Raw genomic sequence first — 68,041 nt, forward strand, 5'->3', positions numbered from 1 at the left:
TCGGACAGGAACCTGTGCATGTGACACATTCCCCCCATGGACGGTGCTGCAGCTTGGTGCCCTGAGGCTGAAGCCTCAGCTCTGAGCCCGTTGGCAGCATCCCCGCTGCTGCTCAAAGCCACGATGCTATCGGCAGCAGCGCAGGTGCCCCAGCAGCTGCATGAAGTGAAAGCCGCCTCCGTGTCCCTGAGAGGGGGAATCTGCCCCCTTTGTGCCCTGTGTCTCCAGCCTCTGCAGTCGCTGGAGATGTCCCTCCTGCATGTCTTGAGGCCAGCCCGGGGACCTGATTCTCCCTGGTGACCCCCGGAGTTCTTCCAGGTGTGTGAAGGGCCCCGCGACACAGGCTGAGTACTGGGGTGCTGAGGGAGGCCATGTTCTGAGGGAGGACCCCATGCTGGGGATAACCCTGTCCCCATGGGGACCTGCTCTCCTCGGGCACAGCCCCAACCCCAGCTCAGGGGGACACAGGAGCCAGGCAGGCTGGCTCCCCTCGGGGACATTTGGGTGCTGAGCCCCAGCAGGGAGGCGGGGGGGTGCGTGACGCCAGAAGCGGAGCCGAGTCTCATATTTGGGCACGGAGCAGGTTATTGGAGGCTGGGCCCCGGCAGGCAGCAGATAACCCTCCTGATAGCGGCTCACAAGGTGCCTCCGCCGCCCCCATTGGCTCCTGCCAGCGGGGGCTGCCTATATATCCCCCTCCCCGGCGCGGGGCTGCGTCTGGCACTGGGGGCAGGATGGTGCCTGCCAGGGCACTGGGGCTGCTCCTCTGCGTGCAGCTCTGCGGGGGTGAGTGGTGGGGCTGGCCGTGGTCCAGGGTCTGGCTGTGGATAAGTGGTGGGGCAGGGAGCAGCTGTGGGGCAGGCATCCCCCAGGCTCAGCAAGGTCCCTGGGGTTGCCTGCAGGCAGCGGGGAGCTGCGGCTGGTGGATGGTGGCGGGCGCTGCGCCGGCCGTGTGGAGGTGAAGCACGAGGGCGAGTGGGGCTCCGTCTGCAGCTACGACTTCGACTGGGACCACCGGGGCGCCGGTGTGGTGTGCCGGCAGCTGGGCTGTGGCGCGGTGGCCCGGGCATCCCCGTACGCCCCGTTTGGGCAGGGCAAGGGACGCATCTGGCTGCACCCAATCTTCTGCCTTGGGACAGAAGCTACCTTGGAGAACTGCCCTCACTTTGGCTGGGGCAACCACTTCTGTGGTCATGAGTGGGACGTGGGGGTAACCTGCACAGGTGAGTCGCGGTGGTGGTGCTGGGGATGCTGGGTCAGGATTACAAGTCCAGGACTGAGACCTGTACTCGGTGCAGAGGCGCTGGAGCTGCGGCTGGCGGCTGGCAGGGGACCGTGTGAGGGGAGAGTGGAGGTGAAGCTGCGGGGACGCTGGGGCACGGTGGCGGACAATGCCTGGGACATGGAGGACGCCGAGGTGGTGTGCCAGCAGATGGGCTGCGGCTCAGCTGTTGGCGCCTACCACAGCTCTCATTTTGGACTAGCAGAAGGTTCTATCAGCTTGGGCTTTGTCAACTGTAGTGGGACTGAGAAGACCCTCTGGGACTGCAAGATTCAAGGCTGGGGACCATACCACGGCCCTCACGACTACGATACTGCTGTGGTGTGCCAAGGTGAGTGCTGGGGACATGCGGTGCTGCAGGGAGCCCCCTCGTCCGCATCCCCCCAGGAGCCCTCCTCTCGCGGCAGGGTTCTCCCGTCTGGCCGGAGGGGACGGCGCCTGCTCGGGGCGGCTGGAGGTGCGGCAGGGCCGGGCCTGGGCCACCGTCTGCCACGGCCACGTGGACCTCAAGGCCGCCCAGGTGGTGTGCAGGGAGCTGGGCTGCGGCACGGCAGTGGCCGTCCCCGCTGCCGGCCATTTTGGGGCAGCAACGGGGCCGCTCTGGGACGGCGCCTTTGAGTGCAACGGCAGCGAGCCACTCCTGGCCAGCTGCGCCCGGCGGCCGACCCACGGCCAGGCCTGTGCTGGCCCCGCTGCTATCGTCTGCTCACGTAAGTGCTGGGGCCGCTGTCCGGGGGGCCGGGGCAGCCCCTTGCAGCGGGGGGTGCCCCGGGGGGTCCCTGCCCTGCCATCCCCCCAGCGCCCTCTCTGCGCCGCAGCCTACACCGGTTTCCGTTTGGCGGATGGCGGCTCGGGCTGCGCCGGGCGGGTGGAGGTGGAGGCGCAGGGGACATGGGGAGCGCTGTGTGCCAGCGCCTGGGACCTGCGCGACGCCCACGTCCTGTGCCGCCACCTGGGCTGCGGCCCCGCCGCCTCCCTGCCCCCAGGAGGCCATTTCGGGACGGGCACGGCGACGGGGCCGCTGCGGCGCGATGCCCTGAGCTGCAGCGGGAGCGAGCGGCACCCGGGCGAGTGCCCCGTGGCGCTGCTGGGGGAGCCCGCCTGCCCCCCTGGCCATGCCGCCGCCGTCAACTGCTCAGGTGGGTGCAGGGGCCGCGGGGACCCGTGGCAGGCGGGGAGCAGCGCCCGTCCCCACGGCACGGCCGGGCTCTTGCAGGCGCCGCTGAGCCCCTGCGGCTGCTGGACGGGGAGAGCCGGTGCGACGGGCGGCTGGAGGTGGCCACGAGCCCCGGGGCCTGGGCCCGCGTGGCTGCGGGGCCGGGGGACGACCGAGCTGCCTCCGTGGCGTGCCGGCAGCTGGGCTGCGGTGTGCCAGAGAAGGTCTACGCTGTGCCGGCCGCCAGCTCGGGCCCCGTGGAGCTGCAGGAGCTGCGCTGTGCTGGCACCGAGGAGCTCCTGGCGCAGTGCAACGCCTCGGGGCCTGCCGCAGCGCCCGGCCACAGCCCCCCAGAGGCGGCCGTCGCCTGCTCAGGTGAGTGCGCCGGGAAGGGCCGCGGGTGCCCAGCGGGCGCCCCCAGCCCCATCCTGGCCCTCCCGTGCAGGCAGCCGGCGGCTGAGGCTGGCGGGCGGCCCCGGGCGCTGCGCCGGCAGGGTGGAGGTGTACAGCGAGGGCACGTGGGGCACCGTCTGCCAGGACGCCTGGGACCTGCCAGATGCCGACGTCGTGTGCCGCCAGCTGGGCTGCGGGCGGGCCCTGGAGGCGCCCGGCTCGGAGCGCTTCGGGCCCGGCGTGGGGACGCTGTGGCCGGGTGCCGGGGGCTGCTCGGGGACGGAGGCGGCTCTCTGGGCCTGCCCAGCCCCGGCACGGCGCGGCTGCCGCCGGGGCGGCGGTGCCGGTGCCGTGTGCTCAGGTGAGCACTGTGATCCCTGAGCTGGGTGGGGAGCAGGCCCCGCTGCCCGTGGGGGTGCGCGCTGCCCCACCTGTCCCAACGGTGCCGCGACCCCCCCCGTCCCCTGTTGTTGCAGGGCTGCTGCGTCTGGCGGGGGGCAGCAGCAGCTGCAGCGGGCACCTGGAGGTGCTGCGCGAGGGGACGTGGGGCCGCGTGTGCGCCAACGACACCAGCCCCGCCACAGCTGCCGTTGTCTGCCGCCAGCTGGGCTGTGGCACCGGGGGGAGGCTGGCGGCCGTCCCCGCACAGGGCTCGGTCCCCGCCTGGCTGGGCTGGGTGCGATGCCAGGAGGGGGCCCCCTCGCTCTGGCGCTGCCCCTCGGCGCCCTGGCACCTGCAGTCCTGCGGCCCCGAGGGGGTCGCCCACATCGCCTGTGACGAGGACACCGAGGACACGAGCGGGGCCACCAGCACTGCAGGTAGCAGCTGCCGGCACGGGGGTGCTTGCCCAGCTGGCTCTGCCCATGCCCACTGCCCCCTGTCCCCTGCCCCCTGCCCCCTGCCCCCTGCCCCTGCTGCCGTGCGGATCCCGGCCTCACGCTGCCCCTCGCCATCCCTGCAGGTGCCAGCAGCAGCAGCGTTGCCCCACTCACAGCAGTGTCGGGGAGCGTGCCGGTGCCCACGGTCCTGTGCGTGCTCCTGGGGACGTTGCTGGGCCTGGCCCTGGCAGCCCTGGCTGTGCAGGCACACCGCGCACGGCTGCAACGCCGAGGTGGGCACTGCCTTGGGGGTTCCCCTGGTGCCCCTTTCGGAGTCTCCATGGGGCTGTGGGGAACAGTGGGGCATGCCGTTGCAGCGAGTACTTCCTTACAGACCCCGTGAAAGGCACGGATGTCGGCGCTGAGGCCGTGTACGAGGAGCTGGATTACAGCCTGATGCCCGAGTACCAGGAGGTGCCCAGCCACACAGGTAGGAGCACGGTTGTCCCCAGGGCCTGGGGCTGTCCCCATCCCTGGCCAAGCACCCAGCACCTCATTCTCCACCACAGGTTCCCTGTCCAAGGGCTCAGGCATGAAGCTGCAGGACGACAACTGGGATGGTGATGAGGAGGAGAGCAACCCCAGAGAGGCCCCAGGTAGGGCAAGGGGCAATCAGTAGGGACTGCAAGGCACAGAGGACCCAAGGAGAGGGGCTATGACCGAGCAGTGGTGCTGGGGAGGTGAGGGCAAACATCCCTTGAGGCTGCGTCCTCAGCCCCGGCCCCTCCGTGCCTGGCGCAGCCCCCCCGGCCCAGCCCGGGCACGGCCCCCCGGATGGCTACGACGATGCTGCGGCCGTGCCGGAGGAGCCCCCCGCTCCCCACGGCGGGGACACCCCAGCGCAGCCCCGCGGGGACACGGGCTATGACGACGTTGACATGGGCACCCTGGGGACAGCGCCGTGAGGAGGCCCTGGGGACACGGCTGCAGGAGGGGGCTCCGGCCCCAGGGAGGGCTGGCCCTGCCCATGGGGGGCACCCGTCCCTGCCCAGCCCTCAGCACGCTGCAGAAACGGCTCCATCGGCCCGCCCGCACCCGTGGCCCAACGTCACGCCAGGCTCCTTGTGAAGTTTTTCAGCATGGCCTTTCCCTGCGCAGCGCTCTTTCCAATTAAAGCCCCCAAGTGCTTGGAACTTCACTCTTTGCACCATTCTGTGTCTCTCTCTCTCCCGGGTCCATTGTCCATCCCTCGGGGCCATGGGGCAGAGCTGGGCCTGCAGGCACGTCCCCATGGCTCTGGGCATGCAGGAAGGATTGGGAAGAGCCCAGGGCCCAGCTCCGGGGCCTTCCTTTGGCCCCAGAGCTGCACGCTCCCCCTGCCAGGAGAACAGGATGAGGGAAGGGCACAGCGCGTCCCAGGGACTCATCCTCTGCCCCAGTACTCCCAGCACCACCTGTACTGGTGCAAGGGGATATTGTGCACCGTCAGCAAGCTGGCCGAGGACATCAAGGTGAGCAGGAGCGTTGATGTGCCTGAGGGCAGGAAGGCTCTGCAGAGGGACCTGGACAGGCTGGAGCGATGGGTCCAGCCTGGCCCTGGACAAGGTTCAAGGAGGCCAAGTGCCGCATCCTGCACATGGGGCACAACAACCCTGTGCAAGGCTGCAGGCTGGGGGCAGAGTGGCTGGAAAGCTTCCTGGAGGGAAGGGAGTGGGGGGATTGGTTGGCAGGTGGCTGAACAGGAGCCAGCGGTGTGCTCAGGTGGCCAAGAGGGCCAACAGAGTCCGGGCTAGTGTCAGAAGTGGTGTGGCCAGCAGGATGAGGGAAGTGATTGTCTCCCTGTACTTGGCCCTGGTGAGGCCACTACTTGAGTATCGTGTCCAACTCCAAGGCACCTCCTACAAGAAGGACATGGTCCTGTTAGAACAGAATGTTGTCATTAGTGCTCTGCGAGTAGCTGCTGAAAGCAAAACCTGTCCCAGCAAAAGAGGCAACAGCAATCGCCTGTCCTTGTCCTTCCTGGACCAGAGAGCAGCCTGCTAAGCCTCAAGATAGGTGGTGGTTACAAAGGCAGTAGTGAGCTGTTTCTTTCTGGGTTTTGCTTCTTCCTTTTCTCAGATGATGGTTGTGATTGGTAATTTCCAGCACAGCTGCTTGAGTTGGCACAGGTTGCTGTCGTTTAACCCAGCAGCAGCTGAGTACCACAGAGCCCTTCAGTGGCTCCCCTCCCCTGCCACAGTGGGATGGGGCCGACAACTGAGGAAAAACAAACAAACAAACAAGAGGTTAAAGTCATGGGTTACTGTCATGAGACAGTTAAATAGGACACAAAGTGATGGGAAAATAATAATGAAGATAGCAGTAAATAAATAAGTATATAGATTTGAAACAGGTGGTGCACAGTGCAATTGCTCACTGTGCTCTGACCGAAGGCCAGCCTGTCCCCAGGCAGCAGTGTCCCCCCAGCCAACCCTCTCCATTTTTATTGTGCAGCATGATGCCATGTAGCATGCAGTGTCCCTCTGGCCAGTTTGGCTCACCCGTTGTGTTTGGAAAAGAGCCAGACCCCTACTCCCTTCAACTTCCCTTAAGTTATTTCAAGAGCATGATAAGGTCACCCCTGAGCCTCCTTTTCTCCAGGCCTCTTTCAGCGGCTCTCAGCTGCTCCTCATAAGACTTGGTCTCTAGACACTACAACAGCTTTGCTGCCCTTCTCTGGACATGTTCCAGCACCTCCCTGTCCTTCTTGTAGTGAGGGGCACAAAACTGAACACAATTTTCCAGTTCCAGCCTCTCCAGGGCTGAGTAAAGAGGAACAATCACTCCGCTGGCTCTGCTGGCCGTACCAGTTCTGATACAAGCCAATTTGCTGCTGGCCCTCACACTATGGAGATGCCACAGCACTGCCCGAGGCCAAGTTGCTTCTGAGGATCTCCCGTCAGCTTGGAGGAGCACGAGTTTGTCACTGCCTGGATTTGATCCTCTACCATTTGCAATGAGTGGCCACACACCGCGGTTCTTCTTGCTACTGTGCAGCACTGAGCACATTCTTGTGAGTAGATGCAAAGCTAAGCACGGCTACAATGACACTACGCTGCGTGCTGTTGTTTCTGCTGGTCCCCACGAGCCGTGCCCTTCCCTCAGCCTGTTCATGCGGCCTAAACTGCATGAAGTTTAACAAGAGCAAGTGCCGGTTCCTGCACCTGGGAAGGGGCAACCCTGGCAGTACGTACAGACTGGGGGATGAGACGCTGGAGAGCAGCCCCGCAGAGAGGGATCTGGGGGTTGCGTCCAGCAAGCTGAATATGAGCCAGCAGTGTGCCCTGGCAGCCAGGAGGGCCAATACCCTGGGGTGCATCAAGCACGGCATCGCCAGTTGGTCAAGGGAGTTGGTGGTGCTGCTCTGCTCTGTGCTGGTGCGGCCTCACCTCGAGCACTGCGTGCAGTGCTGGGCACCACAGTACAAGAAGGACGTTAAACTGTTGGAGAGTGTCCAGATTGTTATAAGTTGCCCCCTTAATTAATTTTCAGAGAGCATTGCATTAATAATAGAAAGGAATTTATTGAGTAAGCCAACAGCAAGCAAAACAGCGCTGGGCGGCCGGGGAGTCTCAGCTCCGCCAACGGCGTGCACCTCACCCCCGCCAGGGTCCCTTTTTATATCTTGGTAATTCTGGGATTCCGCAGCACATCCTGGTATATTCTGCGGCTGCGCGCACTGTTGCTAGGGGGTCGTCTCTGTCCCTCTGGTGGTCGTGAAGATGAAGGCCGTAGTCTTCCTCGGCGTTGTGGTTCAATTTCTTTTTTCATTTGGTCATGTTGGCCCAGCGTGAGACAGGAAGGCAGGATGTTGATACACTAGTTTAGCAACTTATCAGGAGATGGTTACATGAGCTTTGCAGCAGTGTCTTTGGACAAAAGAGGCAACTGAGATGCAGAAGGAGAGAAGGGGAGGGGGTTCTCTTATTTTGTTACCTTAAGCAAAAGAATTTTCATAGTGTCTAGCCAAGTGTCTAACCTGATTTCCTTTTATGATAAGATCACCCGTATGGTGGACCAAGGGAAACCAGCTGATGTGTTTTTTTTGGACTTCAGCAAGGCTTTTGACACGGTTTCCCATATGATCCTACTGGACAAAATGTCCACCATACAGCTAAATAAAAACATCATACGATGGGTGAGCAATTGGCTAACGGGCAGGGCCCAAAGGGTTATGGTAAATGGGGCTGCGTCAGGCTGGCGGGCGGTCACCAGTGGGGTCCCTCAAGGCTCCATTTTAGGGCCGGTACTTTTCAATATTTTTATAAACGATCTGGATGTAGGAATAGAAGGTATTTTGAACAAGTTTGCTGATGACACCAAACTTGGAGGAGTTGTGGACTCAAATGACGGTGGAAAGGCCTTGCAGAGGGATCTGGATAGGTTGGAGAGCTGGGCGATCACCAACCGCATGAAGTTCAATAAGAGCAAGTGCCGGGTCCTGCACCTGGGACGGGGACACCCTGGCTGCACGTACAGACTGGGGGATGAGACGCTGGAGAGCAGCCTAGAAGAGAGGAATCTGGGGGTCGTGGTAGACAGCAAGTTGAATATGAGCCAGCAGTGTGCCCTGGCAGCCAGGAGGGCCAACCGTGTCCTGGGGTGCATCAAGCACGGCATCGCTAGTAGGTCAAGGGAGGTGATTGTCCCGCTCTACACTGCGCTGGTGCGGCCTCACCTCGAGCACTGTGTGCAGTTCTGGGCACCACAGTATAAAAAGGACATGAAACTGTTGGAGAGTGTCCAGAGGAGGGCTACGAAGATGGTGAAAGGCCTGGAGGGGAAGATGTACGAAGAACGGCTGAGGTCACTGGGCCTGTTCAGCCTGGAGAAGAGGAGGCTGAGGGGAGACCTCATCACAGTCTACAACTTCCTCGTAAGGGGGTGTCGAGAGGCAGGAGACCTTTTCTCCATTAACACCAGTGACAGGACCCGAGGGAACGGGGTTAAGCTGAGGCAGGGGAAATTTAGGCTTGACATCAGGAGGGGGTTCTTCACAGAGAGGGTGGTTGCACACTGGAACAGGCTCCCCAGGGAAGTGGTCACTGCACCAAGCCTGTCTGAATTTAAGAAGAGATTGGACTGTGCACTTAGTCACATGGTCTGAACTTTTGGGTAGACCTGTGCGGTGTCAAGAGTTGGACTTGATGATCCTTAAGGGTCCCTTCCAACTCAGAATATTCTATGATTCTATGATTCTAAGTATTATACAGCTCCTTACTTCAGCAGGGAGCTTTCGCAACTCCCGCTCCTCAAACGGAACTCCTTGTTTTTATAATACAAAAGACAATGAACAAATATTTATTGTGTATGACACAGAGGAGGGCGATGAAGATGGTGAAGGGCCTAGAGGGGAAGATGCATGAGGAGAGTCTGAGGGCACTGGGCCTCTTCAGCCTGGAGGAGAGGAGGCTGAGGGGGGACCTCATCGTGGTCTACAACTTCCTCATGAGGGGGAGTGGAGGGGCAGGCAGTGACCTATTCTCCTTAATCACCAGTGATAGGACCCGCGGGAATGGTGTCAAGCTGAGGCAGGGGAGGTTTAGGCTGGACATCAGGAAGAGGTTCTTCACCGAGAGGGGGGTCAATCACTGGAACAGGCTCCCAAGGGAAGCAGTCACGGCACCAGGCCTGTCGGAGTTTAAGAAGTGCATGGACTGTGCATTTACTCACGTGGTCTAAGATTTTGGGTAGACCTGTGTGGTGGCAGGAGTTGGACTCAATGACCCTTATGGGTCCCTTCCAACTCGGGATATTCTCTGATTCTATCATTCTACATTATCCTGCCAGGGAGAGTGTGCAGCTCTGGGGCCAAAGGAAGGCCCCGGAGCTGGGCCGTGGGCTCTTCCCCGTCCTTTCTGCGTGCCCAGAGCCATGGGGATGTGCCTGAGGGCCCAGCTCTGCCCTGCGGCCCCACGGGATGGACGATGGATGCGGGAGAGAGAGAGACACAGAATGGTGCAAAGAGTGAAGTTCCAAGCACTTGGGGGCTTTAATTGGAAAGAGCGCTGCGCAGGGAAAGGCCATGCTGAAAAACTTCACAAGGAGCCTGGCGTGACGTTGGGCCACGGGTGCGGGCGGGCCGATGGAGCCGTTTCTGCAGCGTGGTGAGGGCTGGGCAGGGACGGGTGCCCCCCATGGGCAGGGCCAGCCCTCCCTGGGGCCGGAGCCCCCTCCTGCAGCCGTGTCCCCAGGGCCTCCTCACGGCGCTGTCCCCAGGGTGCCCATGTCAACGTCGTCATAGCCCGTGTCCCCGCGGGGCTGCGCCGGGGCGTCCCCGCCGTGGGGAGCGGGGGGCTCCTCCGGCACGGCCGCAGCATCGTCGTAGCCATCCGGGGGGCCGTGCCCGGGCTGGGCCGGGGGGGCTGCGCCAAGCGAGGAGGGGCCGGGGCTGAGGACGCAGCCTCAAGGGCTGTTTGCCCTCACCTCCCCAGCACCACTGCTCGGTCATAGCCCCTCTCCTTGGGTCCTCTGTGCCTTGCAGTCCCTACTGATTGCCCCTTGCCCTACCTGGGGCCTCTCTGGGGTTGCTCTCCTCCTCATCACCATCCCAGTTGTCGTCCTGCAGCTTCATGCCCGAGCCTGTGGACAGGGAACCTGCAGTGGAGAAGGAGCTGCTGAGTGTTGGGCCAGGGATGGGGACAGCCCCAGGCCCTGGGGACAACCGTGCTCCCACCTGTGTGGCTGGGCACCTCCTGGTACTCGGGCATCAGGCTGTAATCCAGCTCCTCGTACACGGCCTCAGCGCCGACATCTGTGGCTTTCACGGGGTCTGTAAGGAAGTACTCGCTGCAACGGCATGCCCCACTGTTCCCCACAGCCCCATGGAGACTCCGAAAGGGGCACCAGGGGAACCCCCAAGGCAGTGCCCACCTCGGCGTTGCAGCCGTGCGCGGTGTGCCTGCACAGCCAGGGCTGCCAGGGCCAGGCCCAGCAACGTCCCCAGGAGCACGCACAGGACCGTGGGCACCGGCACGCTCCCCGACACTGCTGTGAGTGGGGCAACGCTGCTGCTGCTGGCACCTGCAGGGATGGCGAGGGGCAGCGTGAGGCCGGGATCCGCACGGCAGCAGGGGCAGGGGGCAGGGGGCAGGGGGCAGGGGGCAGGGGGCAGTGGGCATGGGCAGAGCCAGCTGGGCAAGCACCCCCGTGCCGGCAGCTGCTACCTGCAGTGCTGGTGGCCCCGCTCGTGTCCTCGGTGTCCTCGTCACAGGCGATGTGGGCGACCCCCTCGGGGCCGCAGGACTGCAGGTGCCAGGGCGCCGAGGGGCAGCGCCAGAGCGAGGGGGCCCCCTCCTGGCATCGCACCCAGCCCAGCCAGGCGGGGACCGAGCCCTGTGCGGGGACGGCCGCCAGCCTCCCCCCGGTGCCACAGCCCAGCTGGCGGCAGACAACGGCAGCTGTGGCGGGGCTGGTGTCGTTGGCGCACACGCGGCCCCACGTCCCCTCGCGCAGCACCTCCAGGTGCCCGCTGCAGCTGCTGCTGCCCCCCGCCAGACGCAGCAGCCCTGCAACAACAGGGGACGGGGGGGTCGCGGCACCGTTGGGACAGGTGGGGCAGCGCGCACCCCACGGGCAGCGGGGCCTGCTCCCCACCCAGCTCAGGGATCACAGTGCTCACCTGAGCACACGGCACCGGCACCGCCGCCCCGGCGGCAGCCGCGCCGTGCCGGGGCTGGGCAGGCCCAGAGAGCCGCCTCCGTCCCCGAGCAGCCCCCGGCACCCGGCCACAGCGTCCCCACGCCGGGCCCGAAGCGCTCCGAGCCGGGCGCCTCCAGGGCCCGCCCGCAGCCCAGCTGGCGGCACACGACGTCGGCATCTGGCAGGTCCCAGGCGTCCTGGCAGACGGTGCCCCACGTGCCCTCGCTGTACACCTCCACCCTGCCGGCGCAGCGCCCGGGGCCGCCCGCCAGCCTCAGCCGCCGGCTGCCTGCACGGGAGGGCCAGGATGGGGCTGGGGGCGCCCGCTGGGCACCCGCGGCCCTTCCCGGCGCACTCACCTGAGCAGGCGACGGCCGCCTCTGGGGGGCTGTGGCCGGGCGCTGCGGCAGGCCCCGAGGCGTTGCACTGCGCCAGGAGCTCCTCGGTGCCAGCACAGCGCAGCTCCTGCAGCTCCACGGGGCCCGAGCTGGCGGCCGGCACAGCGTAGACCTTCTCTGGCACACCGCAGCCCAGCTGCCGGCACGCCACGGAGGCAGCTCGGTCGTCCCCCGGCCCCGCAGCCACGCGGGCCCAGGCCCCGGGGCTCGTGGCCACCTCCAGCCGCCCGTCGCACCGGCTCTCCCCGTCCAGCAGCCGCAGGGGCTCAGCGGCGCCTGCAAGAGCCCGGCCGTGCCGTGGGGACGGGCGCTGCTCCCCGCCTGCCACGGGTCCCCGCGGCCCCTGCACCCACCTGAGCAGTTGACGGCGGCGGCATGGCCAGGGGGGCAGGCGGGCTCCCCCAGCAGCGCCACGGGGCACTCGCCCGGGTGCCGCTCGCTCCCGCTGCAGCTCAGGGCATCGCGCCGCAGCGGCCCCGTCGCCGTGCCCGTCCCGAAATGGCCTCCTGGGGGCAGGGAGGCGGCGGGGCCGCAGCCCAGGTGGCGGCACAGGACGTGGGCGTCGCGCAGGTCCCAGGCGCTGGCACACAGCGCTCCCCACGTCCCCTGCGCCTCCACCTCCACCCGCCCGGCGCAGCCCGAGCCGCCATCCGCCAAACGGAAACCGGTGTAGGCTGCGGCGCAGAGAGGGCGCTGGGGGGATGGCAGGGCAGGGTCCCCCCGGGGCACCCCGCGCTGCAAGGGGCTGCCCCGGCCCCCCGGACAGCGGCCCCAGCACTTACGTGAGCAGACGATAGCAGCGGGGCCAGCACAGGCCTGGCCGTGGGTCGGCCGCCGGGCGCAGCTGGCCAGGAGTGGCTCGCTGCCGTTGCACTCAAAGGCGCCGTCCCAGAGCGGCCCCGTTGCTGCCCCAAAATGGCCGGCAGCGGGGACGGCCACTGCCGTGCCGCAGCCCAGCTCCCTGCACACCACCTGGGCGGCCTTGAGGTCCACGTGGCCGTGGCAGACGGTGGCCCAGGCCCGGCCCTGCCGCACCTCCAGCCGCCCCGAGCAGGCGCCGTCCCCTCCGGCCAGACGGGAGAACCCTGCCGCGAGAGGAGGGCTCCTGGGGGGATGCGGACGAGGGGGCTCCCTGCAGCACCGCATGTCCCCAGCACTCACCTTGGCACACCACAGCAGTATCATAGACATGAGGGCCATGGTATGGTCCCCAGCCTTGAATCTTGCAGTCCCAGAGGGTCTTCTCAGTCCCACTACAGTTGACAAAGACCAAGCTGATAGAACCTTCTGCTAGTCCAAAGCGAGAGCTGTGGTAGGCGCCAACAGCTGAGCCGCAGCCCATCTGCTGGCACACCACCTCGGCGTCCTCCATGTCCCAGGCATTATCCGCCACCGTGCCCCAGCGTCCCCGCAGCTTCACTTCCACTCTCCCCTCACACGGTCCCCTGCCAGCCGCCAGCCGCAGCTCCAGCGCCTCTGCACCGGGTACAGGACTCAGTCCTGGACTTGTAATCCTGACCCAGCATCCCCAGCACCACCACCGCGACTCACCTGTGCAGGTTACCCCCACGTCCCACTCATGACCACAGAAGTGGTTGCCCCAGCCAAAGTGAGGGCAGTTCTCCAAGGTAGCTTCTGTCCCAAGGCAGAAGATTGGGTGCAGCCAGATGCGTCCCTTGCCCTGCCCAAACGGGGCGTACGGGGATGCCCGGGCCACCGCGCCACAGCCCAGCTGCCGGCACACCACGCTAGCACCCTGGTGGTCCCAGTCGAAGTCGTAGCTGCAGACGGAGCCCCACTCGCCCTCGTGCTTCACCTCCACGCGGCCGGCGCAGCGCCCGCCACCATCCACCAGCCGCAGCTCCCCGCTGCCTGCAGGCAACCCCAGGGACCTTGCTGAGCCTGGGGGATGCCTGCCCCACAGCTGCTCCCTGCCCCACCACTTATCCACAGCCAGACCCTGGACCACGGCCAGCCCCACCACTCACCCCCGCAGAGCTGCACGCAGAGGAGCAGCCCCAGTGCCCTGGCAGGCACCATCCTGCCCCCAGTGCCAGACGCAGCCCCGCGCCGGGGAGGGGGATATATAGGCAGCCCCCGCTGGCAGGAGCCAATGGGGGCAGCCGAGGCACCTTGTGAGCCGCTATCAGGAGGGTTATCTGCTGCCTGCCGGGGCCCAGCCTCCAATAACCTGCTCCGTGCCCAAATATGAGACTCGGCTCCGCTTCTGGCGTCACGCACCCCCCCGCCTCCCTGCTGGGGCTCAGCACCCAAATGTCCCCGAGGGGAACCAGCCTGCCTGGCTCCTGTGTCCCCCTGAGCTGGGGTTGGGGCTGTGCCCGAGGAGAGCAGGTCCCCATGGGGACAGGGTTATCCCCAGCATGGGGTCCTCCCTCAGAACATGGCCTCCCTCAGCACCCCAGTACTCAGTCTGTGTCGGGGGTCCTTGACCCACCTGGAAGAAGCCCAGGGGTCACTGCGCAGAATCAGATTCCCGTGTTGGCCTCAATACGTGCAGGAGGGACATCTCCGGCTCCTGCAGTGGCTGGTGGCACAGGGCACAAAGGGGGCAGATTCCCCTTCTCAGGAACCTGCTTGCAGCTCTCACTGCACGCAGCTGCTGGGGCACCTGTGCTGCTGCCGATAGCATCGTGGCTTTGAGCAGCAGCGGGGATGCTGCCAACGGGCTCAGAGCTGAGGTTTCAGCCTCAGGGCACCAAGCTGCAGCACCGTCCATGGGGGGAATGTGTCACATGCACAGGTTCCTGTCCGACACCAGGGACAGCTTGTGGCCTGGGCATCACCCAGAAAGACCCCAAAGAGACCACATGTGCCTCTGGACCCGGGGACAGAAAGAAGGAGCCCTAAAGTGGGAGGAGGAGGAGGAGGCAGCCTGACCCTAGCAGCAGGCACAGGGGTACCCACAGAACGTAGCTTGGTGCTGGGGGGTCTCGCTGCTGTGGGGCCAGCACAGAAGCCCCCAGCTGTAGAAGGGGCCAGCAGCAGGGGCCCAGCCCTCCCTGCCCGTGTCCCTGTGTGCAGCCCGGTGCTGGGGCAGGAGGAAGTGTGTGCCGGGTGTGCAGGCGCCTCACAGTAGCGCAGCCCTGATCGCAGCCCTGTCCGTCCGCAGGGCCGGGACACAGGGCATTCCTCTTCTGGCACAGCGTGCCAGAGCAGCGCTTCTCTCCACCCCAGCTCCTCCAGCTTCTCGCATTCTGCCCCGGGCAGCTCCAGCACCAGGCAGCCGTGAGCAGGCACAGGGCTGGGCCCAAGCAGCAGTGCCAGGCCCCGCTCCACACAACACCGGCCCTTTCATATCATCTGGGTTTTTGTTTTGTTTTATGTCTGTTTATTTTCTCAGTTCTCTGCCCCATCCCACTTGGGCAGGGCAGGGGAGCCACTGAAGGGCTCTGTGGTACTCAGCTGCTGCTGGGTTAAACGACAGCAACCTGTGCCAACTCAAGCAGCTGTGCTGGAAATTACCAATCACAACCATCATCTGAGAAAAGGAAGAAACAAAACCCATAAGAAACAGCTCACTACTGGCTTTGTAACCACTACCTATCTTGAGGCCTAGCAGGCTCCTGTCCAGTTCTGGAAGGACAAGGACGGGCGACTGCTGTTGCCTCTTTTGCTGGGACAGGTTTTGCTTTCAGAAGCTACTCGCAGTGCACTAATGAGAAAGGCAGAGCTGTGAGGAGCATTTTCGAAGGCTGCTTTCTGTATTAGGGCGTATGATCTGATAGGCAGGGTGCTTCCCCAGAGCGAAGTCAGTGCTTAAACAGATTAACTGCAGCTATTTGATGTTGCTTGTACCTGCTGTCGCTGGGGCAGGGACTCCTGTTTTCTCTTACTGACTCCTATGCAGAAGCCTGCAATGCTCCAGCAGCAGCAAAGCGACCATCCTAAAGGCAGCAGCTCATGAATGTTACAAGCTGCCAGCCTTTGCCTCCAGGCCCTGGTTGCGTGTGCGCCCTGCTCTGGGTGCTGGGGAGAATGAAAGAGTGGCTTGGGTTGGAGGGGATGTTAAAGATCATCTAACTCCAACCCCCTGCCATAGGCAGGGATGCCACCCACTATGTCAGGTTGGCCAAGGCCCCCTGCAGCGTTACATTGAACACCTCCAGGAATGGGGTATCCTCAGCTTCTCCTGGCAACCTGTTCCAGTGCCTCACTACCCTTACAGGGAAGAAGTTCCTCCTGATGGCTAACCTAAATCTATCCGCTTTTAGTTTAAAACCATTCCCACTTGTTCCAGACATTTCCTACCTGAGTAAAGAGTTCTTTTCCATCTGTTTTATAAGACCCCTTTAAAAATACCAAAAGGCCACAAGAAGGTCTGCCCGGAGCCTTCTCTTCTCCAGGCTGAACAGCCCCAGCTCTCTCAGCCTTTCTTCATGGGAGAGCTGCTCCAGCCCTCTGATCACCTTTGCAGCCCTCCCCTGGACTCGCGACAACAGGTCTGCATCTTTCTTGTGCTGGGGGCCGTGATCCAGGACGCAGGACTCCCGGTGGGTCCTCACAAGGGCAGAGCAGAGGGGGACAATCACCTCCCTTGCCCTGCTGGTCACTCCGCTGCTGATGCAGCCCAGGATGCAGGTGGCCTTCTGGCCTTCAAGTGCGCACTGCTGGCTCGTGTCGAGCCTTTCTTCCACCAGAACCCCCAATCCTTCTCTGCAGGGCTGCTCTCAATGAGTCCTGCTCCCAGTGTGTACCCCAGACTGGGATTGCCCCGACCCAGGTGCAGCACCTTGGACTTGTTGACCCTGATGGGGTTCATGCAGGCTGACACCGAGCTGTGTGGTGCAGTCAAAACGCTGCAAGGGCAACCCCAAGTCCCTCGGCTTGTCTGCAGAGGAGAGTGTGAGAATTAAAATTGTGTTCTTGCAGTTCAACATTTCACCAACCCTGCATATTTCAAAGTGATTGTGCAAGCATAAAGGGTGAGGGGGGAGAGAGGAGGAGGTAAGTTGATCATATAACAGGACAGTTGGAGGTCTCAGAAGAACAAGGGTTAGCAAAAACAAAAAAGAAAAAATCATGCCCCCCCCCTAGACACAAGAGTAAAAGAATAAAATGGGGAAAATGAGAAACTAAAGGTTGGTCAAATAAAGATTGTACACATATTGTATAGTAATAAGCGCCGAGTAGCTTGTTAACCTGTAGTACTCAACCAGTGAGGAAAAGGGAGGAACGAAGTGTTGGGTAGTGGGGGATACAAGTTTACGATACACTTCTGCTGCGTGCTCCCACTTGCAGGATGCCCACCACTGCAACTGTGAATAAATATGCTTCTTCCCTGAGATCCTTGCCTGAGCCTGTGTGATTGGCTGCAGATTGCTGCTCTCAAGAGGTTCTCCAGCCCTCTCATCATCCTCGTGGCCATGCCCTGGACTTGTTCTAACAGGTCCATGTCCTTCTTGTACTGGGGGCCCAAGAGCTGAATGCAGTACTCAAGGTGTGGCCTCACTAGGGCCAAGTACAGGGCGACAATCACTTCCCTCGCCCTGCTGGCCACACCACTTCTGACACTAGCCCGGACTCTGTTGGCCCTCTTGGCCACCTGAGCACACCGCTGGCTCCTGTTCAGCCGCCTGCCGACCAATCCCCCCAGCTCCCTTCCCTCCAGGCAGCTTTCCAGCCACTCTGCCCCCAGCCTGCAGCCTTGCATGGGGTTGTTGTGCCCCACGTGCAGGACGCGGCACTTGGCCTTGTTGAACCTCGTCCAGTTGGCCTCGGCCCATCGCTCCAGGTCCCTCTGCAGAGCCTTCCTGCCCTCAGGCACATCAACACTCCTGCCCACCTTGGTGTCCTCAGCCAGCTTGCTGAGGGTGTACATAGAATCACAGAATCACAGAATTTCTAGGTTGGAAGAGACCTCACGATCATCGAGTCCAACCTCTACCTAATGCTAACAATCCCCACTAAACCATATCCCTAAGCTCTACGTCTAAACGTCTTTTAAAGACTTCCAGGGATGGTGACTCCACCACTTCCCTGAGCAGCCTGTTCCAATGTCTAACAACCCTTTCAGTAAAGAAGTTCTTCCTAACATCTAACCTAAAACTCCCCTGGCGCAACTTAAGCCCATTCCCCCTCGTCCTGTCACCAGGCACATGGGAGAACAGGCCAACCCCCACCTCGCTACAGCTTCCTTTAAGGTATCTGTAGAGAGCAATAAGGTCGCCCCTGAGCCTCCTCTTCTCCAGGCTGAACAAGCCCAGCTCCCTCAGCCGCTCCTCGTAGGACTTGTTCTCCAGGCCCCTCACCAGCTTCGTCGCCCTTCTCTGGACCCGCTCAAGCACCTCGATGTCCTTCTTGTAGCGAGGGGCCCAAAACTGAACACAGTACTCGAGGTGCGGCCTCACCAGAGCTGAGTACAGGGGGACGATGACCTCCCTAGACCTGCTGATCACACTGTTTCCGATACAAGCCAGGATGCCGTTGGCCTTCTTGGCCACCTGAGCACACTGCTGGCTCATATTCAGCCGACTATCCACCATCACTCCCAGGTCCTTCTCTGCCTGGCAGCTCTCCAACCACTCCTCTCCCAGCCTGTAGCTCTGCTTGGGGTTATTGCACCCCAGGTGCAGGACCCGGCACTTGGCCTTGTTGAACTTCATGCAGTTGACCTCAGCCCATCGGTGCAGCCTATCCAGATCCTCCTGCAGAGCCTTCCTACCCTCGAGCAGATTGACACATGCACCTAACTTGGTGTCATCTGTGAACTTACTGAGGGTGCACTCGATGCCCTCGTCCAGATTATTGATGAAGATATTAAAGAGGACTGGCCCCAGCACCAAGCCCTGGGGGACGCCACTAGTGACTGGCCTCCAACTGGACTTGGCTCCATTCACCACTACTCTTTGGGCCCGGCTATCCAGCCATTTTCTAACCCAACGAAGCATGCACCAATCCAAGCCAAGAGCAGACAGTTTCTTGAGGAGAATGCTGTGGGAAACGGTATCAAAAGCCTTGCTGAAGTCGAGGTAGACCACATCCACAGCCTTTCCCTCGTCCACCAAGCGCGTCACTTTGTCATAGAAGGAGATCAGGTTCGTCAAGCAGGAAACATGATCCCCTTGCCCCAGGGTGGGTGGCACTGGGGGTGCTGGGGCAGAGGAAGCATTCCTGGGATGCACCATGCCCTTCCCTGAACCTGTTCACTTGGCAGGGAAAGCGTGCAGCTCTGGGGCCAATGGAAGGCCCCAGGGCTGGGCCCTGTGCTCTTCCCCATCCTTTCCATGTGACCAGAGCCATGGGGACATGCCTGCAGGCCCAGCTCTGCCCCATGGCTCCACGGGATGGACAATGGACCTGGGAGACAGAGAGACGGACCGGGGCCGGGGACCAGACAAAGCCTCAACTGCATTCAGGAGACATACCGAGAAGGACGAGCTTGTCAGAACATCTGAAGTATAGTCAAAGCTTTGGAAAGCTACCAGAACAAACCTGGAGAAGAAAGGGAGACTGAACAAGGGGGAAAACACATCTTCCTCTTAAAGGCTTTTGATTTGCGTATTGTGAAAACAGCATTTCTTCTGTGTACAGCACATTCCCACACTTGACACTTCGCCGAAGTAACAAGAACGCCACCAGCATCTACCCAAAACTGTTTCTTCTTCCCACACAGCAAGACTTGAATTCACAGTAAGGCACCTTTTTCATACTGCCTGTTGTTCAATCTTAACAAATACTTGAAAACATTCTTCAAAGTCAGCCTTACCTGCAGGCACTTGAGCTTCTGAGGTTGTTTTTATTTATTATTTTTTGTTATTATTTTATTTTATTTTTTTAGGGCTGGGAAGGAAGCTTAGAATCCATGTAAGTAACTTCACTGAAAACAGACCAGGTGAAGGAAGTCCTCAAAATCTCCAACACTAAGCAACTGTAGGACCCAGGAACACTTATCTGCCAGCTTCTGAACTTGAGTCACTGCCACACTACTTCATGGGGAAGTAGCACCACCAGGGTTTTCCTGTCCTGAGAAGGCACCACCACTGTAACTAGCTCATAGAGTCTCCAAAACTACTTCACAGAGATGGTAGAAAACATGAAGAAAAAGCAGCCTACTGGGGAACACTGAGAACATTTCACCAGGACAGTAGAAAAGCACCCTAGGTAACCTGAACCTCAAACTCCCCTGGAGAGGCAATTCCACCCATAACTCCTCATGCTTCCTATAGAGCAAAGGTCAAATGATCCCTACCTGGCAGATTTCACTTCACATGTGTGGAGCCAAGAGACCTTGTGGAATAGGCTCATCTACCTGGCTTCAATGTTTTAGGGTCAATTGCTCCTTATGGCTAATAGAAATAACCTGACAAGGGGCTTAGTGGTTAGAGTTGACCTAATGAATTAACTACAAAAGGCGCGTAAGGGTCATATTTCTGCTAGTCATTCTGTGAGGAAAATTAGTACAGAGCCTGTTAAAATAAGATAAATAAACGTAAATAAAAGAAAAAAAGAAAATGACCTAAAAGGCAAAATTGCCGTCATAGATTTTCATCTGTCTAGTCAAGACAGGTAAAGAATATAGCAATCAGGAAGACTTTGCTTGACATTAATGTTATTTAAATTTGCTTTCCTGAGATCTCTTCTTTATGCAGGACTTTTCAAAATCTAGCACCATGACCTCTGACTGCAGTATTTACTTTGGCTGCACATAAACTATCACGTATAAATGCCTGGATGCGGATTCTCACTCCCTATTCAGGTCAAGGACCGGGCTGAAAGTTTTGGCTTTAATTTGGTTACATGACTACATTGCTGTTGTCGTGGTTTCTCCCAGCCGGCAGCTAAGCACCACACAGCTGTTCGCTCGCCCTCCCTCTTCCTTCTCTGGGATGGGGGAGAGAAATAGGAAAACGAAGCCTGTGGGTCGAGACAGAGACAGTTTATTAAGACAGGAATTATAATAATAATAATAACAATAATAATAACAGCAACAATAATAGTACTGCTACTACTAATTTGTACAGAATAAGTGATGCACAATGCAACTGCTTACCACCCGCTGACCGATGCCCAGCCTATCCCCGAGCAGACGGACCCCCATCCCAGCTAGCCACCCCTATCTATTGTTTAGCATGATGTCGGAGGGTATGGAATACCCCTTTGGCCAGTTTGGGTCAGCTGTCCTGGGTCTGTCCCCTCCCAGCTCCTGCTGCACCCCCAGCCTGTCCGCTGGCAGGACAGAGTGAGAAGCTGAAACATCCTTGGCTTAGTGTAAGCACTGCTTGGCAACAATTAAAACATCAGCGTGTTCATCCTAATCCACAACATAGCACCCTGCCAGCTCCTAGGAGGAAAATTAACTCTATCGTAGCTGAAACCAGGACAGCTGTTTTCTGGTGGTCGCGGATCGAAGATGGGCTGGATCGGGGGAGCTTCTGTACACATGGCTTTTAGGCTGCAGCCAAAGTGTTCCTCTAGATCTGGAAGTTTGAAGATAGTTGAGTGGTTGGAAAGCTGCCTGGCAGAGAAGGACCTGGGAGTATTGGTGGATAGTCGGCTGAATATGAGCCAGCAGTGTGCTCAGGAGGTCAAGAAGGCCAACAGCATCCTGGCTTGCATAAGAAGCAGTGTGGGCAGCGGGGCTAGGGAAGTGATCATCCCCCTGTACTCAGCTCTGGTGAGGCCGCACCTCGAGTACTGTGTTCAGTTTTGGGCCCCTCGCTACAAGAAGGACATCGAGGTGCTCGAGTGAGTCCAGAGAAGAGCGACGAAGCTGGTGAGGGGCCTGGAGAACAAGTCCTACGAGGAGCGGCTGAGGGAGCTGGGCTTGTTCAGCCTGGAGAAAAGGAGGCTCAGGGGCGACCTTACTGCTCTCTACCTTAAAGGAGGCTGTAGCGAGGTGGGGGTTGGCCTGTTCTCCCATGTGCCTGGTGACAGGACGAGGGGAAATGGGCTAAAGTTGTGCCAGGGGAGGGTTAGGTTGGATATTAGGAAGAACTTCTTTACTGAAAGGGCTGTTAGGCGTTGGAATGGGCTGCCCAGGGAAGTGGTTGAGTCTCCATCCCTGGGTGTCTTCAAAAGACGTTTAGATGTAAAGCTCAGTGATATGGTTTAGTGGAGGACTGGTTAGTGTTAGGTCAGAGGTTGGACTCGGTGATCTTGGAGGTCTCTTCCAACCTAGATAATTCTGTGTTTCTGTTGCAGTCTCCCAGCTCAGAGCCAACCACCTATTAGTCTGGCGCAATGGATTTGTGTGTTCCTTGCACTAGCTGTTCCTTCACCTCCTCTTCACATACAAGGACACGCGTCTCTTTCACGCTCCTTCAGGAGTAAACAAGCCCAGATAGGTTTAAGCCTCTTTCTTCAGGTCAGTAAGATCCCTGCCTTTGGTTTCAGTGAGAATGCAGGCCCTAACAACTCAAGTGTCTTCTGGACGGTGTTTCTTCTGGGTAGGATAATTTCATTTCCTTTTTGAAGACTTACAGGGATGTAGTAACAAAAGCAAAGGCATAAAAGGTTACCTGAGGCACAGGCTACTTTTCAGCCTGCAGCAGACCTATAGGTATGATATCATTCTTTGATATCATTCCTAAATCATATACCCCGGTATCATAGCAGGAAACGTAGCAAACTGCCTGTTGCTTCTCAGGTTTAAAGTTTTCCCTTAAAAGGTGTACGCAAAGGTGTAGTCAGCTGTTTGAGTACAATTCTCAACATTTTCCTCTCCCCTTCCCAACTTGGAGTGCAACACTTCTCATCATACTGTTACAAATTCCGAGTCAACTTAGCTTTATGAGATTTATTTATGGGGTTAATAAAAGGCAAGTAAAGAGCACTGGGTGCGCGGGGAGTCTGGACTCCTCCAACACGCACACACGTTACATCAGGCGCCTGCTTTTTCTGCTCCTAGGCTAATACATGTTCATTACTACTTCTAGAAAAGGCAGGGTTATTATAATTAGTTCCCGGATTCCCAACCCTCCCACTGGCACATGCGCATCAGTCCCCGGCAGTCCCTCTGGGGGTCTCTCGTGATGAAGGCTCATAGTCTTCCTCCCAGGCTTTGTCCTTGTCCTTCTCCTTTGTCCATCTTGGCCAGATATCAGAGACTTGCCTGGTGGCCCACGCAATAGTCACAATAGTTAGCAGTTATTCTGAGACCCCTTTGTTCTCTTATCCCAGGTATCAGAGACTCAAGGTCTACCCTTCAAGCCCTCTGTTGACACAAATTGCTGGAACATTCCTTGCCATACTCTTAGATCAGGATTCTGATTCTAACAATGGTTCCTAGTGCAGAGAACTTTTCCAGAGAACAGAGAAGCAAACCAGTCCTGACTGCTTGGAATGAGACGGAGATAGCAGACAAATGTAAAGGGAGAAAATAAACCAGTGGGAATGCTTTCAAAGAATTGTCATAGTCCAAAAGCTTTAAGTTGATTCAATCCCTGAAGGTTAATTAGCATAAACTCAGGTTGCATCACTGATTTTGAAGTAGTAGGATAGACTTGCACCATTGCAGAGCCTCAGTCGTGGATTAAATTGGCATTGCCTCTAACTCTATACAAGACAGAGAGAGAAGCACACCTTTCTACTTTGTCAGCTACTGGCAGACCTAGAGAGAGAGAGAAAAAAAAAAAAGTTGTTAATTAAAAGTAATGTTGTTTTAAGGCATTTCACCAAATATGTAATATTTGGTAGAAACAAGACAACAAATGAAAGAGAAGAAGCAACAGTAGAAGGTACTTGCATGGCCTTAATTTACATGGCAATGGACAACAATGACAATCTGCAATGATTTACAAGTGCCTTACACAATTCACCATTGAGACAGAAAAACGGGATTCCCATAAGATGTAAGGGGAGTGCAATCCCTGTCAAAATGCGAGAGTCTGGGGTACACTACTGAGCATTGAAGATGTTAAGGCTAGGCAGCACCAAACTCAACGGAGAAGGGAGGCCGAGTCTCCCTGGCTGTTCACGTAACAGAAAAGAAACTCAGATGTTAGCCCGAAGCAACGATTCTTAGTGCCAGGCAGGGAACAAGTTCTTTTTCAGCCAGGGACCATTTCAGCATCTTGAAAGCTAAAGAAAGGGTTGAAGGCTCTGTGGAATCATGGCCCAAAAATCTGGGGACCAGGACTGGGGACCAGGACTGCGCGGGCAGTGTAACGTCACCGCGGGCAGTGTGACTGCACAGTCCTCCCCGGTTATGTCCAGGTGCCGACAGGGCCCGGCCCAGCCTGGCTTGTGCCTGCACTCTTGCCCAGCGTGTCCGTGAGGCTTGAACGGCTGAGCAAGGATTCGGTCGGGTTGTGCTGTGGAGCCTCCAGCTGAGCTGTGTGGGGACGCGTCCCCCTGGGGATCGTGGGGCTCGGGGAGCTGCCAGGGCCACAGCCCGGCTCCGTGGCAGTGGGGAGCACAGGACGGCACAGCCACGGGGCCCGCGGGTTTCCTGCTGGGATACTGGGGCATCTCTGCCGCCCACCCTGGGAGCACCAGCAACCGTGGCCTTGCTGTCTCTTGCAGTTGGTGGCATCTCTGCAGTGCCCTGCGGCCGTGGACGGGTCGTCAGGCTGGGCCTGCATGCTCTATCGTCACAGCCGGGATGACATGGCCTACCTACTGCCCTGCCTCCAACAGCTTTGCTTGGGCTGTGCGCTGCGGGGGGCCAAGAAGAAGCCGCGTTGCCCCCTGTGCGGGGGCAGGCTCCAGTGCATCAAGTACTTGGTGATGTTGGCTGACAACCACCTTCAGTGTCCTGTCACAGAGCCCAGAGAGCAGCTGGGGGACGGCCAGCAGGACGACAGGGGGCTGCAGGGCTGGTGCTCAGGGCTCATGAGTGCAGCTTCCCACCCCAGCTCTGGGCAGCCTTCCTCTAAGAGCAGCTGGCTGACGCCAGGGCCCTGCCTTCAGGATGGTCGCTTTGCTGCTGCTGGAGCATTGCAGGCTTCTGCATAGGAGTCAGTAAGAGAAAACAGGAGTCCCTGCCCCAGCGACAGCAGGTACAAGCAACATCAAATAGCTGCAGTTAATCTGTTTAAGCACTGACTTCACTCTGGGGAAGCACCCTGCCTATCAGATCATACGCCCTAATGCGGAAAGAAGCCTTCGAAAATGCTCCTCACAGCTCTGCCTTTCTCATTAGTGCACTGCGAGTTGTTTCTGAAAGCAAAACCTGTCCCAGCAAAAGAGGCAACAGCAGTCGCCCGTCCTTGTCCTTCCAGAACTGGACAGGAGCCTGCTAGGCCTCAAGATAGGTAGTGGTTACAAAGCCAGTAGTTAGCTGTTTCTTTATGGGTTTTGCTATGGGTTTTGTAGTGTCCTGGCCCTGCGGACGGGCAGGGTAGCACTTCTGAGAGGCGCCTGCGCACCCGGCACACACTTCCTCCTGCCCCAGCACCGGGCTGCACACAGGGACACGGGCAGGGAGGGCTGGGCCCCTGCTGCTGGCCCCTTCTACAGCTGGGGGCTTCTGTGCTGGCCCCACAGCAGCGAGACCCCCCAGCACCAAGCTACGTTCTGTGGGTACCCCTGTGCCTGCTGCTAGGGTCAGGCTGCCTCCTCCTCCTCCTCCCACTTTAGGGCTCCTTCTTTCTGCCCCCGGGTCCAGAGGCACATGTGGCCTCTTTGGGGTCTATCTGGGTGATACCCAGGCCACAAGAGGTCCCTGGTGTCGGACAGGAACCTGTGTATGTGACACATTCCCCCCATGGACGGTGCTGCAGCTTGGTGCCCTGAGGCTGAAACCTCAGCTCTGAGCCCGTTGGCAGCATCCCCGCTGCTGCTCAAAGCCACGATGCTATCGGCAGCAGCACAGGTGCCCCAGCAGCTGCGTGCAGTGAGAGCTGCAAGCAGGTTCCTGAGAAGGGGAATCTGCCCCCTTTGTGCCCTGTGCCACCAGCCACTGCAGGAGCTGGAGATGTCCCTCCTGCACGTATTGAGGCCAACACGGGAATCTGATTCTGCTCAGTGACCCCCGGGGTTCTTCCAGGTGGGTCAAGGACCCCCGACACAGGCTGAGTACTGGGGTGCTGAGGGAGGCCATGATATGAGGGAGGACCCCATGCTGGGGATAACCCTGTCCCCATGGGGACCTGCTCTCCTCGGGCACAGCCCCAACCCCAGCTCAGGGGGACACAGGAGCCAGGAAGGCTGGTTCCCCTCGGGGACATTTGGGTGCTGAGCCCCAGCAGGGAGGCGGGGGGGTGCGTGACGCCAGAAGCGGAGCCGAGTCTCATATTTGGGCATGGAGCAGGTTATTGGAGGCTGGGCCCCGGCAGGCAGCAGATAACCCTCCTGATAGCGGCTCACAAGGTGCCTCCGCCGCCCCCATTGGCTCCTGCCAGCGGGGGCTGCCTATATATCCCCCTCCCCGGCGCGGGGCTGCGTCTGGCACTGGGGGCAGGATGGTGCCTGCCAGGGCACTGGGGCTGCTCCTCTGCGTGCAGCTCTGCGGGGGTGAGTGGTGGGGCTGGCCGTGGTCCAGGGTCTGGCTGTGGATAAGTGGTGGGGCAGGGAGCAGCTGTGGGGCAGGCATCCCCCAGGCTCAGCAAGGTCCCTGGGGTTGCCTGCAGGCAGCGGGGAGCTGCGGCTGGTGGATGGTGGCGGGCGCTGCGCCGGCCGCGTGGAGGTGAAGCACGAGGGCGAGTGGGGCTCCGTCTGCAGCTACGACTTCGACTGGGACCACCGGGGCGCCGGTGTGGTGTGCCGGCAGCTGGGCTGTGGCGCGGTGGCCCGGGCATCCCCGTATGCCCCGTTTGGGCAGGGCAAGGGACGCATCTGGCTGCACCCAATCTTCTGCCTTGGGACAGAAGCTACCTTGGAGAACTGCCGTCACTTTGGCTGGGGCAACCACTTCTGTGGTCATGAGTGGGACGTGGGGGTAACCTGCACAGGTGAGTCGCGGTGGTGGTGCTGGGGATGCTGGGTCAGGATTACAAGTCCAGGACTGAGTCCTGTACCCGGTGCAGAGGCGCTGGAGCTGCGGCTGGCGGCTGGCAGGGGACCGTGTGAGGGGAGAGTGGAGGTGAAGCTGCGGGGACGCTGGGGCACGGTGGCAGATGATGCCTGGGACATGGAGGACGCCGAGGTGGTGTGCCAGCAGATGGGCTGCGGCTCAGCTGTTGGCGCCTACCACAGCTCTCGCTTTGGACTAGCAGAAGGTTCTATCAGCTTGGGCTTTGTCAACTGTAGTGGGACTGAGAAGACCCTCTGGGACTGCAAGATTCAAGGCTGGGGACCATACCACGGCCCTCATATCTATGATACTGCTGTGGTGTGCCAAGGTGAGTGCTGGGGACATGCGGTGCTGCAGGGAGCCCCCTCGTCCCCATCCCCCCAGGAGCCCTCCTCTCGCGGCAGGGTTCTCCCGTCTGGCCGGAGGGGACGGCGCCTGCTCGGGGCGGCTGGAGGTGCGGCAGGGCCGGGCCTGGGCCACCGTCTGCCACGGCCACGTGGACCTCAAGGCCGCCCAGGTGGTGTGCAGGGAGCTGGGCTGCGGCACGGCAGTGGCCGTCCCCGCTGCCGGCCATTTTGGGGCAGCAACGGGGCCGCTCTGGGACGGCGCCTTTGAGTGCAACGGCAGCGAGCCACTCCTGGCCAGCTGCGCCCGGCGGCCGACCCACGGCCAGGCCTGTGCTGGCCCCGCTGCTATCGTCTGCTCACGTAAGTGCTGGGGCCGCTGTCCGGGGGGCCGGGGCAGCCCCTTGCAGCGCGGGGTGCCCCGGGGGGTCCCTGCCCTGCCATCCCCCCAGCGCCCTCTCTGCGCCGCAGCCTACACCGGTTTCCGTTTGGCGGATGGTGGCTTGGGCTGCGCCGGGCGGGTGGAGGTGGAGGCGCAGGGGACGTGGGGAGCGCTGTGTGCCAGCGCCTGGGACCTGCGCGACGCCCACGTCCTGTGCCGCCACCTGGGCTGCGGCCCCGCCGCCTCCCTGCCCCCAGGAGGCCATTTCGGGACGGGCACGGCGACGGGGCCGCTGCGGCGCGATGCCCTGAGCTGCAGCGGGAGCGAGCGGCACCCGGGCGAGTGCCCCGTGGCGCTGCTGGGGGAGCCCGCCTGCCCCCCTGGCCATGCCGCCGCCGTCAACTGCTCAGGTGGGTGCAGGGGCCGCGGGGACCCGTGGCAGGCGGGGAGCAGCGCCCGTCCCCACGGCACGGCCGGGCTCTTGCAGGCGCCGCTGAGCCCCTGCGGCTGCTGGACGGGGAGAGCCGGTGCGACGGGCGGCTGGAGGTGGCCACGAGCCCCGGGGCCTGGGCCCGCGTGGCTGCGGGGCCGGGGGACGACCGAGCTGCCTCCGTGGCGTGCCGGCAGCTGGGCTGCGGTGTGCCAGAGAAGGTCTACGCTGTGCCGGCCGCCAGCTCGGGCCCCGTGGAGCTGCAGGAGCTGCGCTGTGCTGGCACCGAGGAGCTCCTGGCGCAGTGCAACGCCTCGGGGCCTGCCGCAGCGCCCGGCCACAGCCCCCCAGAGGCGGCCGTTGCCTGCTCAGGTGAGTGCGCCGGGAAGGGCCGCGGGTGCCCAGCGGGCGCCCCCAGCCCCATCCTGGCCCTCCCGTGCAGGCAGCCGGCGGCTGAGGCTGGCGGGCGGCCCCGGGCGCTGCGCCGGCAGGGTGGAGGTGTACAGCGAGGGCACGTGGGGCACCGTCTGCCAGGACGCCTGGGACCTGCCAGATGCCGACGTCGTGTGCCGCCAGCTGGGCTGCGGGCGGGCCCTGGAGGCGCCCGGCTCGGAGCGCTTCGGGCCCGGCGTGGGGACGCTGTGGCCGGGTGCCGGGGGCTGCTCGGGGACGGAGGCGGCTCTCTGGGCCTGCCCAGCCCCGGCACGGCGCGGCTGCCGCCGGGGCGGCGGTGCCGGTGCCGTGTGCTCAGGTGAGCACTGTGATCCCTGAGCTGGGTGGGGAGCAGGCCCCGCTGCCCGTGGGGTGCGCGCTGCCCCACCTGTCCCAACGGTGCCGCGACCCCCCCGTCCCCTGTTGTTGCAGGGCTGCTGCGTCTGGCGGGGGGCAGCAGCAGCTGCAGCGGGCACCTGGAGGTGCTGCGCGAGGGGACGTGGGGCCGCGTGTGCGCCAACGACACCAGCCCCGCCACAGCTGCCGTTGTCTGCCGCCAGCTGGGCTGTGGCACCGGGGGGAGGCTGGCGGCCGTCCCCGCACAGGGCTCGGTCCCCGCCTGGCTGGGCTGGGTGCGATGCCAGGAGGGGGCCCCCTCGCTCTGGCGCTGCCCCTCGGCGCCCTGGCACCTGCAGTCCTGCGGCCCCGAGGGGGTCGCCCACATCGCCTGTGACGAGGACACCGAGGACACGAGCGGGGCCACCAGCACTGCAGGTAGCAGCTGCCGGCACGGGGGTGCTTGCCCAGCTGGCTCTGCCCATGCCCACTGCCCCCTGTCCCCTGCCCCCTGCCCCCTGCCCCCTGCCCCTGCTGCCGTGCGGATCCCGGCCTCACGCTGCCCCTCGCCATCCCTGCAGGTGCCAGCAGCAGCAGCGTTGCCCCACTCACAGCAGTGTCGGGGAGCGTGCCGGTGCCCACGGTCCTGTGCGTGCTCCTGGGGACGTTGCTGGGCCTGGCCCTGGCAGCCCTGGCTGTGCAGGCACACCGCGCACGGCTGCAACGCCGAGGTGGGCACTGCCTTGGGAGTCCTTGTGGGTCTAAGGGGAACTGTGAGACGTGCGAGTGCAACACGTGCTTCCTTGCAGGCCGCAATAGAACCACAGATGTCGGCGCTGAGGCCGTGTACGAGGAGCTGGATTACAGCCTGATGCCCGAGTACCAGGAGGTGCCCAGCCACACAGGTGGGAGCACGGTTGTCCCCAGGGCCTGGGGCTGTCCCCATCCCTGGCCAAGCACCCAGCACCTCATTCTCCACCACAGGTTCCCTGTCCAAGGGCTCAGGCATGAAGCTGCAGGACGACAATTGGGATGGTGATGAGGAGGAGAGCAACCCCAGAGAGGCCCCAGGTAGGGCAAGGGGCAATCAGTAGGGGCTGCAAGGCACAGGGGACCCAAGGAGAGGGGCTATGACAGAGCAGTGGTGCTGGGGAGGTGAGGGCAAACAGCCCTTGAGGCTGCGTCCTCAGCCCCGGCCCCTCCTCGCCTGGCGCAGCCCCCCCGGCCCAGCCCGGGCACGGCCCCCCGGATGGCTACGACGATGCTGCGGCCGTGCCGGAGGAGCCCCCCGCTCCCCACGGCGGGGACGCCCTGGTGCAGCCCCGCGGGGACACGGGCTATGACGACGTTGACATGGGCACCCTGGGGACAGCGCCGTGAGGAGGCCCTGGGGACACGGCTGCAGGAGAGGGCTCCGGCCCCAGGGAGGGCTGGCCCTGCCCATGGGGGGCACCCGTCCCTGCCCAGCCCTCAGCACGCTGCAGAAACGGCTCCATCGGCCCGCCCGCACCCGTGGCCCAACGTCACGCCAGGCTCCTTGTGAAGTTTTTCAGCATGGCCTTTCCCTGCGCAGCGCTCTTTCCAATTAAAGCCCCCAAGTGCTTGGAACTTCACTCTTTGCACCATTCTGTGTCTCTCTCTCTCCCGGGTCCATCGTCCATCCCGTGGGGCCATGGGGCAGAGCTGGGTCTGCAGGCACGTCCCCATGGCTCTGGGCACGCAGAAAGGACGGGGAAGAGCCCAGGGCCCAGCTCCGGGGCCTTCCTTTGGCCCCAGAGCTGCACGCTCCCCCTGCCAGGAGAACAGGATGAGGGAAGGGCACAGCGCGTCCCAGGGACTCATCCTCTGCCCCAGTACTCCCAGCACCACCTGTCCTGGTGCGAGGGGATATTGTGCACCGTCAGCAAGCTGGCCGAGGACACCAAGGTGAGCAGGAGTGTTGATGTGCCTTATGGAAGGAAGGCTCTGCAGAGGGACCTGGACAGGCTGGAGCGATGGGCCAAGGCCAACTGGACGAGGTTCAACAAGGCCAAGTGCCGCGTCCTGCACGTGGGGCACAACAACCCTGTGCAAGGCTGCAGGCTGGGGGCAGAGTGGCTGGAAAGCTGCCTGGAGGGAAGGGAGCTGGGGGGATTGGTCGGCAGGTGGCTGAACAGGAGCCAGCGGTGTGCTCAGGTGGCCAAGAGGGCCAACAGCATCCAGGCTATGATCAGAAGTGGTGTGGCCAGCAGGGCGAGGGAATTGATTTTCCCTCTGTACTCAGCCCTGGTGAGGCCACACCTTGAGTACCGTGTTCAATTCCAAGGCACCTCCTACAAGAAGGACATGGACCTGTTAGAACAGAATGTTGTCATTAGTGCTCTGCGAGTAGCTGCTGAAAGCAAAACCTGTCCCAGAGGCAACAGCAGTCGCCTGTCCTTGTCCTTCCTGGACCAGACAGGAGCCTGCTAAACCTCAAGATAGGTGGTGGTTACAAAGGCAGTAGTGAGCTGTTTCTTTCTGGGTTTTGCTTCTTCCTTTTCTCAGATGATGGTTGTGATTGGTAATTTCCAGCACAGCTGCTTGAGTTGGCACAGGTTGCTGTCGTTTAACCCAGCAGCAGCTGAGTACCACAGAGCCCTTCAGTGGCTCCCCTCCCCTGCCACAGTGGGATGGGGCAGACAACTGAGGAAAAACAAACAAACAAACAATAGGTTAAAGGCATGGGTTACTGTCATGAGACAGTTAAATAGGATACAAAGTGATGGGAAAATAATAATGAAGATAGCAGTAAATAAATAAGTATATAGATTTGAAACAGGTGGTGCACAGTGCAATTGCTCACTGTGCTCTGACCGAAGGCCAGCCTGTCCCCAGGCAGCAGTGTCCCCCCAGCCAACCCTCTCCATTTTTATTGTGCAGCATGATGCCATGTAGCATGCAGTGTCCCTCTGGCCAGTTTGGCTCACCCGTTGTGTTTGGAAAAGAGCCAGACCCCTACTCCCTTCAACTTCCCTTAAGTTATTTCAAGAGCATGATAAGGTCACCCCTGAGCCTCCTTTTCTCCAGGCCTCTTTCAGCGGCTCTCAGCTGCTCCTCATAAGACTTGGTCTCTAGACACTACAACAGCTTTGCTGCCCTTCTCTGGACATGTTCCAGCACCTCCCTGTCCTTCTTGTAGTGAGGGGCACAAAACTGAACACAATTTTCCAGTTCCAGCCTCTCCAGGGCTGAGTAGAGAGGAACAATCACTCCGTTGGCTCTGCTGGCCGTACCAGTTCTGATACAAGCCAATTTGCTGCTGGCCCTCACACTATGGAGATGCCACAGCACTGCCCGAGGCCGAGTTGCTTCTGAGGATCTCCCGTCAGCTTGGAGGAGCACGAGTTTGTCACTGCCTGGATTTGATCCTCTACCATTTGCAATGAGTGGCCACACACCGCGGTTCTTCTTGCTACTGTGCAGCACTGAGCACATTCTTGCGAGTAGATGCAAAGCTAAGCATGCCTACGATGACACTACGCTGCGCGCTGTTGTTTCTGCTGGTCCCCACGAGCTGTGCCCTTCCCTCAGCCTGTTCATGCGGCCTAAACTGCATGAAGTTTAACAAGAGCAAGTGCCGGTTCCTGCACCTGGGACAGGGCAACCCTGGCAGTACGTACAGACTGGGGGATGAGACGCTGGAGAGCAGCCCGGCAGAGAGGGATCTGGGGGTCGTGGTAGAGAGCAAGCTGAATATGAGCCAGCAGTGTGCCCTGGCAGCCAGGAGGGCCAATACCCTGGGGTGCATCAAGCACGGCATCGCCAGTCGGTCGAGGGAGGTGATTGTCCTGCTCTGCTGTGCGCTGGTACGGCCTCACCTCGAGCACTACGAGCAGTGCTGGGCACCACAGTACAAGAAGGACATTAAACTGTTGGAGAGTGTCCAGAGGAGGGCGATGAATATGGTGAAGGGCCGAGAGGGGAAGGTGTATGAGGAGAGTCTGAGGGCACTGGGCCTGTTCAGCCTGGAGAAGAGGAGGCTGAGGGGAGACCTCATCACAGTCTACAACTTCCTCGTAAGGGGGTGTCGAGAGGCAGGAGACCTTTTCTCCATTAACACCAGTGACAGGACCCGCGGGAACGGGGTTAAGCTGAGGCAGGGGAAATTTAGGCTTGACGTCAGGAGGGGGTTCTTCACAGAGAGGGTGGTTGCACACTGGAACAGGCTCCCCAGGGAAGTGGTCACTGCACCGAGCCTGTCTGAATTTAAGAAGAGATTGGACTGTGCACTTAGTCGCATGGTCTGAACTTTTGGGTAGACCTGTGCGGTGTCAAGAGTTGGACTTGATGATCCTTAAGGGTCCCTTCCAACTCAGGATATTCTATGATTCTATGATTCTAAGTATTATACAGCTCCTTACTTCAGCAGGGAGCTTTCGCAACTCCCGCTCCTCAAACGGAACTCCTTGTTTTTATAATACAAAAGACAATGAACAAATATTTATTGTGTATGACACAGAGGAGGGCGATGAAGATGGTGAAGGGCCTAGAGGGGAAGATGCATGAGGAGAGTCTGAGGGCACTGGGCCTCTTCAGCCTGGAGGAGAGGAGGCTGAGGGGGGACCTCATCGTGGTCTACAACTTCCTCATGAGGGGGAGTGGAGGGGCAGGCAGTGACCTATTCTCCTTAATCACCAGTGATAGGACCCGCGGGAATGGTGTCAAGCTGAGGCAGGGGAGGTTTAGGCTGGACATCAGGAAGAGGTTCTTCACCGAGAGGGGGGTCAATCACTGGAACAGGCTCCCAAGGGAAGCAGTCACGGCACCAGGCCTGTCGGAGTTTAAGAAGTGCATGGACTGTGCGTTTACTCACATGGTCTAAGATTTTGGGTAGACCTGTGTGGTGGCAGGAGTTGGACTCAATGACCCTTATGGGTCCCTTCCAACTCGGGATATTCTCTGATTCTATCATTCTACATTATCCTGGCAGGGGGAGCGTGCAGCTCTGGGGCCAAAGGAAGGCCCCGGAGCTGGGCCCTGGGCTCTTCCCCGTCCTTCCTGCGTGCCCAGAGCCATGGGGATGTGCCTGCAGACCCAGCTCTGCCCTATGGCCCCACGGGATGGACGATGGACGCGGGAGAGAGAGAGAGACACAGAATGGTGCAAAGAGTGAAGTTCCAAGCACTTGGGGGCTTTAATTGGAAAGAGCGCTGCGCAGGGAAAGGCCATGCTGAAAAACTTCACAAGGAGCCTGGCGTGACGTTGGGCCACGGGTGCGGGCGGGCCGATGGAGCCGTTTCTGCAGCGTGCTGAGGGCTGGGCAGGGACGGGTGCCCCCCATGGGCAGGGCCAGCCCTCCCTGTGGCCGGAGCCCCCTCCTGCAGCCGTGTCCCCAGGGCCTCCTCACGGCGCTGTCCCCAGGGTGCCCATGTCAACGTCGTCATAGCCCGTGTCCCCGCGGGGCTGCGCCGCGGCGTCCCCGCCGTGGGGAGCGGGGGGCTCCTCCGGCACGGCCGCAGCATCGTCGTAGCCATCCGGGGGGCCGTGCCCGGGCTGGGCCGGGGGGGCTGCGCCAGGCGAGGAGGGGCCGGGGCTGAGGACGCAGCCTCAAGGGCCGTGTGCCCTCACCTCCCCAGCACCACTGCTCTGTCATAGCCCCTCTCCTCTGACCCTTGTGCCTTTGTGTCCCTGCTCAGTGCCCTTTCCCCTACCTGGGGCCTCTCCGGGGCTGAGCTCCTCGTCATTGCCATCCCAGCTGTCATCCTGTGGCTTCATGCCTGAGCCCTTGGACAGGGAACCTGCAGTGGAGACTGTGGTGTTGGGTGCTCGGCCTGGGATGGGGACAGCCCCAGGCCCTGGGGACAACCGTGCTCCCACCTGTGTGGCTGGGCACCTCCTGGTACTCGGGCATCAGGCTGTAATCCAGCTCCTCGTACACGGCCTCAGTGCCGACACCCGTGGCTTTCACGGGGTCTGTAAGGAAGTACACGCTGCAACGGCATGCCCCACTGTTCCCCACAGCCCCATGGAGACTCCGAAAGGGGCACCAGGGGAACCCCCAAGGCAGTGCCCACCTCGGCGTTGCAGCCGTGCGCGGTGTGCCTGCACAGCCAGGGCTGCCAGGGCCAGGCCCAGCAACGTCCCCAGGAGCACGCACAGGACCGTGGGCACCGGCACGCTCCCCGACACTGCTGTGAGTGGGGCAACGCTGCTGCTGCTGGCACCTGCAGGGATGGCGAGGGGCAGCGTGAGGCCGGGATCCGCACGGCAGCAGGGGCAGGGGGCAGGGGGCAGGGGGCAGGGGGCAGTGGGCACGGGCAGAGCCAGCTGGGCAAGCACCCCCGTGCCGGCAGCTGCTACCTGCAGTGCTGGTGGCCCCGCTCGTGTCCTCGGTGTCCTCGTCACAGGCGATGTGGGCGACCCCCTCGGGGCCGCAGGACTGCAGGTGCCAGGGCGCCGAGGGGCAGCGCCAGAGCGAGGGGGCCCCCTCCTGGCATCGCACCCAGCCCAGCCAGGCGGGGACCGAGCCCTGTGCGCGGACGGCCGCCAGCCTCCCCCCGGTGCCACAGCCCAGCTGGCGACAGACAACGGCAGCTGTGGCGGGGCTGGTGTCGTTGGCGCACACGCGGCCCCACGTCCCCTCGCGCAGCACCTCCAGGTGCCCGCTGCAGCTGCTGCTGCCCCCCGCCAGACGCAGCAGCCCTGCAACAACAGGGGACGGGGGGGTCGCGGCACCGTTGGGACAGGTGGGGCAGCGCGCACCCCACGGGCAGCGGGGCCTGCTCCCCACCCAGCTCAGGGATCACAGTGCTCACCTGAGCACACGGCACCGGCACCGCCGCCCCGGCGGCAGCCGCGCCGTGCCGGGGCTGGGCAGGCCCAGAGAGCCGCCTCCGTCCCCGAGCAGCCCCCGGCACCCGGCCACAGCGTCCCCACGCCGGGCCCGAAGCGCTCCGAGCCGGGCGCCTCCAGGGCCCGCCCGCAGCCCAGCTGGCGGCACACGACGTCGGCATCTGGCAGGTCCCAGGCGTCCTGGCAGACGGTGCCCCACGTGCCCTCGCTGTACACCTCCACCCTGCTGGCGCAGCGCCCGGGGCCGCCCGCCAGCCTCAGCCGCCGGCTGCCTGCACGGGAGGGCCAGGATGGGGCTGGGGGCGCCCGCTGGGCACCCGCGGCCCTTCCCGGCGCACTCACCTGAGCAGGCGACGGCCGCCTCTGGGGGGCTGTGGCCGGGCGCTGCGGCAGGCCCCGAGGCGTTGCACTGCGCCAGGAGCTCCTCGGTGCCAGCACAGCGCAGCTCCTGCAGCTCCACGGGGCCCGAGCTGGCGGCCGGCACAGCGTAGACCTTCTCTGGCACACCGCAGCCCAGCTGCCGGCACGCCACGGAGGCAGCTCGGTCATCCCCCGGCCCCGCAGCCACGCGGGCCCAGGCCCCGGGGCTCGTGGCCACCTCCAGCCGCCCGTCGCACCGGCTCTCCCCGTCCAGCAGCCGCAGGGGCTCAGCGGCGCCTGCAAGAGCCCGGCCGTGCCGTGGGGACGGGCGCTGCTCCCCGCCTGCCACGGGTCCCCGCGGCCCCTGCACCCACCTGAGCAGTTGACGGCGGCGGCATGGCCAGGGGGGCAGGCGGGCTCCCCCAGCAGCGCCACGGGGCACTCGCCCGGGTGCCGCTCGCTCCCGCTGCAGCTCAGGGCATCGCGCCGCAGCGGCCCCGTCGCCGTGCCCGTCCCGAAATGGCCTCCTGGGGGCAGGGAGGCGGCGGGGCCGCAGCCCAGGTGGCGGCACAGGACGTGGGCGTCGCGCAGGTCCCAGGCGCTGGCACACAGCGCTCCCCATGTCCCCTGCGCCTCCACCTCCACCCGCCCGGCGCAGCCCGAGCCGCCATCCGCCAAACGGAAACCGGTGTAGGCTGCGGCGCAGAGAGGGCGCTGGGGGGATGGCAGGGCAGGGACCCCCCGGGGCACCCCGCGCTGCAAGGGGCTGCCCCGGCCCCCCGGACAGCGGCCCCAGCACTTACGTGAGCAGACGATAGCAGCGGGGCCAGCACAGGCCTGGCCGTGGGTCGGCCGCCGGGCGCAGCTGGCCAGGAGTGGCTCGCTGCCGTTGCACTCAAAGGCGCCGTCCCAGAGCGGCCCCGTTGCTGCCCCAAAATGGCCGGCAGCGGGGACGGCCACTGCCGTGCCGCAGCCCAGCTCCCTGCACACCACCTGGGCGGCCTTGAGGTCCACGTGGCCGTGGCAGACGGTGGCCCAGGCCCGGCCCTGCCGCACCTCCAGCCGCCCCGAGCAGGCGCCGTCCCCTCCGGCCAGACGGGAGAACCCTGCCGCGAGAGGAGGGCTCCTGGGGGGATGCGGACGAGGGGGCTCCCTGCAGCACCGCATGTCCCCAGCACTCACCTTGGCACACCACAGCAGTATCGTAGTTATGTGGGCTCTCATAGGGTCCCCAGCCCAAAATGTTACAGTTCCATAAGGCTTTCTCATGTCCGTTACAGTCGACAAGAGCAAAGCTCAGAGGACCGTCAGCTCGGCCAAAGTGAGAGCTGTGGTAGGCGCCAGCAGCTGAGCCGCAGCCCATCTGCTGGCACACTACCTCAGCGTCCTCCATGTCCCAGGCATCGTCTGCCACCGTGCCCCAGCGTCCCCGCAGCTTCACCTCCACTCTCCCCTCACACGGTCCCCTGCCAGCCACCAGCCGCAGCTCCAGCGCCTCTGTACAGGGCCGCAAGCCTCAGATTTTTCCAGGGGGGTCCCAGCACAGCATCCCCAGCACCACCACCGCGACTCACCTGTGCAGGTCACCCCCACGTCCCGATCATGGTCACAGAAGTGTTTGCCCCAGCCATAATGGGGGCAGTCCTGCAAGGTGGCCTCAGAGCCACGGCAGAAGAAGGGGTGCAGCCAGATGCGTCCCTTGCCCTGCCCAAATGGGGCGTACGGGGACGCCCGGGCCACTGCTCCACAGCCCAGCTGCCGGCACACCACGCCGGCGCCCCGGTGGTCCCAGTCGAAGTCGTAGCTGCAGACGGAGCCCCACTCGCCCTCGTGCTTCACCTCCACGCGGCCGGCGCAGCGCCCGCCACCATCCACCAGCCGCAGCTCCCCGCTGCCTGCAGGCAACCCCAGGGACCTTGCTGAGCCCGGGGGATGCCTGCCCCACGGCTGCTCCCTGCCCCACGGCTTGCCCACGGCCAGCCCCTGCCCCACGGCCAGCCCCACCACTCACCCCCGCAGAGCTGCACGCAGAGGAGCAGCCCCAGTGCCCTGGCAGGCACCATCCTGCCCCCAGTGCCAGACGCAGCCCCGCGCCGGGGAGGGGGATATATAGGCAGCCCCCGCTGGCAGGAGCCAATGGGGGCGGCGGAGGCACCTTGTGAGCCGCTATCAGGAGGGTTATCTGCTGCCTGCCGGGGCCCAGCCTCCAATAACCTGCTCCGTGCCCAAATATGAGACTCGGCTCCGCTTCTGGCGTCACGCACCCCCCCGCCTCCCTGCTGGGGCTCAGCACCCAAATGTCCCCGAGGGGAACCAGCCTGCCTGGCTCCTGTGTCCCCCTGAGCTGGGGTTGGGGCTGTGCCCGAGGAGAGCAGGTCCCCATGGGGACAGGGTTATCCCCAGCATGGGGTCCTCCCTCATATCATGGCCTCCCTCAGCACCCCAGTACTCAGCCTTTGTCAGGGGGGTCCTTGACCCACCTGGAAGAACCCCGAGGGTCACCAGGGAGAATCAGGTCCCTGTGCTGGCCTCCAGACGTACAGGAGGGACATCTCCAGCCCCTGCAGAGGCTCGTGGCACAGGCACAGGGGTGGCAGATTCCCCCTCCCAGAGACCCAGCACCGGCATCGACTGCACACAGCTGCTGGGGAGCTGCGCTAATGGCACAGGGGCTCAGAGCTGAGAACAAGCCCATGGTATCCGCATGGCATCTGCCAAGGGGCTGCGGCTCCTGGGTTCCTCTGAAAGCCCCGGGCCGGGCTTCAGCCCGCAGGACCTTGCCGTGCCGGCAAGCTGGGCGCCCAACCCCAAAAGCCCCGATGGGAAGGTCAGCCCCACAAGCAGAGTGGGAAGCAGACACCCCAGCCTGGGGACCAGGCCCAAAGGATGTCCTCGGGGTGCCAGAGCAGAGCTGCTCTCCCCCCCAGCTCCTCCAGCTTCTCGCTTTCTGCCCTAGGCAGCTCCAGCCCCAGGCAGCCAGGGCAGGCCGATAGGACAGGCTGTGGCGTGCAGGTGCAGGGGTGGGCCCAAGTAGAACTGCCTGACCCCACTCCACACAACACCAGCCCTTTCATATCATCTGGGTTTTTGTTTTGTTTTATGTCTGTTTATTTTCTCAGTTCTCTGCACCATCCCACTTGGGCAGGGCAGGGGAGCCACTGAAGGGCTCTGTGGTACTCAGCTGCTGCTGGGTTAAACGACAGCAACCTGTGCCAACTCAAGCAGCTGTGCTGGAAATTACCAATCACAACCATCATCTGAGAAAAGGAAGAAGCAAAACCCAGAAAGAAACAGCTCACTACTGCCTTTGTAACCACTACCTATCTTGAGGCCTAGCAGGCTCCTGTCCAGTTCTGGAAGGACAAGGACGGGCGACTGCTGTTGCCTCTTTTGCTGGGACAGGTTTTGCTTTCAGAAGCTACTCGCAGTGCACTAATGAGAAAGGCAGAGCTGTGAGGAGCATTTTTGAAGGCTGCTTTCCGCATTAGGGCATATGATCTGATAGGCAGGGTGCTTCCCCAGAGTGAAGTCAGTGCTTCAACTGATTAACTGCAGCTATTTGATGTTGCTTGTACCTGCTGTCGCTGGGGCAGGGACTCCTGTTTTCTCTTACTGACTCCTATGCAGAAGCCTGCAATGCTCCAGCAGCAGCAAAGCGACCATCCTAAAGGCAGCAGCTCATGAATGTTACAAGCTGCCAGCCTTTGCCTCCAGGCCCTGGTTGCGTGTGCGCCCTGCTCTGGGTGCTGGGGAGAATGAAAGAGTGGCTTGGGTTGGAGGGGATGTTAAAGATCATCTAACTCCAACCCCCTGCCATAGGCAGGGATGCCACCCACTATGTCAGGTTGGCCAAGGCCCCCTGCAGCGTTACATTGAACACCTCCAGGAATGGGGTATCCTCAGCTTCTCCTGGCAACCTGTTCCAGTGCCTCACTACCCTTACAGGGAAGAAGTTCCTCCTGATGGCTAACCTAAATCTATCCGCTTTTAGTTTAAAACCATTCCCACTTGTTCCAGACATTTCCTATCTGAGTAAAGAGTCCTTTTCCATCCATTTTATAAGACCCCTTTAAAAATACCAAAAGGCCACAAGAAGGTCTGCCCGGAGCCTTCTCTTCTCCAGGCTGAACAGCCCCAGCTCTCTCAGCCTTTCTTAATGGGAGAGCTGCTCCAGCCCTCTGATCACCTTTGCAGCCCTCCCCTGGACTCGCGACAACAGGTCTGCATCTTTCTTGTGCTGGGGGCCGTGATCCAGGACGCAGGACTCCCGGTGGGTCCTCACAAGGGCAGAACAGAGGGGGACAATCACCTCCCTTGCCCTGCTGGTCACTCTGCTGTTGATGCAGCCCCGTATGCAGGCGGCCTTCTGGCCTTCAAGTGTGCACTGCTGGCTCATGTCGAGCCTTTCTTCCACCAGAACCCCCAATCCTTCTCTGCAGGGCTGCTCTCAATGAGTCCTGCTCCCAGTGTGTACCCCTGTTTGGGATTGCCCCAACCCAGGTGCAGCACCTTGGACTTGTTGGACCCTGATGTGGTTCATGCGGGCTCACTTCTTCACCCTGTCCATGTCCTTTTGGATGGCATCTCTTCCTTCTTCGGTATCAACTGCACCACTGAGCTCAGTGTCATCTGCAAACTTGGTGAGGGTGCACTCAGACCCATCCTCGAAGTCACTAGTGAAGGTATTGAAAAGCACCAGTCCCAAGACAGACCCTTGTGGAACACCACTCACTCCAGCACCACTCAGGCCAGCACCAGCACTCACGCCTCTGCACACACACCTGGGTCTGCAACCACCATCAACCATCCAGTCAGCGGCTGGATGTCCTGGTGGAGACCAGTGACGGGTGGCGTTCCTTAGGGGTCACTGCTGGCACTGACGCTGTTTAATACATTGTTGGTGACACGGGCAGTGCAATTGAGTGCAACCTCAGCGACTTTGCAGCTGACACCAAGCTGTGTGGTGCGGTCAAAACGCTGGAAATGCAACCCCAAGTCCCTCGGCTTGTCTGCAGAGGAGAGTGTGAGAATTAAAATTGTGTTCTTGCAGTTCAACATTTCACTAACCCTGCATATTCCAAAGTGATTGTGCAAGCATAAGGGGTGGGGGGGGGAGAGAGGAGGAGGTAAGTTGATCATATAACGGGACAGTGGGAGGTCTCAGAAGAACAAGGGTTAGCAAAATTAAAAAAAAAAAAAAAAAATTAAAAAAAAAAGGCCCCTCTATACACAAGAGTAAAAGAATAAAATGGGGAAAATGAGAAACTAAAGGTTGGTCAAATAAAGATTGTACACATATTGTATAGTAATAAGCGCCGAGTAGCTTGTTAACCTTTTCCTCACTCAACCAGTGAGGAAAAGGGAGGAATGAAGTGTTGGGTAGTGGGGGATACAAGTTTACGATACACTTCTGCTGCGTGTTCCCACATGCAGGATGCCCACCACTGCAACTGTGAATAAATATGCTTCTTCCCTGAGATCCTTGCCTGAGCCTGTGTGATTGGCTGTAGATTGCTGTTCTCAAGAGGTTCTCCAGCCCTTTCATCATCCTCGTGGCCATGCCCTGCACTTGTTCTAACAGGTCCACGTCCTTCTTGTAGTAGAATCATAGAATCATAGAATATCCTGAGTTGGAAGGGACCCTTAAGGATCATCAAGTCCAACTCTTGACACCGCACAGGTCTACCCAAAAGTTCAGACCATGTGACTAAGTGCACAGTCCAATCTCAAATTCAGACAGGCTCGGTGCAGTGACCACTTCCCTGGGGAGCCTGTTCCAGTGTGCAACCACCCTCTCTGTGAAGAACCCCCTCCTGACGTCAAGCCTAAATTTCCCCTGCCTCAGCTTAACCTCGTTCCCACGGGTCCTGTCACTGGTGTTAATGGAGAAAAGGTCTCCTGCCTCTCGACACCCCCTTACGAGGAAGTTGTAGACTGTGATGAGGTCTTTCCTCAGCCTCCTCTTCTCCAGGCTGAACAGGCCCAGTGACCTCAGCCGTTCTTCGTACATCTTCCCCTCCAGGCCTTTCACCATCTTCGTAGCCCTCCTCTGGACACTCTCCAACAGTTTCATGTCCTTTTTATACTGTGGTGCCCAGAACTGCACACAGTGCTCGAGGTGAGGCCGCACCAGCGCAGAGTAGAGCGGGACAATCACCTCCCTTGACCTACTAGCGATGCCGTGCTTGATGCACCCCAGGACACGATTGGCCCTCCTGGCTGCCAGGGCACACTGCTGGCTCATATTCAACTTGCGGTCTACCACGACCCCCAGATCCCTCTCTTCTAGGCTGCTCTCCAGCGTCTCATCGCTCAGTCTGTACGTGCAGCCAGGGTTTCCCCGTCCCAGGTGCAGGACCCGGCACTTGCTCTTATTGAACTTCATGCGGTTGGTGATCGCCCAGCTCTCCAACCTATCCAGATCCCTCTGCAAGGCCTTTCCACCGTCATTTGAGTCCACAACTCCTCCAAGTTTGGTGTCATCAGCAAACTTGTTCAAAATACCTTCTATTCCTACATCCAGATCGTTTATAAAAATATTGAAAAGTACCGGCCCTAAAATGGAGCCTTGAGGGACCCCACTGGTGACCGCCTGCCAGCCTGATGCAGCCCCATTTACCATAACCCTTTGGGCCCTGCCCGTTAGCCAATTGCTCACCCATCATATGATGTTTTTATTTAACTGTATGGTGGACATTTTGTCCAGTAGGATCGTATGGGAAACTGTGTCAAAAGCCTTGCTGAAGTCCAAAAAAATCACATCAGCTGGTTTCCCTTGGTCCACCATACGGGTGATCTTATCATAAAAGGAAATCAGGTTAGTTAGGCAGGACCTACCCTTCACAAACCCATGCTGGCTGGGACCAAGGACTGCTTTGTCCCCCAGGTGCGCCTCAATAAGTTCGAGAACCAACTTCTCCATGATTTTACCAGGCACTGACGTGAGACTGACAGGCCTGTAATTGCTAGGGTCTTCTTTCTGACCCTTCTTGAAAATCGGCACAACATTTGCCAGCTTCCAGTCTACTGGGAAGCTGGCAAAGTAGGGGCCTGAGAGCTGAACGCAGTACTCAAGGTGTGGCCTCACCACGGCCGAGTACAGGGGGACAATCACTTCCCTCGCCCTGCTGGCCACACCACTTCTGATCATAGCCTGGATGCTGTTGGCCCTCTTGGCCACCTGAGCATACCGCTGGCTCCTGTTCAGCTGCCTGCCGACCAATCCCCCCAGCTCCCTTCCCTCCAGGCAGCTTTCCAGCCACTCTGCCCCCAGCCTGCAGCCTTGCACGGGGTTGTTGTGCCCCACATGCAGGACGCGGCACTTGGCCTTGTTGAACCTCGTCCAGTTGGCCTCGGCCCATCGCTCCAGCCTGTCCAGGTCCCTCTGCAGAGCCTTCCTGCCCTCAGGCACATCAACACTCCTGCCCACCTTGGTGTCCTCTGCCAGCTTGTTGAGGGTGAATGAGATCCCCTCGTCTGATCATTGGGGATTACAGAGAACTGGACCCAGCACTGAGCCCTGGGGACACACCACTTGTGACCAACTGGATGTAGCTCGATTCACCATGACTCTCTGGGCCTGGACTCCAGACAGTTTTAAACCCAACGAAGCATACTCCCATCCAAGCCTTGAGCAGCCATGTTCTTCAGGTGAATGCTTCAGAAACGGTGTAAAAAGCCTAAATGAAGTCTAGGTGGACAACATCTACAGCGTTTCCCTCATCCACTGAGCGTGTCACCTTGTCATAGAAAGAGACCAGGTTGGTGAAGCAGGAGCTGCCTTTGCTAAACCAATGCTGACTGGGCCTGATCACCTGGGTCTCCTGTAAGTGTTATGTGATTGTACTCAAGGTAAGTTGCTCCATGAGCTTACCTGGCACCAGGGTCAGACTGACGGGCCTGTAGTTGCCCGGATCCTCCTTCCAGCCCCTCTTGAAGATGGGCGTCACATTTGCAAGTTGCCAGTCAACTGGGATTCTATGATTCTTGTTGAGCGTTTCCACCAGCTCCCTCAGTACCCTTGGGTGGATCCCATCTGGCACCATAGACTTGCATATAGGTAAGTATACCTGAGCCTTTTCCTCATCTCTTGTCAGTTTGTTTTTCCCCCACATCCAGTCAGGGCCGGAGATTCTTTCTCATCCTCCTTTTGTTGCTAGAGTATTTGGAGAAGCATTTTCTACTGTTCTTGGGAGCACAAGCCTGACTAGGTTTCAGCTGGCCTTTGGCCCTTCTTTTCTCCCTGCATAGGCTCACGACATCTTTGGATGTTGTACCTGAGTGGCCTGCCCCTTCTTCCAAAGGTCATAAATTTTTAAACTTTTTTTTTAACTTTTTTTTTTTTTTCTTTTTTTCTCCCCTGAGCTCAAGACACAACTCTCTGTTCAGTTGGGCAGATCCTCTTCCCCGCTGTCTTGTCTTTCGGCAGACGGGGACAGCCTGCTCCTGCACCTTTAGGATTCCCTTCCTTTCCATCCTTCCTTTCCCTTCAGCACTGCCTCCCAAGGGACTCTGCCAACCAGTCACCAGAACAGGCCAAAGTCTGCCCTCCAGAAGTCCAAGGTGGCAGTTCTGCTAACCCCCCTCCTTACTTGTCCCAGAAACAAAAATTCTGAATTCCTAGGGCCAAGATATGATCTCCAGGTGGGGGAGCACTCCCCACTCTGCTCCTGGGGCTGACCTCCCCACCACAGCTTTTGGGGCTGGGCGCCCAGCTTGCCGGCACAGCAAGGTCCTGCAGGCTGAAGCCCGGCCTGGGGCTTTCAGAGCAGCCCAGGAGCCGCAGCCCCTTGGCAGAGCCCGGCGCTGCAGCCGTAGCCCCAGCAGTCACCAGTTCCCAGCGAGACCTGCTGCCACGCGCTCCTCCTGCAGCGGGGCTGTGCCAGAAGGGCAATGCCAGGCGCCTGCGCACCTGGCACACACTTCCTCCTGCCCCAGCATCGGGCTGCACACAGGGACACGGGCAGGAAGGGCTGGGCCCCTGCTGCTGGCCCCTTCTACAGCTGGGGGCTTCTGCGCTGGCCCCACAGCAGCGAGACCCCCCAGCACCAAGCTACGTTCTGTGGGTAGCCCTGTGCCTGCTGCTAGGGTCAGGCTGCCTCCTCCTCCTCCTCCCACTTTAGGGCTCCTTCTTTCTGTCCCCGGGTCCAGAGGCACATGTGGCCTCTTTGGGGTCTTTCTGGGTGATGCCCAGGCCACAAGCTGTCCCTGGTGTCGGACAGGAACCTGTGTATGTGACACATTTCCTTCATGGACAGTGCTGCAGCTTGGTGCCCTGAGGCTGAAGCCTCAGCTCTGAGCCCGTTGGCAGCATCCCCGCTGCTGCTCAAAGCCACGATGCTATCGGCAGCAGCGCAGGTGCCCCAGCAGCTGCGTGCAGTTAAAGCCGCCGCCGGGTCTCTGGGAGGGGGAATCTGCCCCCTTTGTGCCCTGTGCCACCAGCCTCTGCAGGGGCTGGAGATGTCCCTTCTGCACATCTTGAGGCCAGCACAGGGACCTGATTCTGCTCAGTGACCCCCGGGGTTCTTCCAGGTGGGTCAAGGACCCCCGACACAGGCTGAGTACTGGGGTGCTGAGGGAGGCCATGATATGAGGGAGGACCCCATGCTGGGGATAACCCTGTCCCCATGGGGACCTGCTCTCAGGCACAGTCCCAACCGCAGCTCAGGGGGATACAGGAGACAGGCAGGCTGGCTCCCTTCGGGGACATTTGGGTGCTGAGCCCCAGCAGGGAGGCGGGGGGGTGCGTGACGCCAGAAGCGGAGCCGAGTCTCATATTTGGGCACGGAGCAGGTTATTGGAGGCTGGGCCCCGGCAGGCAGCAGATAACCCTCCTGATAGCGGCTCACAAGGTGCCTCCGCCGCCCCCATTGGCTCCTGCCAGCGGGGGCTGCCTATATATCCCCCTCCCCGGCGCGGGGCTGCGTCTGGCACTGGGGGCAGGATGGTGCCTGCCAGGGCACTGGGGCTGCTCCTCTGCGTGCAGCTCTGCGGGGGTGAGTGGTGGGGCTGGCCGTGGGGCAGGGGCTGGCCGTGGGCAAGCCGTGGGGCAGGGAGCAGCCGTGGGGCAGGCATCCCCCGGGCTCAGCAAGGTCCCTGGGGTTGCCTGCAGGCAGCGGGGAGCTGCGGCTGGTGGATGGTGGCGGGCGCTGCGCCGGCCGCGTGGAGGTGAAGCACGAGGGCGAGTGGGGCTCCGTCTGCAGCTACGACTTCGACTGGGACCACCGGGGCGCCGGCGTGGTGTGCCGGCAGCTGGGCTGTGGCGCGGTGGCCCGGGCATCCCCGTACGCCCCGTTTGGGCAGGGCAAGGGACGCATCTGGCTGCACCCCTTCTTCTGCCGTGGCTCTGAGGCCACCTTGCAGGACTGCCCCCATTATGGCTGGGGCAAACACTTCTGTGACCATGATCGGGACGTGGGGGTGACCTGCACAGGTGAGTCGCGGTGGTGGTGCTGGGGATGCTGTGCTGGGACCCCCCTGGAAAAATCTGAGGCTTGCGGCCCTGTACAGAGGCGCTGGAGCTGCGGCTGGTGGCTGGCAGGGGACCGTGTGAGGGGAGAGTGGAGGTGAAGCTGCGGGGACGCTGGGGCACGGTGGCAGATGATGCCTGGGACATGGAGGACGCTGAGGTAGTGTGCCAGCAGATGGGCTGCGGCTCGGCTGCTGACATCTACAAAGGGTCTAATTTTGGCCAAGCTGATGGCCCCCTCAGTTTGGCGCTTGTTGACTGTGATGGGACTGAGAAGGCCCTCTGGGACTGCAAGATTCAAGGCTGGGGACCCTATGATGGCCCTCATGAATACGACAGCGCTGTGGTGTGCCAAGGTGAGTGCTGGGGACATGCGGTGCTGCAGGGAGCCCCCTCGTCCGCATCCCCCCAGGAGCCCTCCTCTCGTGGCAGGGTTCTCCCGTCTGGCCGGAGGGGACGGCGCCTGCTCGGGGCGGCTGGAGGTGCGGCAGGGCCGGGCCTGGGCCACCGTCTGCCACGGCCACGTGGACCTCAAGGCCGCCCAGGTGGTGTGCAGGGAGCTGGGCTGCGGCACGGCAGTGGCCGTCCCCGCTGCCGGCCATTTTGGGGCAGCAACGGGGCCGCTCTGGGACGGCGCCTTTGAGTGCAACGGCAGCGAGCCACTCCTGGCCAGCTGCGCCCGGCGGCCGACCCACGGCCAGGCCTGTGCTGGCCCCGCTGCTATCGTCTGCTCACGTAAGTGCTGGGGCCGCTGTCCGGGGGGCCGGGGCAGCCCCTTGCAGCGCGGGGTGCCCCGGGGGGTCCCTGCCCTGCCATCCCCCCAGCGCCCTCTCTGCGCCGCAGCCTACACCGGTTTCCGTTTGGCGGATGGCGGCTCGGGCTGCGCCGGGCGGGTGGAGGTGGAGGCGCAGGGGACATGGGGAGCGCTGTGTGCCAGCGCCTGGGACCTGCGCGACGCCCACGTCCTGTGCCGCCACCTGGGCTGCGGCCCCGCCGCCTCCCTGCCCCCAGGAGGCCATTTCGGGACGGGCACGGCGACGGGGCCGCTGCGGCGCGATGCCCTGAGCTGCAGCGGGAGCGAGCGGCACCCGGGCGAGTGCCCCGTGGCGCTGCTGGGGGAGCCCGCCTGCCCCCCTGGCCATGCCGCCGCCGTCAACTGCTCAGGTGGGTGCAGGGGCCGCGGGGACCCGTGGCAGGCGGGGAGCAGCGCCCGTCCCCACGGCACGGCCGGGCTCTTGCAGGCGCCGCTGAGCCCCTGCGGCTGCTGGACGGGGAGAGCCGGTGCGACGGGCGGCTGGAGGTGGCCACGAGCCCCGGGGCCTGGGCCCGCGTGGCTGCGGGGCCGGGGGACGACCGAGCTGCCTCCGTGGCGTGCCGGCAGCTGGGCTGCGGTGTGCCAGAGAAGGTCTACGCTGTGCCGGCCGCCAGCTCGGGCCCCGTGGAGCTGGAGGAGCTGCGCTGTGCTGGCACTGAGGAGCTCCTGGCGCAGTGCAACGCCTCGGGGCCTGCCGCAGCGCCCGGCCACAGCCCCCCAGAGGCGGCCGTCGCCTGCTCAGGTGAGTGCGCCGGGAAGGGCCGCGGGTGCCCAGCGGGCGCCCCCAGCCCCATCCTGGCCCTCCCGTGCAGGCAGCCGGCGGCTGAGGCTGGCGGGCGGCCCCGGGCGCTGCGCCGGCAGGGTGGAGGTGTACAGCGAGGGCACGTGGGGCACCGTCTGCCAGGACGCCTGGGACCTGCCAGATGCCGACGTCGTGTGCCGCCAGCTGGGCTGCGGGCGGGCCCTGGAGGCGCCCGGCTCGGAGCGCTTCGGGCCCGGCGTGGGGACGCTGTGGCCGGGTGCCGGGGGCTGCTCGGGGACGGAGGCGGCTCTCTGGGCCTGCCCAGCCCCGGCACGGCGCGGCTGCCGCCGGGGCGGCGGTGCCGGTGCCGTGTGCTCAGGTGAGCACTGTGATCCCTGAGCTGGGTGGGGAGCAGGCCCCGCTGCCCGTGGGGTGCGCGCTGCCCCACCTGTCCCAACGGTGCCGCGACCCCCCCCGTCCCCTGTTGTTGCAGGGCTGCTGCGTCTGGCGGGGGGCAGCAGCAGCTGCAGCGGGCACCTGGAGGTGCTGCGCGAGGGGACGTGGGGCCGCGTGTGCGCCAACGACACCAGCCCCGCCACAGCTGCCGTTGTCTGCCGCCAGCTGGGCTGTGGCACCGGGGGGAGGCTGGCGGCCGTCCCCGCACAGGGCTCGGTCCCCGCCTGGCTGGGCTGGGTGCGATGCCAGGAGGGGGCCCCCTCGCTCTGGCGCTGCCCCTCGGCGCCCTGGCACCTGCAGTCCTGCGGCCCCGAGGGGGTCGCCCACATCGCCTGTGACGAGGACACCGAGGACACGAGCGGGGCCACCAGCACTGCAGGTAGCAGCTGCCGGCACGGGGGTGCTTGCCCAGCTGGCTCTGCCCGTGCCCACTGCCCCCTGCCCCCTGCCCCCTGCCCCCTGCCCCCTGCCCCTGCTGCCGTGCGGATCCCGGCCTCACGCTGCAGGTGCCATCCCTGCAGGTGCCAGCAGCAGCAGCGTTGCCCCACTCACAGCAGTGTCGGGGAGCGTGCCGGTGCCCACGGTCCTGTGCGTGCTCCTGGGGACGTTGCTGGGCCTGGCCCTGGCAGCCCTGGCTGTGCAGGCACACTGCGCACGGCTGCAACGCCGAGGTGGGCACTGCCTTGGGGGTTCCCCTGGTGCCCCTTTCGAAGTCTCCATGGGGCTGTGGGGAACAGTGGGGCATGCCGTTGCAGCGTGTACTTCCTTACAGACCCCGTGAAAGCCACGGGTGTCGGCACTGAGGCCGTGTACGAGGAGCTGGATTACAGCCTGATGCCCGAGTACCAGGAGGTGCCCAGCCACACAGGTGGGAGCACGGTTGTCCCCAGGGCCTGGGGCTGTCCCCATCCCAGGCCGAGCACCCAACACCACAGTCTCCACTGCAGGTTCCCTGTCCAAGGGCTCAGGCATGAAGCCACAGGATGACAGCTGGGATGGCAATGACGAGGAGCTCAGCCCCGGAGAGGCCCCAGGTAGGGGAAAGGGCACTGAGCAGGGACACAAAGGCACAAGGGTCAGAGGAGAGGGGCTATGACGGAGCAGTGGTGCTGGGGAGGTGAGGGCACACGGCCCTTGAGGCTGCGTCCTCAGCCCCGGCCCCTCCTCGCCTGGCGCAGCCTCCCCGGCCCAGCCCGGGCACGGCCCCCCGGATGGCTACGACGATGCTGCGGCCGTGCCGGAGGAGCCCCCCGCTCCCCACGGCGGGGACGCCCCAGCGCAGCCCCGCGGGGACACGGGCTATGACGACGTTGACATGGGCACCCTGGGGACAGCGCCGTGAGGAGGCCCTGGGGACACGGCTGCAGGAGGGGGCTCCGGCCACAGGGAGGGCTGGCCCTGCCCATGGGGGGCACCCGTCCCTGCCCAGCCCTCACCACGCTGCAGAAACGGCTCCATCGGCCCGCCCGCACCCGTGGCCCAACGTCACGCCAGGCTCCTTGTGAAGTTTTTCAGCATGGCCTTTCCCTGCGCAGCGCTCTTTCCAATTAAAGCCCCCAAATGCTTGGAACCTCGCTCCCAGCACCGTTCTGTCTTTCCCTCTCCTGGGTCCATCTTCCATCCCTCAGGGCCATGGGGCAGAGCTGGGCCTGCAGGCACATCCCCATGGCTCTGGGCACGCAGGAAGGATTGGGAAGAGCCCAGGGCCCAGTTCTGGGGCCTTCCTTTGGCCCCAGAGCTGCACGCTCTCCCTGCCAGGAGAACAGGATGAGGGAAGGGCACAGCACGTCCCAGGGACGCCTCCTCTGCCCCAGTACTCCCAGCACCACCTGTCCTGGTGCGAGGGGATATTGTGCACCGTCAGCAAGCTGGCAGAGGACATCAAGGTGGGCAGGAGCATTGATGTGCCTTATGGAAGGAAGGCTCTGCAGAGGGACCTGGACAGGCTGGAGCGATGGGCCGAGGCCAACTGGACGAGGTTCAACAAGGCCAAGTGCCGCATCCTGCACGTGGGGCACAACAACCCTGTGCAAGGCTGCAGGCTGGGGGCAGAGTGGCTGGAAAGCTGCCTGGAGGGAAGGGAGCTGGGGGGATTGGTCGGCAGGCGGCTGAACAGGAGCCAGCGGTGTGCTCAGGTGGCCAAGAGGGCCAACAGAGTCCGGGCTAGTGTCAGAAGTGGTGTGGCCAGCAGGGCGAGGGAAGTGATTGTCCCCCTGTACTCGGCCCTGGTGAGGCCACTACTTGAGTACCGTGTTCAACTCCAAGGCACCTCCTACAAGAACAACATGGACCTGTTAGAACAGAATGTTGTCATTAGTGCTCTGCGAGTAGTTTCTGAAAGCAAAACCTGTCCCAGAGGCAACAGCAGTCGCCTGTCCTTGTCCTTCCTGGACCAGACAGGAGCCTGCTAAACCTCAAGATAGGTGGTGGTTACAAAGGCAGTAGTGAGCTGTTTCTTTCTGGGTTTTGCTTCTTCCTTTTCTCAGATGATGGTTGTGATTGGTAATTTCCAGCACAGCTGCTTGAGTTGGCACAGGTTGCTGTCGTTTAACCCAGCAGCAGCTGAGTACCACAGAGCCCTTCAGTGGCTCCCCTCCCCTGCCACAGTGGGATGGGGCAGACAACTGAGGAAGAACAAACAAACAAACAATAGGTTAAAGGCATGGGTTACTGTCATGAGACAGTTAAATAGGACACAAAGTGATGGGAAAATAATAATGAAGATAGCAGTAAATAAATAAGTATATAGATTTGAAACAGGTGGTGCACAGTGCAAAGAGCCCTGCGCAGGGCTCTTTCCAATTAAAGCCCCCGAGTGTTTGGGACCTCGCTCCCAGCACCATTCTGTGTCTCTCTCTCTCACGTTTCCATCTTCTGTCCCTCAAGTCCATGGGGCAGAGCCGGGCCCACAGTCACATCCCCATGGCTCTGGGCATGCAGTAAGGATGTGGAAGAGCCCAGGGCCCAGCCCCAGGGCCTTCCTTTGGCCCCAGGGCTGCACGTTCTCCCCACCAGGAGAACAGGCTGAGCGAAGGGCACAGAACATCCCAGGGATTTCTTCTCCCCCTGTATCCATAATTGAGTTAGCAGTGGTTCCTGTTGCTGGGAGGAGCCACCCTAGAGGAGAGGAGTGTCTTCCTCACCCCCAGCCACCCCTTGCCTTCCCGGACCCCCCGCTGGAAGGGTAGTCGGGACATAGCTCCCTCCTGTGGGGTGTCGTGCTCCAGGAGGTCTCCGATCTTCAGGCTGGGCTTCAGCGCTCGCAGTGCAACCAGCTCCTGCAGTACGTCCTCGTTCAGCTCTGACACACTCAGCCTGGCATTGGAAGGAAAGAAGAAGCCTCAGTACCGGAGGTGAGGGGGGCACCTGAGAGTCTCCCTGGGGTACGCGTGGCAGGTCTCACCCCAGTGCCTGCAGCGGGCAGGCAGGATGCCTGAGCTGCCGCAGCAGCAGCACTGCCCCGGCTCCCAGCTCAGTGTCACTCAGGTCCAGGCATCTCAGGCTGCAGCTCTCCCCAAGGTGCGTGGCCAGGTCCCGGCAGCAGCTGCCCGTCAGGTGGCAGCTCCCCAGCCTGCAGGTCCAAGGAGAGACAGCAGCGGTGGGGATGTACTGGCAGTGCTGGAGCTGCTCGGGCTGCGCAGGAGCACAACCAGAGCTGCATGCCCTTACCGCAGCACCCGCAGCTGGCAGGCGCGATGCCGGAGCCCCTCGCACAGCAGCTGCACTCCATCATCCCGCAGCCCTGTGTTGAAGGACAAGTCCAGCTCCTCCAGGTGTGGACTGGTGCCCAGCACTGCAGCGAGGTCCTGGCAGCAGGCACTGGTCAGGCGGGTGTACCGCAACCTGCGGGAGAGAGCCTCATCGGTGCCAGTCCTCCCATGCCACACCCCACTGCAGTGTCCATCCCCAGCCCTCTGTCAGTGGGACAGAGGGACAAGGCCAGCCTGCAGGACGTTGTTGGGCACATCCCCAGCCCTCTGCTCCCCCAGCCTGGGATGTGTCTACAGGGACCTGCCGGGGACACAGCGTTCCCAGTGCCGCTCACCGTAGGATGTGCAGGTGGCAGCCAGGCTGCCGCAGCCCGGTGCAGAGCAGCCGCACACCGCTGTCGCCCAATGCTCTATCGCCCAGCTCCAGGCAGGCCAGGCTGGGGTGAGTGGCCAGTAGCGTCCCCAGGGCCTCACAGCCACCCTCTGTCAATCCACACCACTGCAGCCTGCAGGGAGAGCAGCAGAGAAGCCAGCCAGCCAGCAAGGAGGGACCGCCGCCACCCACCCCATGGTTGGACACAAGCATGGAGATGCTGCCCCCACCCTCCCACATGGGGTCCAGCCCTTCCGCATCAGCACCCCCTGAGAAGGGCAGACGGAGGTGGCTACCCAGCACCCAGGGGCAGGCTCCATACCTGAGGTTCCGCAGCGAGCTGCCTGCGTGCCCCAGTGCCTGGCAGAGTGGGTGCAGAGGAGAGCGCAGCTCCTCCTGCCATGGGTGCTGCCTGGGAATGAGGGGACAGGTATGTCCATAATCTCGCATGATTCTCCCCAAGAATAAGTAAAACCCTCCACCAAGGGACTAAACCACTAGGGAAGAGACATGGTGGTGTTTGGATGGAAAGGCATTCACAGTTTCAGCTTCCAAAACCCTCCTTTGAGATGGAGAAAGGGAAATCTCTGTCATTTTGGCCACTGGAGCGGAGTAGTGGTACTCACCCAGGCAAGACTGTGGCTGGCTCCTCCCTGCACTGCTGCTGGTGAAAGGAGCAGCTCCGGAGGGTCACGCTGTCCAGTCCATCCCACTGTTTGATGCAGAAGCAAAGAGCCATCTGGTCGTATAGCGTCAGCTTGATGTCATGCAAATCTATTCCCGTGAAGCATCCCAACACATTCTGCGCAAAGCTTTTTTCATTCATCTCGAACAAAAAATGGAAAGTGTCCAACTCCTTAATCATCATCACTTCACTGGGATGGGAAAGGCCTCTGTGTCTTGTCTGAAGCCACCTCAGAAGATCTTCCTGAGCTCGTGGTGAAATTCTGCACCCAATTCTTTCACCTGCGTACTCTATTGATTTGGGATTTACCAGACCAAACAGGAACCGAATTGTTAAGTTCAAATCCTTCCTAGATTTGCTGTAGCTTTCTAACAATGTATTTACGTTCTTTGCAAGGGCCTCTGGGTCACTGACAGTTTCCTCATCATCATCCAGGACATAAAACATAGCCGCAAAAAACTCCTGGAGGTGCAGGTGTGTGAAGCTGTAGACATTGTCTTGGTCTACGCCTTTTTTCAGGCTTTTCTCATTGAGGAAGAGGGAGAGAAGGTCTGGCCAGTCCAAGCCACAGTCCTTGATTTCCTTTTCCTCAAAGAGGACCTTGTGTTTCCAGACGCCATCAGCGGCCAAGGAGCAAAGCTTGCGCAGGAACTGCTGCAGGTCCTGCTGGGCATCGCTGCCTCTGCACTTCATTAACCAGGAGAGGTAGAACATGCCCATCCACGTGGTGGCCTTGGAGCACTCAAGAATGTTGTTCTTCTTGTAAAGCTCTTGCTCAAGGATGGTGCAGATGGTCCAGCTCATGATGGGGATGACACACAAGCTATAGAGGGCCTCATTTCCCCTGGCGAACCTGAAGGCCACATCTGCTTTATTGTCATTCTTGAAATACCTGTGGAAATACTCCTCCCTTGCAGCTGCCGAGAAGCCCAAGATTTCCACGTAACACTCACCCTCCAGGCACTGCCCCAGGTTTTGAAGAGCCATTGGCCTTGTGGTGATGAGCAAAGAGGATGCAGGGAGAACAGTCCTCTTGAGCAAGCTCATCAGCGTGGTTTCCAGTGGCTTTGCTTCCCTGGGGTCAGAGCTCAGCTCGTCTTTGGGCTGAGCCAAAGGGAACCCCAGGGCCTCGAAGCCATCGAAGATGAACAAGACCTTCTCCTGGTTGTCCAGGATACTTCCAGCTGGCATTCGCTGGTGAGGGCAGCATTTTGAAACCAGGTCCAACACACTCACTTGCTTGGAAAGGGAAAGCTCCCTGCAGTCTATACAGAAGACATAGTCGAACTGCATGTAGAGAGCCCCTTCCACCCACTCCACCATCATCTTCCTGACCATCATCGTCTTCCCCATGCCTGGGGCACCCACCAGCACCACAGTCTGTGGTGTTTGCCCATCGTCATCAGGTTTAAACAGTGTCTGTGCAGTGACAGCGCTGGTGGTGTCGGCACATCCCCAGCTGACATCTGCACCTTCAGGCTTGCCTCCACGCTGGCTCCAAGGCTTCTTGGCGATGGTCAGGGCAGTGTAGCGGCTGCTCACAGACAGGTTCTCCCCCAGGCAGGAGTTCACCTCTTTGTACCAGAGGAACTCTCTGGCCACATGCTCTCTGTACTTCTGCTTGTACTCTACACCAGAGAGAAGCAGAGTCAGTGCCAAAGTGAGCCAAACTTCCTGACCAGCATGACTGTGCTCCTGACACACCAACAGCATGGGACATTTGTTTCAATGCTCTTCTGAATGCAAAATTCAGTTACTCATTTCCTACGTGCCACCCATCAAACTGCCTTTATTTTCTGGGTTCTAATGGGAATGTCCCCAAAGTGTCCCCCCGTGTCCCCAGCTAGGAGCCCGGCTGGCAACCTGGGTCTTCTTGGCTGCAAGAACTGCTTGAAGAAGCACCACTTGCCCCTTCCAGGCTCCCCTGTCCTTATCACCTTGGTCCTCTCTCTGCTGCTAGTCCCACTGCTCCCTTAAGGGGAAGGGAGCAGTGGGAACCTGTCAGGATCAGTGGGACACCTTCACCTCTCCAGTCTCATCACAGAGCTGAAACCTGCTCTTTTACACACTTTTATCTGTCTCCAGCACTCAAAAGACAAAGAAAATCAAAGTTTACTCCAGTTCCTTACCCTTCACCTTCTCATCCAGGATTTTTTCAGCAAGGTCTCTCTGGTTCATCTCCTCAAACAACCCAATGGCGATGTCCATGGCGGCATCTTCCCCATAGCTCTTGCCCATGCAGTTAACAAGCATGGAAGGGTGCGTGGCCTCCACCAGAGCATCCTCAGGGATGTTCCAGCCTCCGTTGGTATGAACATGGGACAGCTTTGCCTTGAACTCTTGGAAGCCTTCAAGTGTGAGACCTTCCAGTGCACCTAAGAGGACAGTGAATGCACTCCCTTCCCCCGCCATCACAGGATGTGGAAAATCACCTGCAAAAAAAACAGGGCTTGGAAGTCAGCGTTCTACTCCAATCGTTCCGGGACGTGCCTGAGAACATGTAAGCACTAAAAGCAGCTGGGCTGGTACTGAAGACTCAGTCTCACAGCTATTCAGAAAGTGCCAGGGTAGGGGTAGTGGTGTGAACTTCACCCACAGCTGGATATGCAGGGGAGGGGAAAGGTTGCTGAGACGGGGATAGATGCTGGCTCAGAGATTCCAAAGGAGAAACACCTATGGAGAAAGGCAGCAAACCCTAGGGGACAATCACCCAGGAAGTCACCCAGTGGTGTGGCACAGCACTGGAGGTACAAGCCATGGAGACCAACCTGTGCTTTCCCCGGGGCTGTGCCCACCTGGCTGGCCAGGACACTGCGGGCACTGTAGAGCTGAGAGCAGAGCAGCGCTCAGCCTGGCAGCACGTGGGGCTGGTGCTGGGGGGCGACAGGCAAACCCCTGGTCCCCAGCGAGCCGTGCCACCACGCGCTCCTCCTGCAGCGGGGACGTGCCGGAAGGGCCCAGGCAATGCCCAATGATGCATATAAGCAGGGTGTCGGTTTTGAAAGGCGCCTGCGCACCCGGCACACACTTCCTCCTGCCCCAGCACTGGGCTGCACACAGGGACATGGGCAGGGAGGGCTGGGCCCCTGCTGCTGGCCCCTTCTACAGCTGGGGGCTTCTGTGCTGGCCCCGCAGCAGCTGGAAGCAGAAGGAAGCTGCAGGGGGTTGCTGCTGCATACTGTGGTTTCAACCTCGGAGCAAGGGGGACCTCACAAGGTGGATCCGATCACAGGAAGTGTAAAACTGAGTTTAGATGATTGCCAAAAGAGATTAGGATAGAGAAAGTAAAAATAGCTGTGCAAAATGGAGAAATAGACTAGGAGCTGCTGGGGAAGATGGTTATTGGGGTGATATGTATGGACAGAAAGGAAAAAGAATCTGGGAACAACAGCGGCTGTTGACCTCACCTAACAGCTCTCCTGGGCAGGGAGGTACAGCAGAGGAAACCTTTCAGTAACAAGGGGGGCAAACAACAAAGCAGAGGAGTAGGGGGTGGCTGGAAATGGCAATGGTAGTGGTAGCACATCAGAAGAGATGGATTTTTATATAAGTAATGCAGAAAACAGGAAAAGGCCATCATAAAGGGTCAAATGACAGAAACAAGCTGTAACAAAGACAGATACAGAGTACTGGAAACAGCCATCCTAGGAGGATCAATCCCAGGTGGAAAATCTGGTACCAAAGCTGAAGTAATGGCACCTGCCAGTCCTCTGGACAAATATGTGTGGTCCTAAAGAAGATGAGACTGCTCTGAGTGAAATTTTCAAGAAATTTTGAAAACAATGTTGTTGTTTTTTATAGAAATTATAAACCTAATTTTTCACTGTGATCCATTAGCAAGGCTGACAGAAAATCCTAGCAAACAGCGGTGGAGTACTGCCAAATAAACACGTTCACCATGAGAACAGCTCCTATTTTAGCAAGTGTGCCAGTGGTTATTGCTAAGTTACCAGAAGACAACAGGTGGTTTTCAATTATAAATCCAACCATTTTGCCACCATCCCACTTATCGAAGAATCATTTTTTCAGTGTTGTTCTTGCATTTGGACAGAAAGGATTAAAACCCTGCACTGGCACCTCAGGGGCTTACCAACATACTTGCAGGACCCAAGCTTACTTCAGAAATCTGTTCAAGCTATTGTCTCCAAAGAATAAAGAAAAATCACCATCTTATGTGGATTCTACTCCAGCAACCAGAGCTGTAGAAGAAGCAAGAGTTATCCAGCTTTTAAAATTAAAAGATGAAACAGGATTTGAAGTCCATTTGGAAGAGGCACAATTAGCACAAGCCCTGGCTACCTGCTTTGGTGAGACAGGAAGAGAGAGGTGCAAGAATGGTTAAGGTTTGCATGAAATCAAAGCTTTTTCTGATAAAACCCGACTCAGAGCACCGTTAGGGGGATTTAATTTATAACGGCAATGTGCCCATAACTCTGCTGGTATCAGCAGGCTGTTGTGGTTTAACCCAGCAGGCAGCTGAGCACTACACAGCTGTTCACTCATGTCCCCCCACCCCCACAGTGGGAAGGGGGAGAGAATCAGAAAGAAAAGGTGAAAACCTGTGGGTTGAGATAAAGGCAGCTTAATAGGACAGAAAAGGAAGGGAAAATAATGATAATAATAATGATAAAAGAGTACACAAAGCAAGTGATGCACAGTGCAATTGCTCACCACCCACTGACCGATGCCCAGCCCAGCCCCGAGCAGTGTCGCCACCCATCCCGGCCAACCCCACCAGTTTTATTGTTCAGCGTGATGCCGTATGGCGTGGAATGTCCCTCTGGCCAGTGTGGGTCAGCTGTCCTGGATCTGCCCCCTGCCTGCTCCTGGTGCACCCCCAGCCTCCTCACTGGCAGAGCAACCCCAGAAGCTGGAAAGTCCTTGGTTCTGTATGAGCACTGCTCAGAAAGAACTAAAACATCAGTGTGTTATAGCATTATTCTCAATCTTAATTTGAAACACATAACCGTACCAGCTGTGAGGAAGAAAATTAACTCTATTCCAGCTGAAACCAGGACACGGACCATCATGGAAGTTACTGGTTAAGCCTCTGGAGTGGAGGTGGAGCAAGGGACATGATGATGCACCAAAGTAGTGGGAAAATGCTACTCTAAAAGCCCCTGCACCAAAACAGCCAGTACCAGAAATTTCAATAGGAACTTCCCCATCAGTTGGTTCTAGAGAGGTGAAAAATTAGTTATAGAATCACTTGGGCTGGAAAAGACCCCTAAGATCAAGCCTAACTATCACGTAACGCTACCAAGTCCACCACTAAACCATGTGTTGAATACCTCCAGGGGCAGGCCACCACCTCCTTTGGCAGTATGTTTCAATGCCTACCAACCCCTTCTGTGAAGAAATTCATCCTGGCATCCAATCTAAATCACCCCTGGCATAACTTGAGGCTGCTTCCTCATGTCCAATAATTTGTCACCTGAGAACAAAGACCTACATGCGCCTCACTACAATGTCCTTTCAGGTAGTTGTCCTTTCAGTTGTCCAGGCAGTGGGCATTAATATTATTTGGTATTAATTAATTAATATTAATTGGTAGAAGAGTTACCATACAGACCTTACAATGACCAGATCTCACTCCTGCCCTGTCTGAACAAGCTGCAGATCACACTGCTGAGAAAAAAAGCCAGCTGCAGTCATTGGCTGTGGGTACAGGTGTACTAGTAATAAACCAAAGGTACACTTCATCTATGAAAACACTAGATATGAGCAGAGAAAAATAATCCTCTGTGCTACTGTTAATAGAATAGGAGACCAAGTAGCATGGAAACTATTAAAAACTCACGCCCACTAAGAGTACAGACATTATTAAGAGAAGAAACATCTAAGCAGAACCCTTTGCATCTCTTCTTGGACTGTGATTTTTTTTTTTAATTTATATTTTAATAATGGAATAAAATAGGGAGGTGTGGCTGGAGAAAGGGAGATAGAAAGCATGTGGCAGGAAATGAAAATGAGATTTCTGATAAACTCAGAAAGATAATGGAAAGAAGATATATGTAATGCATGGTAAAGCACATGGAAAGACTAAAAACAATACTAAAATATTTTAAAAAGCCAGATCAGCTGGCTCAGTTTAACTGCTGCAGTCTTGAGACACAGGAGTGTTTGCAGCATCCTTGCTGGACTCAAGAAGATAACTTGCCTTTGGTAGGTGATGAGAGATGGAGAAAGGTGAACATAGCACTGACTCACAAACCAGGCCACTAGCTGTGTGTTGAGGTAGCTAAACATGCCCTAGCTGCCAGATTTTACCTGTCTGGAGCTTTGTTTTATTTCATTTTAACTAGGGTAGTCAGTAATTCCTGCAATAGGATTTTTCATGATTAGATATCTAACCTGTGCCCTGACGTGGTCTTGCTTAGCTTGGTCTAACTCCTTAATGCAATAATAATAATTTAGGATCCGAGAATAAGAACTGTTACAGCTCTCAAGGGAACCCAGAGAGTCATGGCATGGATGGATCCACCCAGGCTGGAGAGTCTGCTACAGCATCAGAAAAATGCTCTAAAATTATAATAACATGATGATGTTGGTGGGTTTATTCATTTACAGTATCAGCCTCAAGGGACAAGAAGTTGCAGTGAAGCAGCTAGAATAGTGACAGAGATGTGAAATCCTATAATGGTCCCTTAAACAAGGCAGATGCAGGAAGAATTTGGGAATGGGGTAGGGGAAGGAATCAAACAAGAAAAAGAGTTTGAAATAGAGAGAAAGCTAAGTGCTAGAAGTATTTAATTGAAGACAGAATTGTGGATTAAGCATATACATACATGCAATTACAATGATTATAATCTTGCTCCTGGTAACAGCAAACACATGGCTAACTGGGTATGGAGGGGGAACCATCCATCATTTTCAAAAGTTTAGGGGGAGGCATCCAGAAAAGCTTTTTAAAGAACAGAGACTGAGAGAAATGCTGCTTTGTACCCTTTAATACATCCTGCTAACCAGTTAATTGAATTTTTGAAAGATTTTGTCAATTACTGTAATCATAATACACACTAGAGGTAAAATGCTTATCCATATGGTTATTGCAGAGCTAGCCAGTTATGCCATGAAGTACTACAGTTACTATATGAAACCTACAGCACAGGCCTAAGGTCCAAGCAGGAAGTAGGATTAGGTAGAGGATTAAAAGCGAGGTTACAAGATAGGGCTAAGGCCTTTCCTGGAGTTCAGACGAGAAAAAATTCCTGTAGCATAGATACAACTCCCCTCCCAGAAACAGACTAAAAATAAGATTAAATATACACCTGAGAGGTTCAAGGAAAAGATGTAGACTTGGCAATGTTACGATGATTGAATTTGATGATCTCAAGGCTGTTTTCTAACCTAAAATAATTTTATAAGCTACCTATAATACAGAATTAAAATCCATACAGCAGACAGCACTAAAAACAAGGGTACATACAAGCTCCTTTTTGCTGTAGCCACCCAGCCTGGCTGTCCTGCTCAGAGCTTCCTATTGTGCCATCCTCCAGCTCACTGGGCATCAAATAGGTCTGGGAACAACTGCATCCTTCAGGAAGCCCAGGGCTCATCCTGCTTCTTCCTGAGGATGCTGCTGCTGCTGCTGAGCCCCTGTGCTCCCAGGCACAGCAGTGGAGCTTGCAGCAGGGGCTCCCCAGAGCCAGGGATGTTCTTGTCCCTGCATGCTGTGAGCCCAGGGGAGGAGGAAAAATCATCAGCATGGTTTTTACGGTTCCAGTTTCCACCTGACCTTGAAGGAGCTGCTTTCACCTTGCTGCATCTTGAGCTGAAGCACTGCTTGCTGTGCTGGCACTCTGCTTTCTCTTACACTCACCTGCTATTTGTTTTATGTTTGCTTCAAACGTGGGCAGATGTTTTTTTCTTTAAAGTGGCATTTAAGCAGTCTGGGTATTTTGTTAGGCATACTGATATAGCTGAGATGCACACCAGCATAGCCATCCTGTGCATATTGGCCCCTCTTGCAGCAGTACAGTCTCTTAAGATGCCCAGGCTCCCTGCAAAATCACATTTAGCTGGTCAGTGGGTCCTCCATAATTGTATGGAGAAAGATGGACAAATAATGCAGCTCTTATTTCCCAAGCAAATCAAGCCAAAAGAGCTGTAGATAGTCCCAGGACCTGGCCATGAGTAAAAGCAAGGTTTGAACCCAGAGATGTGAATGTGAGGAGTGTGGCTGGAGGAGGTGGGGGCTGGGGCAGCAGAGTGGGGGGGGAAACAACGATGATGACGACTTGCTTTTAACCTGGGAGGATTCAGGGAGAACGGAAGAAGAGCTGGCACAAACCCACCCTGTTATGCAGTGTTTTAGCTTCCTCCCCTGCCCTGTGCACGGCATCTCTAGCAATATAGCTTGCCACCCCTTGTGGGATCATCATTCTCAGAAATCCATTATCCTGGCGCTGTAAGCCCCCAGATCCTCCCCCCCTCCTTCTCCATGCACAGAAACATCCCAGATTACCAGGCTGCCCCCCTCCCGTTCTGCCCAGTACATTTCCCCCTGTTTGTGGCTACAACTTGCTGCAAACCCAGGCAGGGTTTGGAGGAGCAGGCAGGGTGCTCATTGCTGCAGGGACAGCCCCAAATTGCTCAGCCCTGAGAAATGTGGGTGTGGGACAGAGCTGGCATGCCTCATTCCCCCCACCCTCCCTGTCATCCTGTCCCCCTCCACAGTCCCAGCCCTTCCTGCCCTATTGGAGCATCCTCCCCCCTCCCCTGCTCTCCATCTTCCTGCGGTCTGCAGAGCTGCATTGTGGGAAACTCCCAAGTTTTTTCCAACCCCCCCTTTCCTCTGCCTCCCTCCCTCTTCTCTGCGCAAGAGCCAGCTGCGAGGTGCGACTCGTAGGGCCGGAGGACAGGAGGTAAGGGCTGCTGCTGCTGCTGCTGCTGCTTTTTCCCCTATGCCCACCAGCACTGGGGAGGGGGCAGAGCTGCCGGGGTCCCTCGCTATCAGCCGAGAGCTGTGCGGTGTGTGTGCTGCGGGGTGGCTGAGTGAGACAGCCACGCAGATCTACCTGCTCAAGGTGAGTGTCCGCCTCTCTGCAGCTGCGTGCGACGGAGGCCAGGGGCTGCCACGCCGGGAGCGAGAGCGCCTGCCCGCCTGTTTTTTCTCCCTGTTAACAAATAACGATGTTTTTAACCCAAAGCAGCGAGGGGCTGTGAGCAGCCCCCTTCCTCGCACCATCCTCCTGCTCCCTGAAGGTCAGGCAGCCAGAGGAGGAGGCATTTCCGCAAAGGCAGAGCCCGCCGGCCTCCGCGTACCTGCCGCAGCCTCCAAGCGATGCGCCAGGCTGGCCTCGCCGGGACCAGGCTCCTTGCTTCCAGCCTCCGGGGAGGCTGCAGCCCCGGGATGGAGGCTGGGGACCTGGTGCTGTTCCGGAGGCAGAGCTGGCTCCAGGCATGGAAAACCAGAGCCGGCCGTGTCCCGGAAATGGTACGGGTGGGAGGAGGTCGCTGCGGCGCTTCGGTCTCGGCAGGAAAACTGCAAACCTCCCTGGAAGGCTCTCAGCAGGCTTCCAGATGGGTTTCCTCTCCTGTCAGCCCGCACGGTGTCATTCGTTCGCCCTTCACTCTGTGTCGATGCGTTAAAAGTGTGTTTAATCTCTTGCAGTCCTGAGGCAGGAGGCTATGCAAAGCGAGCGCTGCTGCTGCCTCCTTTTCTGTGCTGTGGGTTTTTTTTTTTTTTGGGGGGGGGGGGACACAACAGGGGGGACAAACATCTCTGGTTACAAATGGATAGCCTTTGATATATTCCCCTGCTTTGTGCTGGAAAGCCTTTTACAAAGGAAAACCTGCCCAAAATAAATAAAATAAGCACAAAATGGAGAGCGGAGTGGCAAGGCTGCCTATTTCAGGCTCTGGGGAGAAGAGCGCACCAAATGAGCAGGGGGAGGAGGACACCTGGGCTTCACAGTGTGTACAGCAGGCATGAAATGCAAGGGGGATGTCTTGGAAATGTTGGTCTGTCCTTGCCCCTGTGTGCATTTGTGCCCCATACGTTTGCACTGACCTGTTGATTTGTTCCCTGCTCCTATGTGGGGTCTCAGTGACCATCAAGTGGGGGAAGGAACCTGATTTTTATTTGGGAATCAAGGTCAGCCTGGGAAAACTTCAGTGGTGGGGTGATAGGAAGAAGCCTGGTGGCAGCCCAGTTTTCTTGGGTGGGGCTTGGGCAGGATGCTGTTGGGAGAGGGAGGATGGACGGGGCTGGATGGAGCTCCCTGCTCCATCTCAGGACTGACCTCCAAAGTCTGACCTTCACAGCTGTGACCTTCAGCAGCTTCCATCTTTCCTTAGCCACAGCACCTAAAACTAGCCCCTCACCCACGGTATTGCTGCAGAACAGTGGGAGAAAAATCCAGAATTCCTCTGAATGCATGTATTCATCCCTTGGCTGGCAGACAGCCACGACCGTGGGCTTGCCTGGGTGTGCTGGCCCCATCCGTGGGGGGGGGGGATAGGGGTAGGACAGCTCTGAGCAGGCCTTTCAATGCAGGATGTACTTGGGGTGTCCTTCCCCTGATCCTATCCGGCTTCTGCAGGTGGCAGGGAGGGAGAGGAGAGTGCTCGGGTTTTGGTGGGGGGCATTTCCCTGCAGGGTGCCAGGAGCCTCCCCAGAAGGTCTCTGCTGAATTATCCCCCATCCGCCTGCAGTGGCTTCTTACGTTTCAGCTGCAAAGCAACAGCTTTTAGGCTGATGCCTGCAGATCTGCAGGCCGTGAGATTCGGACCTGGCTCTGCTCATGCAGGTCTGCATTCGCACGTCTGTGATCTCTTTACTGGCCACAGCTGAGATGCAAAGGGTGTGATGGCAGAAGAACCTGGTGCAGTCCTGCATCCATCAGAAGGATTTGTCAGGGTGCCCATAAGATTAAGAGAGCTGTCAAATCTGCTGCTGCTTACTGCAGTGCCTGGGGATATTTTACTATGCCAGAGGCAGCCCCCTCCCCCCCCCCCTTTTTTTTCTTTTTTTTTTTTTCTTTTCTGCTTCTCTGTTGCATTTGAGTAAGAAATGGTACTTGCTGACTGTCAGGATGGGGCCTTAACAGCAGCACTGGGAAGGTAACATGCACCATTGGCACATTGCACACTACACACACAACCAACCAAATAAAATCCAGAAAGACAGAACTGCAAAGCTTGGAGGATTTGAATGCGCTTGGGTGATTTGTTAGGAAATCAGACTTTTTGCATTCGGGTGCTAACTCCTGGTTCCTAAGGGGGTAGCACCTTGGTTTGGAAACACTTGTCCTCTTGGCTAAGGCAGCTTCTCAAGTGCTGGAAGGTTCAAGGGGAAAAACTGGGCTTTGTGGTGGGGGCAGCAAGGTGTCCGCTGTTCTCTCAGCGGTGGCAAGGAGGCAGAAAACATTTGCTGACCCCACCACAAGGTTATTCCTGAGATGGCATTGCAAAGCCAGCGTAGTGCAGGGAACGGAGGCTTGCCCTGTGGTCCCTGCCTGGGTGTTAGGAGGGATGCAATGGGGAATGGCTCAGCTATTCCCTGGGGAAACCTGAGGTTTTTGGGGGTGGCAGTAACCTCCGTCATGGAGCAAGCAGCTCCCTGAGCAGAGCAAAATGTGGTGCAGACCTCCAGGTGATGGAGGCGGGGTTGCAGAGGTGTGAAGCTGAGGCTGAAAGGTCAGTAAGTGTTTTCCTGGTAGCGGTGCTGTAATGGGAGGCTGCTGGGTCAGCTTCTGATGGGGTTTTCATGCTCTGGTGTCCTCCCTGCAGATCTCACAGGAGGTGCTGGCTTGTTCCTTGCAAGGGACGTGCACCTTTCCGTGCAGCAACTTTTCCCTGGTGCCACTGAGCTGCTGGCATTGACTTGCTTGGCTCCAAGAGGGCTGGAAAAGCACAATAATGAAAAAAAAAAAAAAAAGCAAAAAACAAAATGAACGTGCTTGCAGAACACCAAGTGTGGCAGAAAGCTGAGACATGGGGAACTGCCCAGGGTAGGATATGGGCATGCTACAGCAGTGTGGGATGCAGGCTTTGGTCTCACAGATCAAGGGCATGGGTTTCAGCAGAATGAGCCCAGAAGTGTGCCTGTCAGGCTGGCGGGGTGATGGCTGAGGTCTACATCACTGGCTGAGCATCTTCTGCTGCATCTCCTGAGTTGTTCCCCCTTGAAACTGCTCCCAGGGCTTCAACCCGTGTCCTGCCAAATAATGCTGTGGAAGGAAACCATCCTGGCTGGAAAGCACCTCCTTTGTACCCCCAGACTTCTGTCTTGGGGTGAGCGGTGCTCAGCCCTGTATCAGGGAAAGGCCTTGGTTCTAATAGCTTGTGGTTTTGAATGGTAAGAGCTATGGTCTTTTTCCATTAGAAAAAACAGAGATATGAAATGAAAAGCAATGTTTGACTCTGCGTCCAAGGGGGATGCAAGCCCTAGGTTAAAGCTAGGGCAGAACACAGCCAAGCAAGATGCTCTGAAACTCTTCTGGTTATCTCGGTCCCTCTCTGGGGGTCTGTGCACTGTGCCATGACCCTGAAAAGCCGGGCTCTGCAGCACAAGTCTTATTTCCAACCTAGTCACAGCAAAGTATTCTCAGATTCTTATTCTAGAAATGGTTTTGCTGTAAACTGTGGTTGATAGCACAGCTGTTTCAGCTGCATCTGAGGGTTGGTGGCAGGTGACCAGGCAGGTGACAGCTTTGCCATGTGTGACTTCTCCTGCCCATGGCAGGTTGGGTGCACAATGGGTCTAATGCAATAAAGAGTCCAAGACAAAATCTTTTATTTCTTGGGGCTGCTTTGGTGCTGCTTTCCCTGTTCCCACCATGTCCTGGGGCAGCTGCAAGTCAGGCCACGAGAAGAGGGTTTTGTCTTGGTTTTGTGTGCGTATCAGCACAGGGCACCGGGCAGTGAGTGGTTTGGACAATCTGTGCTCCTTTGGGACCAGGGATGAAGGAGGGAGGGAGTGGGTTTGGTCAGGGTGGTTTTTTGTTGTTTTTTTTTTTTTTTGGCAGCAACCTGTGCATTTTTAATAGAGTGATGGGCAAGAAGCTAAACTGAACTAAGTGCTCTTCAGCCCATGGTGCCACAGAGAAATGGTTGGGTTTGTGGCTGTGAGGTGCCCTGGGTGGGAATTGGTGTTGCATGAAGTGTGTGGTGAGCCCCCTGTGCTCCCAGAGAAGGGCATGGTGGGACAGCAGCCAGCCTCCCTTTCCTCTTGGCACTATGGGTTGAAGGGCAGGGTTTATACCTCTTTTTAGGTCTTTCTGAATTATTTTCACACAGGGTAAGAGAACACAGGGTGAACAGGGTGAAATTGTGGCATAGCTTAGAGCTGTGATTTGGATAATTTTTTTAATAATAATAAAAAAAAATAAAGCCCTTGGAGGTAGCATGCTGTGTCTCTTTTCAGTGCAAACCTCCATCTCCAAGAATAAAATGTCTGCCGTGTCCGTTCTGGCGAGAGCTTTGGGATCAGGGCAAGTGTGGCTTGCAGGAGTGATGCTCAGCTCAGATGTCATCTCCTGTGGAGGCTGGGGACCATCCATCAGCACCCGGGCTGGTGCTGGCAGGAGTCAGGGCTCATCACTGCATCTGTAGGCTGTGTGGGGATACGAAATGCTGCGTCACCCATGTGGGGAGCGTGGCCAGGCTGTGTCGTCATCCTCTGAGAGGACACTGGTGTGCAGGCTGCAAGCTGGGGCTCTGCCCCATCTCTCTGCAGTTGCTCGGTTGCTCAGCTCTGCATCCTGGTCCCTTTGCAGATGTTGGACAAGGACAGCTTTGTGGGGCTGTGCAAGCCCCTCCTGTTCCCACACCCTGCCTTGGTGCTGGGTATAATGCAGCTTCTGAGCACCAGGGTATCCTCCCAGAGAAAGGTGACGTGCCCGTGTGGCACAGATCCAGCAAGGCCATCAGATTTTGGGTCTCGGTGCAGCCGCAGGACTGACGCAGCCATGGAGCAGAGGCTTTGCTTTGATTTGAAGCTGCTGCTGCCTGTTAAAACACTTTCAGCTCTCTGACGCTCTCCACGTCAAGATTGAAAGGGCTTATTTGAGAGAGAAATGTTTAATCCGGGGCTGAGGGGAGGGATGCGGGGAGTAGCAAACAGTGGGTTGGCAAAAGGACTCATAAATATTTCATCAGAGTGAAGTGGGTCAGCGGCGTTTGCTATAACTTGGCGCTGCTGTCTCCGAGGCTTTGCTTTGGGAGGGCTGGTGAGTGCAGCTGTCTCCCTGCACAACCTGGTCGTGATGCACCGGGGCTGTTAAAAAGCATCTCTGGGAAGCGATTCCTGCTACGGTTGCATCTGCGCTGCGTTTTTATCACATTTGCTGTGCATTGCGTCAGCGGTGGGGGTCCGAAATAGAGATAAAAACCTCTCTGGGGAGATGCCAGCCAAACAACAAAAACTCCTGACGTAAAGCCCTTCCAATATTTATGGCAATACTGAGAAGTACTGCATTACCTCATCCATCACCACGGCACCTCTTGGAGATAGGAAAAGGCTTAGTCACGCTACGCTGCCATCGCTTATCTTAGATGCTTGTATGGCACCTCGCCGCCCTTAATGTGTCTATTGCCACGGCAGCTCAAAAAGGGGGAGAAGGACCATTTGTGCTATAGGGTGCTGGTGAGCTGAAGCACTGGGGTGAAAAATAAAAGCTGCCCAGAGTCATGGGAGGAGACTGGGATGGGGCAGAGAGCTGCATCCAGCTCCTTCCAGCCCTGCTGAATCCCCCTAGTGCAGCAGGGAAACAGGCACATGTCCCCAGGGCACTTCCCAAGGGACAGTGCCTGGTCCCCAGGCTGCTTTACTCCCCAGGCTGCATTACTCAGGGGCTAGAGAAGAAGGTCAATATCCCAAGTGTGGTCCCCTTGGAGCCACCAGCAGCTCTTCACTTCCATGGGAGAAAAAGCCTTGCCTATCTTTGGTCTCTTTTCCCTAACGTCACACTGAGCCCCTCTGCACACTTGCAGATCCAGCACAAATCATCAGGCCAGCCTTAACGACTGCTGCTGGCTTTAACCTGATGGATGGGCAGAGCAGTGGGGAAGGACCTCCTTCCACCATGCTACAGAAATATCTCCACCA

General features: G+C 59.3%; 6 protein-coding genes across 6 annotated transcripts; 3 read left to right on the plus strand and 3 right to left on the minus strand.

Annotated features, from left to right (window-relative positions):
* Positions 1–734: 734 nt before the first annotated feature.
* LOC311210184 (antigen WC1.1-like) lies at positions 735–4,614 on the plus strand (the record flags this gene model as incomplete). Its single annotated transcript, XM_084287974.1, has 12 exons — positions 735–790; positions 907–1,223; positions 1,299–1,613; positions 1,690–1,992; positions 2,101–2,421; positions 2,499–2,817; positions 2,888–3,192; positions 3,308–3,649; positions 3,793–3,942; positions 4,044–4,139; positions 4,219–4,305; positions 4,451–4,614. 12 exons carry the CDS (start codon positions 735–737, stop codon positions 4,612–4,614), a joined length of 2,775 nt encoding a protein of 924 aa, XP_084144100.1.
* Positions 4,615–9,889: 5,275 nt separating this feature from the next.
* Positions 9,890–13,767, minus strand: LOC311210186 (antigen WC1.1-like; the record flags this gene model as incomplete). Its single annotated transcript, XM_084287976.1, has 12 exons — positions 9,890–10,053; positions 10,199–10,285; positions 10,365–10,460; positions 10,562–10,711; positions 10,855–11,196; positions 11,310–11,614; positions 11,685–12,003; positions 12,081–12,401; positions 12,510–12,812; positions 12,889–13,203; positions 13,279–13,595; positions 13,712–13,767. 12 exons carry the CDS (start codon positions 13,765–13,767, stop codon positions 9,890–9,892), a joined length of 2,775 nt encoding a protein of 924 aa, XP_084144102.1.
* A 12,323-nt stretch (positions 13,768–26,090) lies between these two features.
* LOC311210187 (antigen WC1.1-like) lies at positions 26,091–31,481 on the plus strand (the record flags this gene model as incomplete). The annotated part of the gene is made up of 14 exons (XM_084287977.1): positions 26,091–26,146; positions 26,263–26,579; positions 26,655–26,969; positions 27,046–27,348; positions 27,457–27,777; positions 27,855–28,173; positions 28,244–28,548; positions 28,662–29,003; positions 29,147–29,296; positions 29,375–29,470; positions 29,550–29,636; positions 29,782–29,941; positions 30,470–30,614; positions 31,467–31,481. 14 exons carry the CDS (start codon positions 26,091–26,093, stop codon positions 31,479–31,481), a joined length of 2,931 nt encoding a protein of 976 aa, XP_084144103.1.
* A 2,448-nt stretch (positions 31,482–33,929) lies between these two features.
* On the minus strand, positions 33,930–37,801 carry LOC311210188 (antigen WC1.1-like; the record flags this gene model as incomplete). Its single annotated transcript, XM_084287978.1, has 12 exons — positions 33,930–34,093; positions 34,238–34,357; positions 34,404–34,499; positions 34,601–34,750; positions 34,887–35,228; positions 35,342–35,646; positions 35,717–36,035; positions 36,113–36,433; positions 36,542–36,844; positions 36,921–37,235; positions 37,313–37,629; positions 37,746–37,801. 12 exons carry the CDS (start codon positions 37,799–37,801, stop codon positions 33,930–33,932), a joined length of 2,808 nt encoding a protein of 935 aa, XP_084144104.1.
* Positions 37,802–45,681: 7,880 nt separating this feature from the next.
* On the plus strand, positions 45,682–51,161 carry LOC311210189 (antigen WC1.1-like; the record flags this gene model as incomplete). Its single annotated transcript, XM_084287979.1, has 14 exons — positions 45,682–45,737; positions 45,854–46,170; positions 46,248–46,562; positions 46,639–46,941; positions 47,050–47,370; positions 47,448–47,766; positions 47,837–48,141; positions 48,256–48,597; positions 48,740–48,889; positions 48,991–49,086; positions 49,133–49,252; positions 49,397–49,556; positions 49,957–50,227; positions 51,105–51,161. 14 exons carry the CDS (start codon positions 45,682–45,684, stop codon positions 51,159–51,161), a joined length of 3,132 nt encoding a protein of 1,043 aa, XP_084144105.1.
* Positions 51,162–51,301: 140 nt separating this feature from the next.
* On the minus strand, positions 51,302–55,398 carry LOC311210190 (NACHT, LRR and PYD domains-containing protein 12-like; the record flags this gene model as incomplete). Its single annotated transcript, XM_084287980.1, has 7 exons — positions 51,302–51,533; positions 51,622–51,789; positions 51,888–52,061; positions 52,264–52,434; positions 52,624–52,713; positions 52,928–54,614; positions 55,116–55,398. 7 exons carry the CDS (start codon positions 55,396–55,398, stop codon positions 51,302–51,304), a joined length of 2,805 nt encoding a protein of 934 aa, XP_084144106.1.
* Between the last annotated feature and the right edge of the window lie 12,643 nt (positions 55,399–68,041).

This window comes from Netta rufina, assembly GCF_964035555.1.
Source record: "Netta rufina genome assembly, chromosome: 5".
NCBI lineage: Eukaryota > Metazoa > Chordata > Aves > Anseriformes > Anatidae > Netta > Netta rufina.